Source organism: Diadema antillarum, unplaced genomic scaffold (genome assembly GCF_040938485.1).
Source record: "Diadema antillarum isolate AM-2024a unplaced genomic scaffold, OU_Dant_1.0 seq00000515_RagTag, whole genome shotgun sequence".
NCBI classification, from domain to species: Eukaryota; Metazoa; Echinodermata; class Echinoidea; order Diadematoida; family Diadematidae; genus Diadema; species Diadema antillarum.
Window position 1 is genome coordinate 94,662 of NW_027271469.1, and position 72,089 is coordinate 166,750.

Here is a 72,089-nt window from a genome sequence, read left to right on the forward strand (position 1 = left end):
AATTCCTAAGATATAAAAGGGGTCTATAAGACATATTTGATTACACCGTTCTACAAAAATATCTTTCAAAAGACTGCTTAAAGTAAAATTCTCAAACTCTCAAATCTCAAACATTAGAATAGTATAAGGGGAGATTTGCTCTTTCTAAAAATATGAAAAACTCAATATTGACTGGTTTGACCCATTTCACCTTCTTTTTTAAAGTCCTCGTGTAAAATAAGGGTTTATGACGTTTTGTTAGTTTTGAGATGCATGGTCATATCAAGATCAATGCAATGTATATATATATATATATATATATATATATATATATATATATTATGCTGTATTGATTTTCTAGGTTCCTGCAATATCATGGCACATGACCTTATACATATTCACAATATCAGTTAGACACTCTGCAATATAAACTTTACAAAGTAATTTTGTCTCTATGGCATTAACAGTGTGGTAAAAAAAAAATATATACGCGAAACAATGAATAATACAGAAGTTTCTATAGAGTTTAGTTTTGGAGCCCATATACTAATGCATATAACGAAAAAAAGAAGAAGAAGTGAAGAGTGACCTGCATAGAGAAATGGTAATAGAAAATGGGAGGAGGAAAGGACAGGTTTGACTGCTTTTATCAAACATTTGCTCGTTTGTTTTACAAACATTCATTACTATTCGGCAAAGCATGACATGTTTTCTCATTTCAGACGCAGATGGGTAGTTTTGTATGTCAAGTTATTGACGTTAATGTGGTTATGTACAATAGATTGACAGCGGCAATATTCACAAGAACGAAGATGTGACAAAAAAGAAACAACAAAAAGAATTGCAAAGTTGTTCCCCATCATGCATTGCTTGCCGCTTTTTAAGGTAGTGATTGGATGCCTCAGTTGTTGTTTTTTTTTGTCACCAGCTATTAGAGTTATCTTACTAATTCTACTCCCATTTGAAGGTACAACACGTGTTTTGTAATGGTAAAAATGCAATTGTTTTACATTATATCTACAGACATTGCACAACCCTGTCTGTGTGCTGTTCAAATTGGTCTTACCGAGTTCTTCCGTTCCCGAGGAATTACTCCAGACGCAATCGTGGGTCACAGCGTCGGTGAGGTGGCCGCAGCCCATGCCGCTGGCCACTTGACTCTTGAAGAAGCAGTCCGTCTTATCTACGCCAGAGGTTGTCAGCTGAAGAAAACGAGCGGAAAAGGGACCATGGTGGCCATCTTGCATGACGTTACTGAAATTGAAGAACGCCTAAAAAACAGTAGATGCGGAAATGAAATCGATGTAGCAGCGATTAACGGTCCGAGGCAGATAGTCTTGTCAGGAAACACAACGGCTCTTGATGGGTTTACGGAAGATCTTTGTGAAGAAGGAATACGGTGCATAAAGCTAAAAGTAAACAACGCATTTCACAGCTACCAGCAAGAAGAGATACACAAGCCTTTCCTAGCAAAAGTGAAGTATCTCAACTCCTCTTCGGGGAGGCATAATCTCATGAATGCACCGAATGTTCCCTTTTTGTCCACTGTCACAACCAAGTACTTGGATCAGAACGATGTCAGCAGTGGGTCATATTGGTGGAAAAATATCAGGTCACCTGTGAGATTTAAGGCTGCCATTGAGAAGCTTCTGCTTGATGGTTATAACTGCTTCCTAGAGATCGGCCCCCATCCAGTCTTATCTTCCTCCATTAAGGACACAGTCAGATCATCTGCCAGCAACAGTAACGTGGTAGTTTCGGGAACCCTACAAAGACCTGCCGATACCAACACACATGCGAATGATATGCTCAATCTTTTGCGTTCGATCTCGAGACTACATGTTGAAGGCTACCCGATTGAACACATTCATCTCTTTCAAGATCCGCCCTACGAGGTGGTATCACTTCCAACATATCCATGGCAGCATGTGTTGTGTTCAGGTATAACACAGAAAGCGGAGAAGACTTTTCTGTTTCCTGTTAAACATCACCCTCTGCTTGGAAAGCGTCTGCTTGTATCACACTTCAGCAATGAAACGTCCCCGAACGTCTGGCGTTCAAAGTATTCTCAAGAGTCACAGCCGTGGCTCCGTGATCACAAGCTCCAAGGAGCTGTCATTGTTCCAGCAGCAGCTTACGTAGAAACTATGCTGGCGGCCACTAAAGAGATCTATCCTGACATTGATCTAATCACATTTAAGCATGTGAAATTTGAGAAATTCATCTTCGCTCCAGACCAACAGCCAATAGAAATCAGTCTGGAAACGGGAATGAAAAAAGCATTCTTCACATTGCGAAGCTTCAATCATACTGCAAATGCGTGGAATTTGAACAGCTTGGCAGAAGTAGACCTTTCAAGTGGTGCCTGCAATTCCATCCAACCTTTGCAAGAAGTCTCTAAGTTTGTGCGGCTGTCACCTGACACCATCAAGAGAAAGTACCCTCACAAGGTTGATCACGCTGAATTCTACGACAAGCTCTGGGAACATGGTTTTCAGCTAGGCGAGGCTTTCAGAGGCATTGACAATATCTCCTTTAATCAAGACTACATGGAAGCTGTCGCCCACATTTCTGTGCCAAAAGCCATCTTGCTGGACTGTAAACACTTCAGTTTCCATCCTGCTCTCTTCGACTGCATCTTCCAAGCATTTGGAGGTTCTGAAATATTCCGCCAGAAAGAAAAGGCGCGGAGAGTCCATTTTCAGGTTCCGCATGGAGTAAAAAAGATGCATGTCATGGGCAGTGCTCCAACCAGAATGATAATGCACATCAGTATGTTTGATGTAGATGGCGTCATATACGGGGATGCTGTTTTAGCTGACGCAGCTACCAAGCAAGTGTTTACCCGTGTTCATAACATGTCGTTTGAAACGGTGAACAATGAGCAAGTGGAAAAGGTCCAGCTCTGGAGTAGGGAGTGGTTGCCAATTCTTGGTTCTTCCGCGGAGGAGAGTACCGAATCAACAACTCAACCTTCAGCAAAAGAAGCCAAGACTGGTGTCTCTGGGTCAGTTCTTATTGTGAAAGACACGTTAGATCTGCACTCCGAGCTAATCAAATGTTTGGGGGCTGATACGATAACAGTCTTTGATCCATGGAATTCAGATGACCTGGAGCGAGGTTTTGGAGATGTGTTGCAAACACTGGAAGAACTTAACCATGTTATCATACTTGCAGCTCTCGATGTCCAGCAGTATGACAACATCGATTTCATCGGGAAAGACCAATTCTCAGATGCACAACAAGTTTCAGCACTAGGACCTATTAGTCTATATCGTCTTATAGCATCACAATTTACGGGAAGAAAACCTCGATGTTGGATTGTCACCCGTGGTGCCAATTTCGTGATTGAGGGTGATCAAATTCAACCTCTGATGGCCCCTACTTCGTCTCTGGTCCTGACGATAATGCATGAAGATCCAGAATTCAACGTCATAACTGTAGATCTACCTTCTTCACAAGACTATACAGAAGCTGGTCTGTGGCTTTCTCAATTCATGAAAACACCGACATTTGCGGAAAACAATGTAGCATTACGACGAAAACAAGAGGATCATGATCACACCACCGGCACAGGGTTTGCATTCGACGTGTACGCACAACGAGTGGAAGTTAGGTCCATGTCTAGCTTCACATCTCCTGTAAAACCAAATAGATGCCGCATCAACTTGAACAAAACGATGAGTAAGAAGCGCTTGATTGTTGAACAAATAGAAGTACATCACGACGATGCGCATGACAGCGATATCCTTGTTAATGTCTTGGCATTTTGTGTCCAACAGCTTGAGCAGGATCCAATCAAATGCGGGTACCTATTCGCAGGAGAAACAACAAGAAGCAACGAAAGCAATGGATATGGACAAAGTCGAACCGTGATCGGATTTCGCACAGGGGAGTACCTGCCATTCACCATAAGTGCAAGAGCATCAGAAATGATTCCCGTACCTGCCAATATCACCCCTGTCAGAGCTGTCAACATTGTCAAGGAATACTTCGCTTGTTTTCTTGCTCTTCAAAATGCTCTGAAGTCGATAGCAAAGAGCACGGCTATTGTGTGCATTGGGTCTGAACATGATCATGTTGGCCTTGCGGCAATAAAAATGGCTCTAGAGAATGGGGCTAAGGTGTACGTATACTCAAGCTCGGATCGGGTAACTTCAGAACAGTCAAGGTTCCTGGCGGATGAAAATATCATGCAAGTGTCCGATGATAATCTTGATGTTCATATCAGTAGTCTGTCAGCTGACGTACTCGTACTCTCTGGTGAAAGTCCCGTGGATAGGAGAACCCTTACCACACTTGCAGTTAAGCTCCGTCGATTTGGAACGATTATTCAGATAGGGGAACATACTTCAAGCGTGGTAAAGACAACTCTCGTTCCTTCCAACTCTTATTTTGTTGTTTGTGACAATCACCTTGGGCAGCTGGATGGATTTGAGGATGCAATTTGTACTCTTCTCCGCCTGTTCGACACTCCGGAAAGCTGTAACCCACATATGCACTCGACATGCATGTCCTCTCCTATTTCCGCATTGTCTCAGGTGCCTGCTTCAATAGAGAATGTCACCGTCCATATGGACAAAAGCACGATTCCGGCTTCTCTAGAAATCGAATCCACCCCATTCACTGCCAATTCAGAAGCATCTTACCTCGTGACAGGTGCGTCAAAAGGATTTGGTCTCTCGATAGTTGAGTGGCTTGCTCGCTGCGGGGCGCGTCACATCTACGTTATGTCCCGTAATAATCCGCCTGAAGAAACGTGTAGACGATTCGAAGTACTTCGGGGCATTGGGGTCGAAATCACACACATGACAGTTGACATTGGCTCGCCTCATAACGTTGAAACGGCGCTACTAGCTATCAAAGATGACAGAGACCACCAACTCGAGGGAATCTTTCATTCAGCAACAGTATACAGAGACGCCTATCTGCATAATCTGACTAGGGAAACCTGGGATATTGTCATGATGTCCAAAGGGTATGGTGCGTTGCTCCTTCATCAGCTGACCACAAAGCTCAACTTTCCACTAAAGTACTTTGTAATGGTGTCTTCAGTGGCAGAGATGATCGGCAACAGAGGGCAAGGGAACTACAGTGCTGCTAACAGGTTTCTTTCGTCGCTCTGCACGATGAGACGAAACCTAGGGCTGCCCGCAACAGCACTGCTACCTGGTGTGATCGGTTCCGAGGGATTCGCAGCGAGGGAAGGTCTAATAGAGGAGTGGGAGAATTTGGGTCTTGCCAGTATATCCCCTTCAGAAATCTTCAACGTTTTGGAAGGCATCCTCTCCTCTGATCACACTGTCGTTGGAGTAGCAGGTTTCTTTGACAGGTTACAATATGCAAAAGCATTGCATGTATTGACCTCATGTCACTTTTCCGACCCCGGAGGTTCATTCTCCATCATGAAGTCAGTGTTACCACCTGAGGCGAACACTCAATACATGGAAAGTGACAGCCATAGGCAAATCAGGCAGAAAAATCCGGACGAATCCAAGTCCCTGATCATGACTTCTCTGGCTGCAAGTTTGTCCAATACGCTTGGTTACAGCGGGGAAATTTCTCCAGAAACGACACTCATGTCTCTCGGACTCGACTCTCACCTGTCTTCAGACTTGAGCAATTTCATCCATGACCAATTCGGCGTCACCCTGAGTGCAATAACGTTTCTGAATGAAACGCTGACTTTCAAACGTCTGGCAGCGATCATCTACGCACGCATCATGTCTGATGAGATGAGTGGGGAGGAAGATACAACAATTAGTCCGACTCGTGGTCCACGGGATGGTTTTTGGATTGATATAGATGAGAACTTGGATAAACCATCAGCACAACTGATATGCTTCCCCTCTGTTGGTGAAGGTCCGACTATGTTCTCCACATGGAGGTATCACCTAGCTGACCGAAACATCCAGATGATCACAGTTCAAATGCCTGGATGGGAACGTAGAGAACAAGAGAAGCCACTTCAGAATCTTGAAGAAATCGTCACGAAGCTTGCAGAAGAGATTTTGCCGACCCTCATTCGAGGTCGCTTTGTATTCTTTGGACATAGTATCGGTGGACTCATTGCTTTTGAAATGGCGCATTACCTCAGAGATAACTACAACCTCCCTCCCACCCACCTCTTCATCAGTTCGTGGTTCTCACCAACTCTGGAATATCCCCGTCCGGAGGATCTGAAGCAAAATGGTCACACCTATCGCAAGATGCAGCGCATCGTCAACAGCCATATGGATTCATCGAGACCTCAGGCGGCAAACGGCTCCAACTTCAAGTTCAGTTTCTTCGAGCCTTCCACACTGAGTAATGTTCGTCGGAGAAATGCACTTATTCCAAGCATTGAAGCTGCCATTCTCATGTGTAAGAAGTATCGCCATGTCCACAAGGATAAGCTCCATGGCAGCCTAACCGTGTTAGGAGGCAAGGATGATGACTTCATTCCCCCAAACCTCCTAGATGACTGGAAGAAGGAGATAATTCCAAGCGCACGATTCCAGAAGATCCTACTCCCTGGCAAGCACATGTACATTCGCTCTGCCTCAAAGTCAGTTCTGAAAGAGATTATGGTAGTCATGAAGAAGTCAGACAATGGATCTCAGAGCAGACAAAAGCGGCCTCTATCTCGCTTCTGGCAGAAGTAATTACACATATTCACAACAGATTTTCTGTCTTTCCATCGTATTTTTCTATGTCTTAATGTTTAGTTATTTTTCTAACGTGTTATACATAGTGCCTTACAACTTTAATTTCTCTATAGCTGTGTCTGTGGAAGCAAGCGTTTTTATCCATGTATCTGTGTAACGTTTTCATTGGACATTATCAATCTATTTCTAATATCACACTTCAGCAGCCAAAGATTCGTGAGTCCGTTTACATTTCTGCGGTGCCATGTGTCAGTTGTAATTACTTTACACGTTTCTCAGCTTTACCCCTATTCTTCTATGTTTTCTTGTCGGCTTACCTGTCATAACATCTCACAGTGTGCGAACCGTTCTTTGTAAGAGTGGTAAAGTGATTGTGTAAGTACACTTTCATGAAAGAAACTGATATTCTTTGTCCATATTATAAGATTTGTATTGACAGATTATTATATTTACATGTCATCCTATGTTTCTTATTTTTCTTTCATGGAACATGTGTACACATTTTCATAGTATGAGTTTCCTTTGAAACACATTCACAAAAGTTATGTGCTTGCTGGAGTATGTACTCCTCATATTTTTTTGTCAACTGAGGCAAGATTATCTTTGTACAAACCTGGCTTGATATCCGATATAACCTACTACACACTGACAGCGTAATTCATGTCAAATGACACAGAGCAGCCCCACACAGTAATAGTGAAATTGCGTCTGTATTTCACCGGAATATATAAATAAGTTTGGTTGAATGTGAACGTTTATCTCCGTCTAGGTTCACTTTATGTTAGAGATCTACTTCTGTATACGATGATATATATATATATATATATATATATATATATTTACTTCCATAATCATAGAGCAGGGGGAACACGTGGTATCAATGAGGAATGGCACAGATCATGTCCATGCCTGTTGTGGTCTAAACAAATGTATAACTTTACATGTGACATTAAGAAAAAGGACTACAATGTAAAATTCTTCATCAAGGATATAGACCCTGTTATTGGCTAAGGCTGAGTTGGTGATTGAATATATAGCCTTGCAGCAAAATGTTTTGATATGTATAGGTTCCTTGTATTAAGATATCATTTTATAAAGTAAAGATATATGGAAACACACCTATAGAAATGTAGGATTTTATTTTATAACGGGACGTCTAGATTCGATTGACAGGTCTTTGACGTCATGTTGTTTATGAAGAAATAAACTAATAAATTTACCTACCCTATGTGCAAAGATTTGTATTTTGACAAGATATGTTGGCAGCTTGTCATTGCCTTTTTTACAAGACAATGCGTATTGTAATGTGGCACTTCGAGCACTGTGAAATTGATGACATTGATTATCTTGATGATATTCGTCTGTATTATATTTTTCAAGAACATTTGTGAGATCTTTCCTCAATTTGTCAGTCAAGTTGATTATCATTGTACAGTTACAAAATACTCTGTTACAATTACAGTTACTTTCACTATTACACTTATTATTTACTATAGTATTTGTTACTTCGTCACGTTTCTTGATAAAGGAATGAATTATGGGTTCCTGTAAACTCTAGACCTCCGAAGTTCTTTTCGATTTCATTTTGCCACACTCAATTGAGTTATCATTCATGTAAAATGGAAAATATCGTGTTCTGTTACGTAATATTACGCGCGTCTAAATTTAAACGCGAGTTTGGCAGAAGACTGGTCATAATTATCTTGACGATTTTTTTCGCATGAATGCATTTATGCTTGTACGTGCTATTACTTTTCCATAATACACAGAATGATGCATACTTATAAGTTTGTAAGATAGTTTTGATTATTATACCAATACTTTATTTTTTTTTTCATCTTGCATTCTTTGGGTGCTGTGTGCCTTCATTGAATTAAGGTAAGCCATATACCGTATATATGTTTGTTTATAATATGTAAAAAAAAAACAACTGTTACTATTGAAAGCACAGAATAATCCGTTGTTGCTCTTGATATGATAAAGTACAGGGCTATGATGATATGCAATCAAGATTGCAACCCTATAGTGTAAAAGTGAAAGACTTAAATTTTGTATGTCATGTCGTCAGCCTCGTGCTGTTTTGTATATTTCTTTTCTCTCTCTCTTCAGAGATTTTACGTTAAGATTTGTCCTCAATATGTTATTCTCAATATGTTACTCTCAATCTGCTTGCTGTATAGTCACATGAGTGTCTTAATATTTGTATATGTTACAGGTGTGATTTGCAGTCAGATTATCGAAAGTGCATGTTTTCATGATGTGTATTTCCTGTACATTGTCAAAGTATATACCGGTACATGTATGATATCAGTGTTTTTGTTTTTGTTTTCTTTCACGCGTATAACAATTAATTTTAGCATTTGTCTTTTTTTTTCTTTTACATAAGAAATAGTTGTTTTTCCTGTTTATTCTCTGTTTTATATCTTGGGTAATCCCAGTAATGCATGACAATAATATGTCTTTGTTTGATGTAGAAATACTACTCATTGGAGTTGGAAGGCAAAGAAAAAAAAAACCCGGTAAATAAACAAACATGTCACTAATTACTCAGAGCTAAACTCAACTTGAATATCTTGAAAATTACATGGAAAAGGAGATGAGCTTTACCGTTGAGACTGTATATGAATTTGGAAGAATGCAACATATTCGTTAAACAACAGCTTGAGGAATGCTAACAGAGATATAAACACATCGTTGGTATTTGTGTTTAAGCTCATATTATAAGTATTACGTATGTCTTGTGTTGATGCTTTTGATGTGAATTTTATTTGTATTTATTGTTGCTTTCGTCAAAGAAGTGTCTTAATTATGCACATTATTCATTTGTAAAAAGGAATTTCAACACAAACGGGTCTTTCTGACAGGCTGAATATTTGAAACTTTGCAGTTTATGCTTTTGATGTGAATTTTAATCATATTTGTTGTTGGTTTCGTTGAAGGATGTCTCAATTATGCACACTATTCCTTTGTAAATTAATGAATTTCAATGTATAAGCTGGCCTTTCTATGAGACTGAATGTTTGAAACTTTGCAGTTTATATTGACAACACTACAATCCCATCTATCGTAATGTTGTGGTTTCTTCACAAGATGTTACCTGTATAACATTGGTTCGTTACGATTCATATTAAAGGTAGAAAAAACAATAACACATACACACAAACATTCTCAAGCGAAACTGCATTTGATTGTATACCAAATGCTTATGTGGATGCTTTTGATGTGAATTTTAATCATATCATTTATTGTTGGTTTCGTTGAAGGATGTCTCAATTATGCACATTATTCCTTTGTAAATTAATGCATTTCAATATATAAGCTGCCCTTTCTAAGACACTGAATATTTAAACTTTGCAGTTTATGTTGACAACAATACGATGCCATTTCTCGTAATGTTGTGGTTACTTCACATAATGCTATCTGTATAACATTGGTTCGTAACGATTCATACTCAAGGTACAAAAGAAAAATACACACAAACGTTCTCAAGCGAAACTGTATTGTAACATGATTGTATAACAGTGGTTATGTAAATGATTTTGATGTGAATTTTAATCATATTATTCATTGCTGGTTTTGTTGAAGGAGTGTCTTAATTATGCACATTATTCATTTGTATAAAAAAAAGAATTTCAGCATCAGCTGGCCTTTTTAAGAGACTGGATATTTGAAACTTTGTAGTTTAAGTTGAGAACACTATGATGCCATTTATCGAAATGTTGTGGTTACTTCACAAAATGCTACTTGTATAACATTGGTTCGTAACGATTCATACTCAAGGTACAGAAAAAACAAACAAACATACACACAAAAATTCTCAAGGGAAACTGTAAACTCCAAAATTGTGTTTAAGTACTGTGGCTTCATACTACGCATGAATACCAAATATCAAGTTAGCATTTCATCCCCGTGACGTCATTTATATTTAGGTCGGATATTCTTTCAATTTTGGATTTATGTATTGCATTATTTTATGTCACTTTCTGAGAATATATTCAAGCAGGGGAAAAAATCGTTCTCACACTATGTTTCATGTCTTTGGAATCAGCTCCCCCGCTGAAGTCCGAAACGCCACTTCCCGTCAAACGTTGTAAGAGCATACATATCTCACTTGGGCTAAAGTTTGGTAACTTTCGTATCGCTGTATAATGTGAGGGTATCATCCCATTTCAAATGATGTGAATTTGTATATTATTATCATCAAAGACTTATTTTGTACTTTTTGGTGTATTTGGTGTATAACGGGTTGTCCTTGATTAGTCACTTTGTGTATGTTGAATTTATAAAGGTTGTACTTTGTTATTCTGTTTGCAGAGCCCCAAGAATAGCAGTGTATAAACAACTGATTGGGCTACCATAATGGGTAAAGAATACTGAATAGATATTAAGTAGCGTGTTCATAGGCACAAAATCAATACTCATTATCACAAGTAATCATGTGTCTACACAATAATGTATCTCATATTTCAGAGAGTTTTAATCATGTTACGCACGTGTTAGTTTTTGTGCTGATGTTAGCATTGCTAATGCATTGCTCACTATACTCTTTACATCAAGTTATCTCTCATATTCATCTCTCAAGCTTTGGATTGAGGGTAGATTTCCCCCACAATGATAAGCAGCATAATAACTCACTAGGCATGCTGTTTTTATTTGCGTGTGTGTTCATTTCCTTCTTACTGATATTCCATTTTCTAATAAAGCTGATAAATGAATTCTAATGAAAGCATTTTTTGTGTCCCGTTAAAGGCGCTACCTTGTATTATTAGAAAACATTTTGCGGAACTGTTGATTCTTGTTCAGTTATGGTGTGTGTCTTAACAGAATATTATGTGGAATATCTGGGGATATGTAAATGGATGGATTATGTATAACTCTACGACTTCACTTATCAATGTACGACGCTCGCTCTGGAAATACATGTTTATAATAATAATATAGCTGTGGTTGCTTATACATTTTTGACATGCTGTGTATCTTATACATGGGTTAAATGGAATAAATGCGATTTATTGTGCACGATTAGCCTACTTTCTATGTTTCATTAGGTTGGTCTTTTCTATCATTGTTTTCCATGCGCAACTGTGTTATTGCTTTTAGATCTTTGCATGTGAATGATGCCGTATATATTATATACATTACAATTTCATATTTTCAGGGAACATCCGAAAAGCTGTATGTATCGGTGACCCAAGAGTTCGTCGTATCAGGAACTTGTTAAATCAGAGCACTTTATAAGGCCTGTTTTCATTGCAAAGACACACATGCACATACACTGCACATGATCAACGTTTACAGTGAATCACATTTCCCGGTCCCAGGGATACCGAGTTTCTGATCTGTGAACTAATCTGTCTTCTATTGATTGATTTTGTTGTGGTCGCCAATGTCGTTTATATTATTATTATTATTATTATTATTATCATTATTATTATTATTATTATCATTATTATTATTATTATCATTATTATCATCATCAGAATAAATACAATAATGATAATAATGATAATAATATAAACGACATCGGTGTATAATAAAGATGATAACAACAGTGATAATATTGATACTAATGATTACAATAATAATTATCATTATTATTAACATTATTATTATCATCATCATTATCACTAATATTAACAATATTATCATCATTATTACATGTATTGTTACCATTTTTATAATTATTGCTGTAATCATCATCATCTTACTTTGGTGTGACTGTCGTGTTAAACTTCTCTCTTCACAGTTTTCAGAGATCCAAGGTTTGCTATCCAGAGTGTGACGTCACCAATGCTACCAGAAATACTTTGACAAGATAAAAAGTTTGACGGACAGAAAACCAACAAGTCATCAAAGCAACCACATCTAAGACAAACACACACAATACACACTCACAACCACACAAAAACAAACATCTGCAGACAAAACTCTCACCATTTTCTCCTGCAATATTTCTTGTCCCCATTGACAGTGGCACCACAAGGTAAGCAAATACGACGCCAAATCGGCGACTCACATAGTTTATTGGGGGACAGTCTGTGAGTTTCTACTGAATCAATGAGTCAGCAAAGAGTTTTGGAAACGAATTAACGTAACTCAACGACGGGTAACAGTATATTTACTGCAATGACGGAAGTAATACACTGTATCTGACAGAGCAATATGTTTTTATTGCTTTCACTCTGGTCATTTATTTTGGTGTGCTTATGAGGGCGCCGTACTAAACACACAACCACAGAGATCAAGCCCTGCATGTAATAAGTTCCGTGTTTACGACACTACACGACATTCGTAACCAGACATGCCAGAAGTACATTTTCTATACATTGTATTTGTTTTGTTTGATGGAGATTACAAGTTTTGTGACACAAATCTCCAATGTTAAATATTAACATCTTTACACTCTCCCGTCCAGGAATTTTGTAAAACTTGGATAAAACACATCAAACTTGACTAGTTAAAAGGGATTCTCAGTTATGCTTGCCTATACTAGGCTTATAGCTGGTTTCGGAAGTTTATCACTAAACACCGATAGCCAAGTTAATCTAATAGATTAAATGTCATTCCTAATTTAAGGCATACTAGTAAACGTTAAATGTCCAGTTACCACTGGCATTGCGTATTCTTCCTACTTTCAAAATATACACCATTATCCCACACCAACAATACAAATTAATTACACTGTACATTTTACAAGTCAATCTTCAAACAACGCTGTGACACGTACATAACGATAATAATGGTCATAAAACAGATACATATATTTTGAATCTAGTCTGTAATTTGCTTATTTTATCTGCCTGTATGAAAAAAAGCAAAAACTGCATAAATTGTCAGAATATACACAAAAAGCTTAAAATAAGCTGGTCGAATACGGATTCGATACCATATGAAATCTGCCACGCAATATCTATAATTTACACGCACTGCAAGATTGATCAGTTCAACTTATGCTCGTCCATTCCAATGTGATGAGACAAGTTAGCACAAACTGAACTCGTTTCCTTTATTTGTTTTTTCTTCGAGATACCCTCTATCAAAATATGGAAATATAATCTTAGGATAACTGTCGTACTTGGATACAAGACGCTATAGGTTTTTCAACCTGTCGTAAGTCATAACAACTTATAATTGTCGAGTCATAACGATTTTATTTGATATCAGCCAGAAGCTTGAGTAGTTCTAATCGCAACATGTCTCTAAAGACAGAAGAAAACAAGTGTGCAAAATAGACGAAGTAAAACAGAGTGAAAACATAACAAAAATGAAAACAGAGAGCGCCACAGAAATAATTGTAAATCGAACTGACTTACGAAGGCACTATTGAACTTTACAAAAATAGTATTTTGATATTATACGTCATTTTTAAACGCTGCTGGCAATTATCAAAGCGACCTTTGATACTATATCTGGCTGTAACTGAGTGGCACGGCGGACGTGGGTACGTCGTGGGCGGCTAAACTGTCATGAACGTGCTTGCGAATGCAATCGATGAAGGTTGCTCCGAACGTAGAAGCCTACGATACTGTGTTTGTCTCGTAGCTATTGCAGTAAGGACAGCTCTACCGCAGAGACTGGTATTAACCTTTGTTGTTGAGGTCGACGTTCGTTTGTGGGATCTGGAACGGATACGTCCCAGGTGCATAGTTGCAGTACTCGCAGTAACCCGGTTGGCCTTGCTTGCCGGGCTCGCCGCGGTCACCCGTCGGGCCCGGCGGGCCGGCAAAGCCTGGTTGACCGATCTCGCCGCGTCGGCCGATTCCTGGTTTACCTGGTAAGCCTGTGGACAAAGCAAAGAAGGGGGAAAGACGTTATTAGTACAACATCGTATACGGTTTTGCCCCAGCGCGTGTGTCGGGCAGCTTATTTGTGGATAATGTGTGTACGACACTTTCATACCTGAAGGAGTTATGCATGTGCAATTCAAGCAATGGTTTACTAGTTGATGTGCCGACCTCAACGCATAATCGTCCCATTCATTAATGCTACGGTGTCATCAAATTGAGCGTTGCCTCCCAATGTAACCGCTGCAACTTTACCGAATTTCAGTTCTCTGAGCTTTGCACCGGTATCCATTCACACCTCGGTCCAAGGATATACTCACCAACAGACCATGCGGCATTTAAAATCAGGACTTCTTGTTTTTCATTCAGTCAAAGTCACATGCATTGATTATCAGTTTCGTGATTCCATATACAGCAATGGATCTTTCTGACCATTTCTGTCAATTCCCCCCCCCCCAAAAAAAAAAAAAAAATCAATTAGGAAAATTGTAAAACAAACTATCGAAACCTGATAAACTGAAACAAGATTGAAAATGATAGGATAAAGAAAGAAAGACCTTACTATTAGTAGAGAGAAAGATCTTGCTATTCCTATAAAGATAGATCTTTCTATTCCTAGAGAGACAGATCTTACTATTCCTAGAAAGAAAGATTGTATCATTCCTAGAAAGATAGACGACCAACAGTTTACACAGAGACGTAGACAAATTGAGAGTAGTTGGAGAGGGAGAAGTTGAGAGAGAGAGAGGGAGGGGATTGAAAGATTGATTTTGTAGAAGTAAAAAGTAGAAGGGAAAAAAATGCAGGGTACATCACTTACCCACTGGTCCCGGTGGGCCCATAGGCCCGGTGAATCCCGACCCCTTGTCTCCTTTGTCTCCCTTCTTTCCAGGTGGTCCTGACAAAGGAAAACAAAGGAAGATATATTAAAATCAAATTATTATGTAACATGATGCATAACTTATTACGTATTTCTGCAATTGCACAATCTAACTTTAACAGACCAAAGTTATACAATCGGAATGGCTGGGGTTTCATCAAAATTGGACCTAAGGTAAAACATATATTATATGACTTAAAAGTTGTACATATTTTTTTTTTTTTTTGATGAATAGTGGTATTACTGCACGGTGTTCGATTACTAAAAAAAGTTACAACTAGTGATTGATATTTCGTTATTAAATGGTAAATATAAAATTTCATGAAAGAGCGTTAAAAATGCATGCTCAATTTTCATGCCAAATATACACATTTAAGTTTCCTTTAATTTGCACATTGACAATCAAATATTCGAGCTGATCTTCCGTGAAAGGTCAAACAAGAATGATAACTATTGAGAGACAGGGAAAACTTCTTAGAGGGATGAATCGTCAAACTATAAGATTTGCAATCTTCACTGAAAGGACCTTTATGGAAAATCATACAAGAAGAAATAGGCTAACATTTCCACATATTAATAAACAGAGAAGTGAATAATGTACAGCCTTATGCTCCTGTAAAAGATAGAAGCCTCGCAGGAAACGGAAAAGGGTGAGGGGGAGATCAGAGTGGAGGAAACGCCAGGCAGTTACACTTCCATCGAAAGGCCTGGAAAGCAAGCAGATGACAGGTTCGATTCTCCTTGATGTGTGACATATATGTTCAAAATTGTGGATCACCGATTCCCGATCTTACAAATTTCATTTGTACAGAGGGCTGACAAATCCAAAGATAAAATCATACTTCATATCTTTGATTTCAAGTAAAACTTGTCTCCTAAAGCCTTACCTCTTATTCCCACTGGTCCACTACTTCCGATAGCCCCAGGACGTCCCATATTTCCTTGTACTCCTGTGAGTCCCCGGGGTCCCACGGGACCTACATGGCCCATGTTGCCGGGCGGGCCCGGGTCACCTTGGATGCTCTCGCCCGGTGGCCCTGGTAGGCCGCGGAAGCGCTCGGCAAATTCCTCAAGTTTGTCTTGGGGAAGATAGAAAACAACAACAAAATTAACCGAATTAAAAAAAAAAACCGAACAGACAAAACAATAAGTACACAAGAAGAGATGATTTCAAAATGCAGCTAAATGACGAAGACGACGACAAAGATAATGACGACGATGATGACAACCATCGTAATAGCAGTGACAGTGGTATTAATGATGAAAGAGAAATTATGCAGGAGGAGCAGGAGGAGAGTGATATCATGTAAATTTAAGTTTCACACACACACACACACACAAAAAAAAAAAAAACACATACACACACAAATGGAAACAATTTCTTATGGTTTCGGAAGAAGGGTTTGATGAATAAATTGAGACAAATTAACTTTGATTAACACACATTGGTCATTACAATTTTCAAAATCGGTTAATCAGTGTTCGGCCTCTTTACCAAGCTAACGCGGATACCATTTTTCTAACGAAAATCAGAACGACTTACTCTGAAAATATCTGTCAATGAGTCTCAAGATCTCGTCTTCTGTTGGGGTCAATCCCTGAAAACAAAACAGACAAAAAAATGACAGAGAGAGAGAGAGAGAGAGAATAGTCCACTTCAAAGCCACCTCAATAGGCCTATACAAAACATCGCTTCACGTTTATAATAAACGTTATTAAATGAGGAGTCCTAAGACACATCTCGAAGTAAAGTTTCTGGGACATAATGCTAATTGGCTGCAATATTGCACTCTACATCTGTGCTATGTAATAGCATTTGTATAATTGACATGATTTTTTTTTTTCTGTTATAGAGTTCGTTTAGTCTTTTATAACTACCTAGTACCGTTCCTTCCGTTTAGTATTTCTGCATGACCAATATTCCTGACAAATTTATACCTATATAATATAATATATATGTATGTGTATATATATATATATATATATTGCAATATAATTGGATGCTGGAGTTGTAGTAGTTACATGAAAATAGAGAAAAAAATAAATTACAAGGAAATCCCAGAGTGTTCAACATTCACTAATATGAGGAAAAGTTGTGAAGTGATTATATAACAACACTATGATACCAGTCTTTGACAATTCAAACTTTTCAAGTTCCCCGTTGTGAGTTTCAAATCTTTTGTGTGCAGGATGTTAAACACAATGCGTTTGTATATAGGATCGACTCTACAATTTCATATTTATCAGAAATGGAAATACCTGGAAAAATAGATCTTTCTCACACAATCACGTAGAACTTACCGGGATTCCGTTCGCACCATCAACACCCGCTATGCCCTTGTCTCCCTTGAGTCCCGAGGAACCCTTCAAACCGGGAAAACCCTGGATACCACGGGGACCGTTGGAACCCTGGGTGCCTTGATCTCCAGTTTCGCCCCTCTCTCCTTTCTAATAGGGAGGGGGAGGGGAGATGAAGACAAAGTTTTTTAAATGTCAAAACAAATAAAGAAAACTCACGAAGACACGATAATGGCAATATTAACCCCCCCCCCCCCAAAAAAAAAAAAAAATGCGGTTACGCAGTCATAATGATTATTATGTCCGCAAACGGATCCATGTCAAGAAAGATGTGTTTCAGTTTCTGCTTCTTTTTTTTTTCTTTTATTTCGCTTTGTTTTGTCATCATTTATGCGACGGTCACTGCACTTTGGCTACGACGCTTCTGCAGGGCGATTACTCCCTCGAGTATGGACATCACATGTAGGCCTACAGACAACGGCCATCAAGAAGCAAGTTATATTTAAGCCCGGCACGTCTTTAAAATCTCTGAAGTGGCGGCACTGCACAGCAGAGATATGATCCGGAGGTGTAGTACCGTGGTAGAAATTAGAGTAACCCTTTACTCACCGGTCCTCTGGTCCCTTGGGCACCTGGCTGGCCATCTTTTCCGTTCCTTCCCGGTGAACCCGTTTTGCCCACTGTGCCGGTTTCTCCCTTCTGTCCTCGTCTGCCTGGCAGTCCCTGGTAGTACAAAATCACACATTTTTGTATTGTCTCTCTCCCATTTCAGTTTCAATTTCCTACTTTTTCTTTCCAATTTTCAGTTCTCACTTCCATTGCCAACAACTGTATAATGTGTATATGACTTAGGACATTAAAGGACAAGTTCACCTTCATAGACATTTGGATTGAGTGAATGCAGCAATATTAATAGAACACATCAGTGTGAGTTTGACGAATATCGGACAATCCATTCAAAAGTTATGATTGCGAAGATACTTTAGAAATTCATAACTTTTGAATGGATTGTCGGATTTTCCTCAAACTTTCACTGATGTGTTCTACTTATATTGTTACATTCACTCAATCCACATGTATATAAAGATGGACTTGTCCTCTAATTTTGTTTGTAAAAATTGATTTTTCACAGAGAATCAATCTTACTGAAATTTCTATATTATTTTCTATTTCGTTTGTGCATTGCATTCTCGAAAAAATTAAGTTGCAGAAGCAAGTTAAAAATGGACATTGATATTGAAAATTCTTTTCCATGTCAATTCCATTTTCCATTTCAATTAAAACATTCCCTTTGGCCTGCAAACTAATTGCTGTATATCCCTTTGCCATTTGCTTGCTTTTCAAAGCACAGCAACGTTGATACACAATGGGGGCAGACATGGTATGAAACGTTACGTCTTTTCATAGTGTTATTTCAACACTTCAATTGCATGTGTAAGCATGCCTCAAATGCCATGGCTCATAGCGTTTTCCGCCAAAGAAAGTGTCCAACAGAAAATGCTGACATATATCAAATTCTTGAAAGTGTGATTGAAATTATAATACTGTAGCCAATGACACCAGGGTACCGGTATGATGGTATTTATTTGTTCTGATGGTTATGCTTTAGTATACATCTTTTATTGTCCGTACCACTGGTACCAACAGTTAAAATGAAATAAAAACTTTGAGCGTTTCATAAATAAATGCCATCGCTTACGACTTTATTTTTTTTTTTATTTTTCATATGATAAGTAATCCAAAAGATACTGCTCACAAAAGTAAACTGCAATGAAAACATCACTAACCATTATGGTGATATTTTGATTAATAACAAGTTATTGTCATTATACTCCCGATGATTACAACATCATTACTAAAATTCCAGTAAGCTTACTTACGATCGAACCGGTTGCACCCCGGTCACCGATTTCTCCTTTCTGTCCCTTAGGTCCCTCTCTCCCAGTTGGACCCTTTGATATCACAAGCGGGTGAAAAGGAAGACGAAGGAGGAAATAGGGAATGGTGAAGACATAACACAAATCTTCGCATTCATACACTTGTAGTTTCTCGTTGTCAAGCCTATGGGTGGAGTTGACTATAGTACTATTTGAGGCACCGAGGTTTGTAGCTTCTACCGGAATCACGAAATTAATCAGAATGTATTGAATTGTATTGAATCTGCTCTCAACTAAAAATCCATGCCTGACGGCACCTTGATAGTTAGTATTGTGATGCAGGGTAACATGATAGAGAAATCCCCAAAGCGATGACGATGCAATGACTCTCATAATGATGACAATGATGATGATACCAAGGCATTAGCGACAGCGCCCGTATTCAGAAGGGGCTATTTCAGTGTTATCTAGTGTTAGCCTTGATATCTGCTTTCGTAATGACCAGAATTGTACCGGTGCATCAAGGGTGACTCACCCTGCCACCCTTTTCTCCATCCTTGCCGGGGAGACCAGTGTAGCCAATACCACCAACGCTTCCCTTCTCCCCACGCAAGCCTGTCAGACCCATTCTTCCTGGCAGACCCTGGGAAAAAAAAAACACGAACAAAATATACATACATTATATCATACATATATCTTCCCTCATACATCGTGTACATGAATACATATCATAACAGGGAGTAAAAATGTGAACCGATGTACATGATTGTGATTACAAACATAAGAGCAATAAAGACGACGAATCTTCGTTTCTACTGTTTTTGTTTCCAGATAGTTTGTTTTATGGTCTGTACGTTGCCATCGAACCATTAAAAACCAAACTGTGAGGGGCACAGAATACAAAGAACGAACGATCTCTATAGATTATAATGCATCCCGTTGAATAAGTAGTTACAATTCGTTATTCCGAATGTTCGTTGGCACGCACTTTTTTTTTCTTTTTTCTGCATTTTTGAATTAAGGAACAATGGAATAACGAACCTTATTTTTCAATATTCGGATGAACTCACCTTTGGACTAACGAAAATCACCCGAATAAGAAGCGTGAATGTCTGTTTGTGTGTATGTTTCAGGTGTGAGTCATTCCGTTTGTCTGTTCAGTATCACAGTCGAGTCGAATCTTACCTCATCGCCTTTAGTGCCACGAGATCCTCTCTCCCCCCGCTCTCCTTTGTTACCCGGTTCTCCCTGTGGTCCTGTATCTCCAACAGGTCCTACGTTGCCCTACAAAAACAAACAAACAAACAAACAAACAAACAAACAACAAACAGTGAAATGATAAAGTAATGCAATCGATTCAACATACAAATCCGAAGCATTATTTTTCATCAGTACAGGTTCTTCACGCCATTTCAAATATTTGAAGGGTTTGTTTGCAAAAACCGATAAGTCCATATTTTAAGATTTTGAAGTACGATCTCTGTTATAAAGTACAAAATAATACCTTTTAAATGATATATTGGTCACTACATATAAAGGTATATTTTTGAAGTTATGGTCAAAAGAAGCAAAAAAATTCTTATTATTCTCTTTGTTTTTCTTGACCTTTAATAGCAAATATTTCCATTTGGCAAATATGGACTTATCGGTTTTTGCAAACAAACTCTTCATTTCTAGTGTTTGTGTCTACTCAATCGATTGTATGATTTTCTTCATGGAAATAATCATGTCGCCTACATAGTCAAAATTTGCAAACTATGTCATCATTATGTTAATTATGACTGAAGTTTGGCTTCATGTAAATACTTTCCCTTGATGAAAAAAAAAATACTTTGATAATAATACAGACACAACGAAATGACAGAAAAATCAACGAGATCCGAATGGAATTATTTCAAAATTAGTATCTGCACAGCTCATCTTAAAGGACAAGTTCACCTTCATGTACATGTAGATTGAGTGAATGTAACAATATTAGTAGAACACATCACTGAAAGTTTGAGGAAAATCTGACAATCCGTTCAAAAGTTATGAATTTTTAAAGTATCTTCGCAATTACTGCTGGATGAGAAGACTACTACAGTGTGTGACATCACAAGCTATAGTAGTCTTCTCATCCAGACATAACTGAGCAGAAACTTTAAAAATTCATAACTTTTGAACGGATTGTTGGATTTTCCTCAAACTTTCACTGATGTGTTCTACTAATATTGCTGCATTCAGTCAACCCAAATGTCTATGAAGGTGAACTTGTCCTTTAATGCTGATGCATCAAAAAGAAGACTTAACAATACTGTTAAGTCGTCAAAAGTAAGGAATACTGACAACAAAGTGGCATTAAACAGATTGGAAAATGGAAAACATTAAAACCAACAAAGGCAGTACAGATGCGAAGAGGAAACAAAGGAACAGTAGAAGAGCTTGAGAAACAAAGAAAGAAAGAACAGAACTGAACAAAGAAAGACATAAATAAAGGGAGAGAGAGAGAGCGAGAGATACACGAAGAGGTCGAGTGCAATAATGATCTATTTTTTTCTTTCTTACCGGTCTTCCATTAATCCCATTGGAGCCCGTGCGACCAATTGATCCTTTCGCTCCTTTTTCTCCCTTTAACCCAATTAGTCCGGGCAATCCCATGTCACCACGACCACCCTACGGACAAAAAACATATAAACTCTACATGTAGGCATCGAATGATTAGGAAAAAAACACCCCGTCATAATTTAAAGAAACATTCACACAAATCAAAACGAATAATTGTATAACAATAATAATCCATTCATATTATACAGATAAACAACACAAATAGATAATACTAATAACAATATTTATGAAAATAATGATAATAATAATGCTAATACTACTACTACTACTAATAATAATAATAATGATAACAATTATAATAATAATAATATGATATTTATAATGTGGCAAAGCTGAATAGCTTTACAACCAGCTGCCAATTTTGCATTGCAGAGATATCACATGTCAAGATGAAAATGCACTAGAACTTTAATCTCTCCTTGACTGTTATTTGAAATAGTCGACACAAGCTGAAAACTGACATGCTATTGACAAAATTAATGTCAACTGTAGTCATTCATGGTAGGGTCTTAGTGTTTGGTAGTCTTTAAAGAGACACCACGTGACAAGCGTGATGCCAAGAGATCTAAAGAAAAAAAAATAGAGGGGATCAGAAACAGTGATGTGTGTTACACATCACGATATTATGATCATACTTGGCTATCAATTGTTGTTAAGGTCTGTATGCAGTACTGACTAACCTTTCTGGGATGGAATGTACCAGGAATGAGGATTTAATTAGGATTCGAAATCGAATGTCCTACAAAATTAGTATTAGTGATAAAACATGGAAGTTAAAGACAATAATACCTTATCGCCCTTGGAGCCAGGAAATCCAACGCTTCCCGTCGAGCCTTTGAAACCCTGTTCACAAACAATTAAAAAACCCACACATAAAAAAAGCAATTTAAAGAAAAGTAAACTGAATTCTATCAGATTGATATGATCACCATGGAAAAGCTCTGAGATGGAATGGATTTAGAGACGAGATGGAAAGAAAAGAAGGGAGGAGAAGAATAATTTCTCTTTGGAGTTTCATTAAAACAGAGATAAGAAAACCAAATATGTGAATGTAATTATCAGACTTACCCGCAGCCCCTGATCTCCTTGTGGTCCTGCCACTCCCCGCGGACCCGGTAGGCCGGTGGGCCCTGGTTCACCCTGAGGTCCAAACGGTCCCTGTGGTCCTTGGCCGCCCTAAATCATAAGCAGCGCACCATTCCACGGTATTGTTTTATATGTATATTATGTATTTGTGCATCTTACCGTGCAGACATAGTCGTTTGACTGTATTCAATAATGTTTTAACTTTACTCCGCATCTGAAATTCCGTTTAAATCTTTGCGTGGCTATAAACTTTGTTCTCTTAAAATCAATCATGATATGATCGTATAATAGCTATGCCATAATACGCTGACTCTACGGTTTAGTGTGTTGCGTGCTTACTTGAAAAAATAAAGTAAAAAAAGTGAATTGTTAGCAACAATACTATTCTTATGCTAATTATGCATTGTACAAAACTGATTGATGTAAAAAAAAAAAAAAAGAAACTATATTTTCACTTTGATTGATTGAGAGACTCCTTCCCGGAATTATGAGTGATCCAATTCAAATTCAAATTCAAATTCAAACTTTATTTTTACCTTTTTTTTTTTTTAAACAGAATGTACAAGAAACAATATCATAAATCTGACATGCGAGTCGTTGAAAATATACATAACCAGACAGGATTAACAACATGTTCATGTCTACATGATCAGTACAAAAAAAAAAAAAAAAAGATACATACACTCTACATACACTCTGCGAAAAAAAAGGGGGGGGGGGGAGGTACCCACTCAAAAGACTATGCTTGTATCATGTGGATACCTCTGTGGGTAATGGGCTTCGAGTTACAAGCATAGAATAATTGAGAGAATTAAGAGCGAGAGTCTGCATGTATGATATGCACACAGTATTATATATTTTTCTTAGATTACCGTGCTGCCTTTGTCCCCTCTAGGTCCCGGAGGTCCCATTGGTCCAGGCTCGCCCTATTGGATAACAATTGCGTAACACCATTCAACTCTGGCAAAATCATATACGAGGAAAGAGACTCAGAGAAGAGTGTTTTTCATGGAATCAAACTACAGAAAAAAAAAAGAGAGAAAGATAAAACATAACATAGCCAACAACACAACCAATACCAAGAGAAAGCAAAAACAATAGATAGATCAGTGGGCCACCTCTATTAGATTATATAGATTATAATCACTGTCTTAAATTCCAGCAATCAAGAAAAAACGGAAAAAAAACTGAAATAAAGAAATGAGTGAATACATTGATAGAACAATACATACATATATGCTTACACACAAAAATACAAATAGGTCTACTGTCGTCGAATAAGTTAATATAGATACATAAATGAATGACTAATTTTGTCAATAAATTTTCGATAGGGATTATGATGATTAAGTTTTCATATCTTACCGGTAAACCAATATCGCCCCGTGGTCCTCTTAAGCCGTCTGCGCCCTTCTCTCCCTAAAATATTGAAATAAAATAACGGTAATAAGTACGAACAACGCGCTACAGAAACTAAATAATAAGCTCATAATATATAACTCTTTTCATACAAAACAAGGCGTTTAACTAGGTTAATCTTATTCGGATTTAAGTAAAATTATTACAATGGATAATAGTACATGAATGATAAGTACTTGTCATGGTATCATGACTCCCACAAAGAGAATGAAGAGAAGTACTACATGTATTGAAACACATCTTGCTATATATCATGACTACCGGAGTATATCTCAAACTACTTTCAAGGATTCGCAATTTGAATTTTCTTAATGTGATATATGCAATTTATATTAAGCCTTAAAAAGACATTTCTACAAGATCTCAAACTTTTACCACTGTTTGCAGTTTATGAGTGGTGGTAGGAATACAAAAACAAAACATGGTTATAATCGCGTCAAACGCAAACATTCCTAATACGTGACAGAAGTTGATGAAGTCATGACATCAGGTGACTGATAACTCAGGTTATTAAAAGTATAACAATCAATCTGCTTCTATATCACGCTATTTCTCCCTTAATACAAATCTTTTCAATAATATATATCCACCGTAAATACTGTAGTAACGCTGAAATATACGAAATGAAACATACGGTCTGTACGAATTGAAATATTTTGAAAAATTTCACACTACCTTATCACCAGGAAGGCCTTTTTGTCCCCTTTCTCCGGGGGCTCCGTTAAAGCCCTGAGAAACATAAATAGAGGAGGAATTTAGAGGAATATCACACGATAAAAGGATAGTGTTTGATTGAAGGAAATGAATCAAAGCAAATATTTGATACGAAAAATGCAATAAAGTGCATTCAACAACAAAAACAAAAACACGGGTTTATTTCGATTTCATGCGCATATCTATACTAATAACAATTCCAAGACACTACATTGTTGTGTTTTTCTATTCATAAGATCCTTATTTGAGTCTTTTTATCTTATTTTTTTCAAAGATCATCATTATTTTTCCTTTTCCTAATACATAATTTCGTTAATAGTAACCTAATAAATGTAGTGTATTTGTGTATGGTATAATTTCGTCGCGCATCCAATCAGGTTAGTGAGGAATTTCTGACTTTAGAGAAGAAGAAGAAGAAAAGAAAAGACGCACTGTTAAGTCTAGCGCTCTTACAGAAATTAAAATTCAACCCATTCCCTCAAAACTAAAATGAATTTACGTCTACTAGATACTTACGCGGGAAGAAAATTACTGTAAACACTATAACTAAAACAAATAAAAATGTCACTATTTCAAACGCTGGGCAAAATGTCATAAATATGATCGAAACCCTCCACTTTATGTCAGTAACGCTTTGAACATGTAAATAATTTTTAGTTTTATGTTAACGTGAATAAGATGATCGTTCGATAAAATGAAAACATAGCATTATATGTCATGGTACATATCTGTTATCGATTATACGGTATAATGCACACCTGCGGTCCCCTATCACCCGGTATACCAGGCACTCCCTGAGGTCCAACAGGCCCCTGCACGTGTGTAAGAAACATAAGAAAATGAGATCATTTTGTAAATAATCTATCCCAAATTAGGATGACAGAAATCACCCAGTAGGTGCAGCAAATAACTCATTATCATATTATTGACGGGAAAAAAAAAAGAATTACTCCAAAAATGACGAATAAGAATGACGCAAAAGAAAAAAAAATCATATAATCATGTCATGAAGAGTGGTCACAAAACGACCTAAACATCATTTTTTGAAACTTGGAAATAAGTCTATCATTAGATAGAGCAAAATAATACGTTTCCCATGACACCTTGCTTTTGATTTAACATGGAATGTTCTTGTACATCTTAGAGTAATGATAAAAGTATCCCGTTTTTATATTTTTCTTTTTTTCATTTTTAATCTCAAACATTACAATTTGCTAAAATTTGAGATAACTCGTTTTTGCAATCAACATCTTCAAATTTCTCTTTTACATACTATGTAAAAGAAAATTCAGAAGCATAGTTTCATATTGATAGAGAAAGAGAGAGAAGAATGATAAACAATCAGCAAATACCTTACCCATCCGTTTTTCTCTGTTTGTTTTTCACGGGATAAAGTGCCCTCGGTAAGGCTGTTTGTTTGTTTGTTTGTTTTTTCAGAGAGGCCGTGAATAAATTGTTACAACAACAAAAACAACACAACAGTTAACAAATAAATCAAAGCAAATTAACAATAAAAACAAGCATAACATGATGAAATATATTACCATTTAGCAGAACCTAGATATACCAAAAAAAGAAGAAAAAGAAACAGATATGAGAGACATAACCACTGAATACAAACGTTACAAAAGAGGGTGACGAAAACAGGTTCACGTAAATGCAGGCAAAATTAGCTCAAACATATGAAATCCATACTTTTGGCGTGCTTTTTGTTTTTGTTTTGCTCTGTTCTTCGAGCCAATATCTTCGATTTCTAACTAGTGACGTAACGGAGCTTTATCTGCATTCGTGATTCCCCGTTATGAGGACACATGAGCAACTGGACGAGAAAACACATAACATCCACAAATATATCGCTATACATGATACGTGTAAAAAGTATTGAAGAGAAACCCTTACTGGTATCAACTGGCTCTCGCCCCCTGTAATCTCCAAGATGTTGATGTCACCCTGAGACATGAAAATGATAGAGTTGATGGAAGGTACAACGTGATTTTTTTTTTTCATTTTCGCTACGAAAGGCGATGACGTGTAATCAGTTTTTTTTTTTTTTTTTTTTTTAATGCTGTATCCTTATGCATCATGTCATTTTTTTCATCGATATAAGGCTTAACGGGGCACCATGTATTCTGGGTAGGCCCTTTTCAGGGCCAAACACACACCCTAGAAAGAATACGTGGTGCACCGTTAAGCCTTCTACCACCCAACGTTCTACCGCCACGGAAGCCTTCAAAGATTTCTTCATCGATAGACATATTGATTAAAAGAGTACTTGATTATAAGGTACCATGTCAACATGATCTGGGAGCTATCACAATCAAAGTATACTCAGTTCTCAAACTTTGACACGAGAAATCTGAAATCCAGTGACACACTTGTTAACTAACCTTTTTTTTTTTTTGTTCTGTGTGTGCAGATTTGATCAGAAAACCTCAAAGTGGGGTACACACTGTCCAACGCTAACATGGCTAAAAGGATTTAAAAAATACCTAATCATACTTGCATCATAACTTCCACAATGCCATTAATTACTAAGCACGGTAAAGATGATATAAAAACAAAACTGATGACAATAACAATAACGGAAAAAAAATTGGACAATTGAAGTAATGGACTTATATGTTGATCCGTAAAAAGATAATAACACTGAAAATGAAACGACCTAACATTAAAGTATTGCATTATCCATGTGCTTTGCTGAAAACGCAGTGACGAGAACTTGACGATGAATGAATGGAGGGGAAACCCTTAAAGGGATGGTACAGTATTGGTGGAGATGAGAATTGGGCTTTTAACTTTTTGCGAGATACCAAGAAAACACTTTTGGAATTGGGTTTGGAATGACTGAAACATCCAAAAACAAAGTAAAACAAAGTGATCGTAACAAAGTGTGGGTCCCACACTTTATCAGAATCACTCTTTTTTGGATATCTCAGCCATTTCAAAACCGATTTTCATCAAATAAACGTTGAATTCCTCATAGAATTACGTGCTCTTTCATATTTTATGAGAGGTTTCTTCTTATTTCACCCCAAAATGTTAGAAACCTGAAAATAGGTCTCACCCAAAACTGTACGATCCCTTGTGTGGGGACAGGGTAAAAATCTGATAATCTTACCAAGTTGCCAGGCGGTCCAGGGGGTCCTGGCTCCCCATTCACACCCTTTAAGCCTCTTTCACCTGAGGGTCCCTTCATGGCAGGTAAAATGAGTAAAATGGAAACTGAAAAGTTCATTCCAAACTATTGTACTGGTAAACGTTTAAATAGAACAGTAAGAATTAAAAAAAATATATATATATATATCATTTGCTATTCTTTTAAATATATTATATTCATATATTATATTTTAGATATGACTGTTTATGATATGTGTGGAATAGATGTCACATTGACTGTACCAAAAAAAAAAAAAAAAAAACGAAAATGGGCCAAAATGTATAATTGAGCTTTTCTAAATTTCATGACAAACTAAATCGTATTCAATTTTGAATTTCTCCTAAAAGCCATTATACTCTGAGGGTTAGACACACATCATTGTACCAAGAAAACATATTTCTTTATTCTATATCTTATCTGAAGGATATCAAACAATCAAACAAACGAATAACGGACGGAGACTGTTTAACTAGCCAGAAACCTGACATCAAAGAATGTTAATTACTATTCATAAAGTCGTGATAATAAATATAAATCAAACTGCCGATATATTCTTGTTTTTTTGACATCACAATAATTTTACACAGTTTACATTCTATCTATAAACCATATGCATGTTAGGGGTACATACCTCATGACAGGTATTACTAATTAACAATTTCCCCTCCCTCAAGTTCTTTCTTTTTACATTCTCGAGTATCATGATTGGATTTTATTTTTCTAATTTGCCAATTAATGCTTACCCTAGGTCCCTCCGATCCTTTGAATCCGTATTCACCACGTGCTCCTTTCTCTCCCTGAAATTATCACAAGAAAAAAAAATAAAGGAAAAGGCAAGTCGATATGCATTAGTGTACATTGTGGCAGATTCTGAAGAATCCTCGTTTCTATTGTCGAAGACATGGAGCAACATTTCACAAAATTAAGTCATAATGTGCTTGATCCAGGTAAAAGAATATGGAGGTTATACAATGACACTTTGTTCTTTGGTAAATCAGTTATGCTATCGACTTAAAGCTTTGGTTCTTTTATTCTTAAATACTGACGGAATGAACCCTCGAGATATGTATCATTGCATTATGTTTTCCTATAAATATGCTTAAGATTGTACTTCCATTTTAAGACGTGTTCATGCAGTATACATCTTCTTTTTCGTCGTGAAATAATAGAAATGAATTCAAATAAGCTCAATAGGAATCAAATTGGGTACATTGACAATCGTTTAACTGTGAAATACTTATGTGATGGAAACTGTTACTGTGAAATAAATCAGAACCATTTTAAGAGTAACTTCGATTTAAACCTGTACAAAAGTGTCTTCCGCCCACTCACCTTTGGACCATCGAGTCCCGGTAATCCACGCGGCCCGGGAAGCCCCCGTAGGCCAGGGATACTCACTACGATATCGATTAGTTGCTGAAGGAAATAAATGATATGAATGTTAAAGGTCCTGTGTACCATTGGGAGCAGTGATTTAAAAATGTTCAAGATATCACTTTTGATGCAAATGTGTAGGTCAGTTGTGTCACAAAACATCCTACCATTTATTATGAAATGTCTCCAATAAAGCCTAGAATATAAGGAGATATCACTATTTTTCTCATTAAGCCATAACTGTAGACGGTTTATCCTGGAAACACTTTTATTATATCATTGTTCACATTGTGTATGTTTAACAATACTTAACATTGATTATACAGGCTCAAATTTTCACAATGGTTGTTTTTATTCCTAACTCACATTTAAGAACTAGTTTGAAGCACTAATGCTGGATCTGTTGTTTTATCTGCAAATGGTAAATTATGCCTTTAACATACAGTGAGCGAATATGGAACTTAGATTTCAGAAAACTGCCAGCATGCTATCTTGTAATTATTGTATCGTTTCTTTATTCTAAATTTACAAGTCCAACGCAATGTATTCTGCCCATTAACGACCCAGTTATTATTTTCATGAAAGGTTCGTTACAGTATACTGATGGGCTGAAATTGTATGCCTGTTCAATGGTTTTATAACATATTGATAAACGTATGTGGGTAGAGATGCGTAGATGAGCGAAGAATTCATATTAAGGTCATTAATACGTAGGCTCTACATAATGGTCCACTATAGAAGCGTAAGATATTTGATGAATCAGCCTTACCAGTCTAACATAATCTGTTAGAATTTAAGGCCATCTCCTTTCTGCGGCTATGGCGAAAAACGCACTTGAGGTAATTGTACTCTTTGTTGTTGTTGTTGTTGTTGTTGCTGTTGATATTATTATAATTTATTATCATTATTATCATTATCATTATATTTATAATCATCAGCATTACTATTATTATTGTTTTTGCTTTTAGTTGCTATTAATGAGATTGTTGTTTTAAATCTATATGACATTTTAAGGAACCAATCGTTACAATTAAATTTTGATTGAATAAAGTGCACCCACAGCAAAAACAAACTTGAGTATCAAGCGAGGGAAAGCTCCATTAAAAGATTGAATGACGCGAGAGAGATTCTTACCTCTCTGGACGGAGTGTCGCCCGGACGACCATCTGGTCCCTGCTGTCCCGGCGGCCCGGCAGGACCCTGTGGAAATAACGCAAAAATACGATGAGTACAGGGATAGGAAGGCGATCAAACAGTGCACACACTCTGATGCAGAAGTAATAGTTATCAATTTCAATTTCAATTTATTTTCATATTTCTCGATGAAAAAATACATCAAATATAACAAAATTAAATGAAATACATGATATCCAGCTAGGAGACGTATATGGAATATTGCAAATATATAAAACATATAAGGGTCGATCTATGAAAGTTGGAATCTAAGAATGAATGCTAAAGAAATATGAAGGAACTTGCTTATTTGCTTTTTTTTCTAAATTTCAATTCAATTTCAATTTCAATTTATGTTCATATTTCTCGATGAAAAAAACACATCAAATATAACAAAATGAAATGAAATACATGGCAGCGACACCTCACTCGGGAAGCGACACCTCACTCAGGATAGTTTACAGCCATAATCATTATTAACTCTATTTGTCATAACGAACATCATTAAGTCGATAAGCACAGAAGAGCAAAAACTTAGCGATCTAGCGGACACTTACCGGATCTCCCTGCACACCAGGTAGTCCTGGCAACCCGTCGCTTCCCTGTAATAAAGAAAAAAATCAATTTAGATAACCTTCGTAATTTATAAAACAGGTATGCATATATCTATATATCTATATCTATATATATATATATATATATATATATATATATATATACTTTTCTAAAACAACTAGTGGGACTACACACAGTGAAGAGATGGAATGTTCATAAATCAAAGACACGGTGACATAATCAAGACAATAGGAACAAACTGTTGAGGGGAAAGGGTGTAATAATTAGTTACAAATTGTTCAGTAGAACTCTTTTACAAAAACTGCAGGCGTCCAACGTCCCTAGCAACAAAGTGATCACGGACTGAATTTGAAGGTAGTGTCACCTGTCCAAAACTACATATTAATGGACATCTTCGCAGAACTTGTATTTTATAAACTATTTCTCTGAGATGAAAACCAAATAGAGAGAAAGAAAGAGAGGATTAACGGTGAAAATGAAATAAAATTGAGCATGTATTTCATGATTGAATTTGAAAATCAATATCAACTTAAGGTTCTGAACATTCTACTGGGTAAAGTTGATGTGCATGATACATAAATTAGTAAAAGAAATGTTATTACATCTTATATAAGTATGTATATACATATACAAAGAGCATAAATGCAAAAACATTTATATCTACTTATATCAATTCAAAATATATGTGATAATCTTCATGTTATCTTCAAGTGCAGTGTCATTGTAAGACCCTTTTTTTCTTTACTTCGTTTCAACAATTACAAAAAAAAAAGGATAAATATTTCGTTTATCTCTTTTTGCATTAAAACTCTCCATATATCTTGGATGGCATCAGATTATTGACTATCTGGTCTTCATACCATCTCGCCCTTTGAACCAGCAGTGCCTGGATCTCCGTCCAAACCACCTGGGCCAGGAGGACCCTGAAAAAGAGAAAAGTTTTGAAAGTATATCTCTCTGTTATGTTAACCCGTTCCATACGGGAACCTGGTGGCCTGTGTATTAAGTCTACGGGGAATCCAGAATTCAGTATGGAACGGGTTAATAATATCAATTGATTTCCCTTTTAGCTTTATCTCTATCATCATCTCCATCGACGTGATCGAGCACAAAAACATTAAAGGTCAAAAAGGAAAACAGATAACAAAACTTTACAAGTAAATTTGTTTTTTTATACAATACAAATGGGTAACATTATGAAAAAGTCACATTTACACGAAGGTGTTTAACTGTTTTACCGGGGACCGAGCTACCGTGGTCATAATCATTACCATGGTAAAACCAGGTACTTCTTTACACCCAAGTTAAGGGGGACAAAGTGTCTAATCAACACCTTATCCCAGTGTATTGGCGCTGGACCATTATGTATTCGAACTCACAGCTTTTTTTATTATTAGTAGTAGTATCCAGGGTCTCGTCCTCAGCACCATCTTGACATACGGTGTGATGTAGCAGATGCACGCTAAGGATTTTATTTCGGTAAGCACGAGGAAAGTTGTTTACTGAATCGACCTCCATTTGTTGCCTACCGGGGTATATTCGAAAACTGCAAATAGCGTCAGTCAGACAATATGTTCAGGGTACACACATCGGTAAGGGTCGATTCCAGTCGTGTAATTACATTATTTTATATTATAGAGATTCGTGATGAAGATGAACACACTCAGTAACTGGAATTCTCGAATATCCGATCCGGTCCAGCCTCTCCCCACTCCATGGTATCTCAACGTTGCCTATCTACAACATCTTTTCCAAGACGGTGTCAACGCACTGGGCAGACTTCGAACCCACATTCATAATTATCCTCCTAGGACGAGCGCAGGGCCTGGTCCAGAACACCATGGTGACCCTTTATACTGCAGGTGGAGTGGATGTACGCTAAGTTATGAATTGGGGGGGGGGGGGGAGGGTCAAAATATTGATAAAGTTTCTTACCCTCGGCCCCGGTGCTCCTGGTGGTCCCATTGGACCTGGTTCCCCCTGAGAGAGAGAGAAAAAAAAAAATCGGGAATGAGAGTTGACTTAAGCAATCAAAAACACATTAACTTTTTTTTTTAAATCTTTCTCCTCTTTTTTTCCCGGAGTGGTTCGCTAATGCACACAGGTACTGCTGTTGGAGATCCACCAAAAGCACAGATTGAACAATCAGGACAATAATGCTCAAGGGATGGTACAGTATTGGTGGATATGAGAATTGGGCTTTTAACTTGTTGCAAGATACCAAGAAACCACTTATGAAATAGTACAGATGATACCATGCTAAGAGGAATTCGATCGCTTTTTTTATATCTCAGCCACTTCAAAACCAATTTTCATCAAAGAAACGCTGAATTCTTCAAAAAATTACATCCTCTTTCATATTTCATAAGAGGTTTCTCACTATCTCACTATAATGTTAGAAACCTGAAGTTAAGTCTCAACCGAAACTGTACGATCCCTTTAATGTATCATAATAGAATACTGTATTCATTATATCAACACTGTATTAATGCTTCCTGATTGTTTAGTGGCTAATGCACACATGCACACATTCACACACACAGCTGCAGGACTCACCCTAAATCCGTCGCTACCCTTTTCTCCCTTCGAGCCAATCGACCCCACCCGACCAGGAATTCCAGGCCGACCGATCTGGCCAGTCTGTCCGCGAGTACCCTGTGAAAGAAAAGAAAGAAAGAAAAAAGAAAAAGTAAAACCGTTGTTCGATGAAAGCACAAAGATGTCCTTTTAATTTGATTTATACCATCTTCAAAATAAAGCTTGCCACTGACTGGACAAAGCCCTATGGGCAAAAATTCGTGAAAACAACGTCTTTCACGGAATTTTCTTAATTACTACTACTTTAATCTACAGTTTAGAAAGAAGACAAAAAACACTGTTAATTGTTACCAAGCACTTGCATTTTGACGTCATTTCTGACAAAGCGCATGATGATAACAATAAAGAAAAAAAAATATAGGTCTTACCAAGAATAAATCATGTGATTTAGACATAATTAACTAGTCATTAACTTCAGCAATTAACGCGTTACATACATAAACTTGGTTGGTCTTTGAAGTTTAGTATCCAAATGCCATTTTAGAATCTGAAAAGAAAGAGTTTGATTAGATGCATTTAAGTTAACTTACCTGGTCTCCTTTGTCACCCTTCGGTCCTTCAGGGCAGCTTATTGGACAGGTTTGAGGCTGGGGAAAAAATGATAGATATAGACATTGATCAGAGAAAGAACGTCAAAAGAGTGGCTGATTAACCATGGCATGAACATTCACTGCCTATGTCAGTATCTGTCATGGTGCTATACATTGCATTACGCTTTAATGACGTTGAATTGTATTACGCTAGTCAGAAAGCACATGGTTACTTGTGGTCCCTGGGCCTTGTTTCATAGAGCTGTTCGCAAAGTTACGAACAACTTACGAGCGACTGGTGATCAGTTCTGATGTGCTATACTTAACAAAATTTCCATAATTCAGCTCAAGAACCGATCACCAGTCGCTCGCAAGTCGTTCTTAACTTTACGAACAGCTTTATGAAACACCCCCCTGGCCTGAATATCAGCTGAATGTAGGAAGTCTTTGGGAGGGCGCCGTCGCACAAGTCTTGCTGTGCCACAATTGCCAGAAGAAGAATTATTACTGGTGTCATGATACCTGAATTGTTCCCTATTCTCTATCTAATACTTATGATTTCGAATCTTCGAGTGTCCCTTCAGCATTTAATTTACTGGGCTTAGCACAATATGAATGGCAATTATGATGATGATGATGATGATTATGATGATTCTCATAATAGTATAGTTGTTTTTATATGACTTGTTATTGTTGCAGCCTGCAAGAAAATTATTCCTAAAGGTACATTCTTTTGACAATGTGCACCACACTGCGTCTTTATTGACGGATTTTTGAATAATGTGCCAAAAACCTGCATGGAATTTACGTAATGAAAAAGTAATACCTCAGTTAAAACAAATACTTTAATTGGAAAGTGAAAAGAAAAGGACGAACAAATACAAACTTACTTCTTCCGTTGGGTCGATAAGCTGACGAAGGAATGAAGAAAAAAAAGAGTCACGATAAAACGCAATAATTTTATATCAATTAAACGTTGATAAATATTGACTTTGGAATAACGTTACCGCAATTAATCCATCAAAACAATTTGAAGGAGTCGTGACCTGAAATAACTCGCCACTGTTTTGTTTTTGTTTTTGTTTGTTTGGTTTTTTTTTGCATGGGACTATGACATTGAATATATTGCAAAACTATTTGCAAGTATTTTCTCATACCTGCAACGGGAAAGAGAAAATGTTAACCGCCTATGACACATTGTGTTTTCTACGAGAGATAGTCATGACTTCCTGGACAAAACCACTATGAATCTACTCGGACTTCAAATTCATCATAACAAACAATAAAAAAAAAACAGACAAATTATCAAACAAACTAAACAAAACACCAACAATCATACATACACACACACACACACACACACACACACACGCACACACGCACACATACATTACACTGATACATTAACAAGACAGGTTCACAAAACTTTCCTTCGGGACGCAAGTTTTACATTTCCGGTAATTGTTTGGTGGAAATAATGAATCACGGGGATTATGATATGCATTGCACATTTGAAAAAAAAAAGACTTATAAGATGGGATTTCCTGTAACTCACGGGGATTTCCGAGCACTGATCTCGGGTAGGAAAGCTCCGGTCACAGTGGATGATCATCCATTGTAAGATAAACTACCAGGATGTGAAAAATACAAAACAAAGCAAAGCAAAAAAACGTGTGTAAAATAACGCTGTAATCAATATTGTTCTGCACGCAGATCATATAGAAGGACAATTTTCATCCACTGTTTTAGAAACAAGTAAATAACAGAAAAAAATTGCAACACACATCACGAAGCTGTGCACAACCTCTGTATGTGAGATAGAAGAATGACACCATTGTCATCCGCGTGACTGAACAGTAACTTGAGCATACTATTCCGAAGACTTTTCTTTTTTTAGTATCTTTAACCTAGTCTCTAATGATCACACAGCTTCTGAAATGTTCGTCACATAATATTTTCGTTAGTGCGCTCTCTTCTGATATGTTCGTTTGAACAAAAGGAACAGTGGTCATTTATTAATATTTCACTTTATATGGTATGGGCCATGTCAACGACATCGATGACATATCTGTTATAATATGTCATGTACCTGACTATCTCTCTTCCTTTTTGTTTGACCGTTCATCTATTCACACTTCTGCAGTTATCTATCTATCCATCCATCCATCTACATATCTATCTATCCATCTATCTATCAACCAACTATCTATTTGTGTACCTATCTGTCAACCTATCAATGTGTCTATGCTAATCCCTTACTCCAGTTTTCTTTCATACCTGCACTGGACCTCCGCCTGAACCAACCCGCCTCCCGATGGTCGTTTCGCCATTGATGTCGACGACGCCCCTGTTCGACAGCGGGGCCGACCCGATACGCTGGCAGTCGATGAACACGTCCAGGGTGTTCTCGCCCACGGCTACGTGAAGTTTATGCCAGTTCTTGTCGAAAAGCTGCATTGCATTCCTGTGATTGATCAGACAGGAGTTATCAAAGCAGGAGCACGATGATTAAGTTTATCTGATATCGAATTTTAGGTATCCGTTAGTGTATTTAACAAAAACATACAAGAAGAAAAGGAATGAAGGGTAAAACAGCACATCGTAATATAATGGCCAAAAGTTGCCTGTCATATAATTATCTACAAATCTAGCATCGTTAGAGTTTATTTGTGAGGGTATCAAAGCGTATGAACGCTTTGCTTGATTACGGGCAAAGCCATGATTGCATGGAAGATTTAAGATGGTTTGTACAAAAAAAAATGTATAAATGGGCTTTAAGAATGTAACCTTATGCTCATCAGATAAACTCACTGGAATCGCACATTCTCCAGCTGACCCAGCTCATTTACGTAGATGAACTGCAGAGTCTTCTCCGAGCCGATGAGGCGGATTCCAACCTGGGGCGAGCCGGCCCGGTCCCGGATGAGCCACAGGAACCAATCCTCGTCCATGCCCGTACGATCCGTTAGCTTGAACGTGGAGACGAAGGAGAAGACCTCTGGGAGACCCTGTGGGAACTGCTGCCTATAGAGGGCGTAGGATTAACAAGCAGACGATCAGAAACTGGTTTGATGGATGCATATAATTAAAAACAACAACATAAAACCGCAACAACAACGACGATGATAATGCGCAATCAGAAAATCAAGGTAATGTTTTCTTCTGTCAGTTATGATGAAAATGATAGTGATAATAAGGTCTTCTTTGTCATGGGTAGCTCTTCAGTGTTGCCATGACTGTATGCTCTATCATGAGGGCCCTGCCATTATTATTACCCTTGCCGCGTTGCCGGGTACCCATTTATACACCTGGGTCGAGAGGGAAATGATGGAGAAAAACGTCTTGTCCAAGGACGTAAGCACTCTGCGGGAATCGATCTTGGGTCCTCCAATTGGGAGTCCAGAGTTTTATCCACTATGCCACCCCTACAGTGCCCCCCCCCCAGTTTAAAACAATTACGATAATTAGCACTATTGGCAAAATCTATCAATTTTGCAAAACACACAAACTCACACACATATTATAATATACACACACTAAAAGAGGAAATCACATCAACAAAATAAAAAAAATACCTTGGTAGATTCGTTTCATTCATGTTTTTCTCTACTCGTCATTCATGTATTTATTTCTTATAATTGAACCACAAAAATTATCAAAGTTGCCCTTTAAAAAAAAAATTGCTAAGAAAATAAATTATTATGATAAGTAAGTGCTGTCGAATTGCTTTTATTGCAATGAGTGACAATATTGCCTCACATTAACATTACGTTGTTGTAGAGCAAGTTTTTGCCAGACAGTTGCAACAATTTAAGAACAATTTTGAAGGTTCGTTAGTACACACCTACACTCTATTCGGATTAACAAACCTTTCGAATAATCAACCTTATTTCATTTTCTCATCAACGAACCCTTGGAATAATGAACCTTACTTCACTTTCGCTAAAAAGGAATCTTCGAAATAACAAAGTTTATTTCAATTTCGGAATCACGAACCTTCGGAATGAGGTAAAAAATGTTAAGATTTAGGAACCCCTTTCCATTTTCTTTTTTAACAAACAAATGTGTAGTGGGAATTTGTCTGTTTCGGAATAGCGAACCTTCAAAATAAAGAGCAACACCCACTAATTTATCCCACTTTACCTCGTTGGCTGTGTGATGTCATGGTTCTTGAGGAGCCTGTATGCAGTTTGAACTCTGTCTGACCCCGACACAACTCTCACCCCGTCAAAGGAGGCTGCGTCCAGCTGGAACATGCGGATGATGTCCCAGCCTCGGATGAGAATCATTTGAGAAGAAAGCAAAAACTCGTAATAAAAGTTATTCAAATATTACAGGATATTCGCTTTGTATTTTATTGTTTGTTTGTTTCCATTATTTGGGGGGGGGGGGGGAGTTGAAAGTGTACAACAATGACATGTCAGATCGTAACGTACAATGTAGTACGCACAGACAATGCTCATTAGTAGGGGGTTCAAACATGTTTACGAGTACGTTTTATCTGTAGCTTGTTTTCTTCTTTCTCACATGTTAGACGTGTGTTAGAGCTCTACTCAAAAATATCCTGGTGGACTTTTGGAGAGGTTTTGTTTTTTTATAAGTATTTCTGCTTCTACGCATTGTTGGAATGATGTTACGATAAGGATTCGCTTTTGCAGCAGTATAATTACAAACAATAAACTGCGATCAATGAACACAATTCAGTTAGAACTTAAAAGCCGAATGATGATAATAATGCTTTCAAATGTATTTTCGTATATTTTGTATTATTTGGGCTCTTTTTGTAATTTATGTGACGTTGGAAATAAAATTTGAATTATATTGCAGACATGGAATCTCAATGATTACAATCATATTGGTGTTAACAATTATATTGATAATGAAAACAAAAACATTAACTGTACCAATAACGAATTGAAAAGAAAAAAACAACGGACAGAACAGGGAATTCTACCTACCTGGTAAATCGTTTTCTTCTACCACTAAATCTCCTGGACATTCTACTGTGCTGGTAATTTCTGGAAAAAAAAAGAATGGCGATGAAAACAGAGGAGAAAAAGCAAACATTGGTGATAAGAATGAGGCCAGGACCGGATTCCCCACTTGTTACGTCCGATGTGACGGTATAGACAATTCGATATGATTTATACCTTGCTTCACGGATGTACACACACAGACACAGACACACATACACACACACACATACACACACACACAGACACACACGCGCACAAATGCACGCATAACTGGGACATTTGCATGTGTAAAACTTCGACTCCAGAAAAGGTCACCGGTTCGAATCCCTCCTCGTGCATTCCTTTCGGGGCAGGATGTATTCTTACCCTCTAATTTTCATGTCCCTCAGTCTTGCCCCCCCCCCCCCCATTATTGATTTATGTATATAATGATAGTTTTGGTAATTACAGTAATAATGATGATGATGATAATATCACTATTATACTAATGATATTTATTTCTATCATTGTCATTAGCGTCTATTTATTTATTATTATCAATATCATTATCATCATTACTGTCATTGCCAGCTACCCATTGATACACCTGATCATACCTGTCGTATGGAGCATTCTGGGCAAAATATCTTGTGTAAGCTTTTATATTATGAACGCATCAATCAGAATTCGAACCCCGAATCTGTTGACAATGAAAGCGCTCTATCCACTGCACCACGGCAAAGATACATTATGTAAATGACTTTGTTTTGTTATATCTCTGTTTCGATGTAAGTATTTGATTTGACGTTTGCAACTCTTCAGAACCAATTAGAATGTGCTTATCAAGGAAATCTGAAACATAGGCAGAATAAGGAACTAACGAGAAAAGGATAATGCCACAAACGTATACTTACGTGCTTTACTTTGGTCTATCCTTAAAACTGTGAATAATGATAAAATGACGATCCAGCGCCTTAGACAGCACCTATGTGAGAAAACAAAAGAAACCAGGGGGTAATTTTTTAGGTAGCAAGATTTTAAGTTTCAAGTTTGGACTAACAGATAATTTATTTTTTTTTTAGATTTTTTTTTTTAAACCCTAAATGGATTCAAACACGATATTAAACTCGAGACACTGAACGGAGAGGGATTTTTTTTCTTTTTGTCTTCTCTCTTCTTTGCTTTCTAAGATGTGATAAATAACATACATAAACATGGAGATGTATCCATAATTATTGGCACATCTTCCAAAACACCTTAACCAGCATAAAACACGCCTCCAAGAATCACACATTTTGTTCATGAAATATGTCCCTCTTTTCAGACATGACAGACACTAACATATGAAAACATCCAATAAATTTTTGATACGTTCGTAATTAATTTCTCAATGCAATCTATTTTTTTTTCATGCCACAGTAACACAGTAACATACTCTATATTATGCATGCGTATACCGTCTTCGGCCATCTTCTTTCGTCTCATGAATAGAATATGAAATAAATATAGAAAGATATATAGGTAGATCGATAGATAGATAGATAGATAGATAGATAGATAGATAGATAGATAGATAGATAGATAGACAGATAGATAGACACAGAGTGTGAGGAATAGAGTAGAAGCAAACACATAGACTTCCCTCCCTGTGAGAGGAAGCACTAACAGGTGATGATAATTGTTGCTCTTCTAGATATGCTGGTTTGTCTCAGTGCTTAGAAACTCTATGTAACATTCCACTATAGTTATAGAATTAAAAAAAATCGATTCATATCAACTTTACGATTGCCCATAATTTAAGTGGCCAGGCCTAGGAAGCAAGACCTGACCACGAGCAAAATGAGAAGAGAAAGTAGAGAGAGAACACACTGGTGAATTACCTACTCATCAAACGACAGTCAATGACGTTAAGCACACCAGTCAAAGAGATAGTATAATGGTGGAAATGGGGATTTAGGTTTCATCCCTTTTTGAGGTAATTAGAAGTAATTTACCGGTATATGAAATATCAAAGAGTATCCATTCTAAGAGAAATCAAATATTATAATATCGGTTTTGAAATGGCTGAGATATCAAAAAGCAAAGTAAAACAAAATGTTCCTAATCAAAGGTGGGTCGTAAGGACCTTTTAAAATCTGAATCCCCGTCTTCACCAAACCTATTCAATGCCTTTAAGTAATTGATCATAACAACTCTCATGCATACATAAAGAATGAAAAAAGAATCCCTCTCCCTCGCCCTTTTGTGTTCATTTTCTTTTTTTTAATATGCTTTGGTACTGCGTTAGAATGTTCCGTTGTTCCGGTATTCCCATCATACAACACATCGTTCTATTTTACTCGTTTGTCTCCGGACGCAACGTGAAACTATGCCACCAATGTGCGTTTGCAGGTGGTTCATAGCCGCTGCCCAAATCGATCGTGATAGATTCCTTCACTTTCCTCGAGACTACAGGTCGCTTTCGTCAATTTCCTACCAGACCACATTCTCCCTACTGGTCATATGATTCTAACTTTCGCCAAAGCGTGGTAATGGGACAGAGTGGTTAGTGTGATGACGGGGAGACTTCAACAGTAATAATATTTTGCTACGACGACATCTATTCAAGGTAGAACATTAACATTTTTTTTTCACATTAACTCTTCATATTTACAACTTCTGTCCTTTGTTTTGTATGTTTTTTTGTCAGGAGTATAGTGTACTTCACACCCTGCTTATTGTCTACGGCGTTATCCATGAAATATGAGCTAACTTACATTCACCGTATATGGCAGGCCAGAGACCACAACTCCTGCTGATCGAATCCTGCCAGTGACTTGTAAAATTGCTTGCTTTTGCATTTTTTTTTTTCATCTATTGAACGCCAGGTGAGCACCGGCATGAAAAGCCCATGATTCTCAAACGCCTTTCGTTTATGGAGAAGACTTTTACACTATTCACCGGTTCGAGCGTATTTTCATGTTGTGCAGATTAGTAGCAATACTAGCTGATTAGTTTGAATTCATCAATGCATTTCTTCTTGAAACTAATATGCATGTAGAAAACTCTAAGGCAAGGCAATTGTCATTCAAAATTATTTTCTCTCTTCTCCACAAAGCCTGTGGATTATTCATCTCCTATTTTCTTATTTTCTTCAAGTTCAAGTTTGACGGAACCGCAGGTGAAGTTTAGAGTATTATCCTATATTGTCTAGAGATGGCGGTGAATATATTCCATCTGGTTTGGATTTTTTTTCAAGACCAGAACTCAGAGCTTGGTTTTGGCCTTGAGAAAGTTGGAAGGTGGACATCAGCTTTCCTGTGACGATTCCATTAAAGTCGTGGTGATACCGCGACTATCTCCAGACCTTAAGCATGCAGAGAGGGGAAAGCTCCCCGGTAATTCCTGCGTTGAGAGTGTGGTTACCTTTTCCGGCGAAAAACCTGCGTGAATCTAATGAAGAGGAGACATTCGCCACATCAGCTGACTTTATAGGTGATCCTGTCTTAGCCTCCATCACCCTGGCTGGTCTGTAGCATTAGGTTGTATTCTATAGCTGCTTCATACAGAATCAACTTTAATACAAGCCCAAAGGAGTGTAAGTAGTAATCGAAATGTAAGTACATTGTACAGCTTTTAATTTCCCGCAGAGTTGCATCATTACACGAAAACATTAAACAGAAACACAGATGGTCTCAATTCAATTCATTGAAATGTGATAAGATATTATTCATTATTTTTTTGTGCACATAAAAAAAAAATGTTCGCAGCAGGTAAAAAAAAAAAAAAATGCACCAAGCCACCTCTACAGTCAAGGATTGATGATGATGGCGATAAATAAACAATGGTGATAATGTCATTTAATGATGATGAGAATGATAACGATACTGATAATGATAACGATAACGATAACGATAATGATATTGATAATGATAATGATAATGATAATGATAATGATAATGATAATGATAATGATAATGACAGTAATGGTGATAATTGCATCACAGTTGTGATGAAATCATAACATTGTTTGCCCAGGAACTCCCTTTAGCTTCAGCAGTATAACCCACAGAGAACATCGCCAATATGCTTATTTCCCAGCATATCCTGCCAAGCATTGACACTTATGGGATGAGGAGGACAGGAACATCTTGTCTATGTACACGGATAGGCAGGATTCAAACTCTCGGTCACTTCGGTAAAGACTCAGGGCCATATTCACTATACACCACAATGCTTCCATACCAAAGACAAGAAAATCGCAATCATTTAGTTCAGTAGGTCACCAATATTATCCGCATGCAGTGAATCATGAGGTATTGATTGGACCGCACAGTTAATGTCAAGATAGAAATGACCATTGACCCTATCTCCTTGACTTCCACTTACAGGAGATAGATAGTGTATAACCTAATCAAGCCCCGTCTGGTTCTCGTTGGGTATGGATAAGTAGGCGATCTTCCCGCTAAGCGGAACAGGTAGCTCGAGTTATAGATCACTTGGCACACCGCGGTCGTTAATATTAGACCACAGTGTCCTGAGGGTCTTCCCTTGGAAAGTTCTTTTTATCCCTCTGTCTCTCACACTTTGTAAGTCCATATTATAGGGAAAAATGCACACTATTAGTTTCCCGTTATAAATGGGTTTGTGGGTTGATGAGTAATTGGCAGTTTGTAGTGGTCAGAATTTTGTTCAATGTCTGTGTATACAGTGATTTAATATTAGTAATATCCGTCAACCTCAATGTTGCCGTTGGCACATGAATTCTGGTATGATAATACTGTTTATATACACACGCACTTTCAAACGTGGCAGATAGTGATTGCGAAATAGTCACAGGTGCAAGGTAGGTTATAAGGATTGTGTTAGAATAATAGCAAGGTTATAGTATAATGGTTAAATTTGATTTATTATTTGGACATGCAATGTGTCTACTATTTACAAATATAAAAACAATTCAGAACGAGCAAAAGTATCGTTTATCCTTTTTTCGTATCAATGGTTTAAGTGGTTAATTTTTCACCATGTAGGTACTTTCGGATATAGACAATAATGATTTAATTGCTATATTACTATACTGATATAGCAAATGGATAAAGGGAAGAAGCTGTATTAGCACGTGGGGATTTCAAAATTGTGTTTCTTTAATCATTTTACAAAATACCAGGTACACATTTACACAAACACTAGGTGTTACAAAAAAGAAAAAGAAAAAACATTTTCCACTTTTGATCCGAGAAATATCAGATAACACTGCCATGGATATGAGTGATAGCTAAATACTGTACAATTAAGTTGGAGGTGATTTGAAAATGAAAGGATGCATTAGTTTCATTAAATCTATGATTAATTGTAAAGTTAGGTTCCAGACTTTGGTCAAATTTTAACCTCTGTACACAACCAGAACTTTACACTGGAACCAATGATGTGTTATGTGAGCGTGCGCTTACAATGACAAAACAATGGACATGAGAATCACCTTTTCAGAGCTCTGCTGACCAGGCATCTGGTCTCTTACTGCAAGGCAAATAAATGCTTTATTAGTAATTCATGATGGAATGCCCTCAGCTGGGCACTGCTAGTCAGAATTCATGGTAAACGGTAAAATACATTGACATATAAAAGGAAAGCACACGATTCCATGTGCTTGCATACACTACATTTCATGATGAATAAAGACTAGCTGTGGTATAATGGTATCATTGTTTTTATTACATCCATCAATTAAAAGTTATAATGCAGGAAGATTATATATGACATGTATAAAGTAGTGTATATTCATACATTATGACTATTGTCCTGTGTGCGTGTGTGCGCGTAGCATACTGGCTGTCGCCGAGCAAGGTGCTAATGTTGAAGCAAATGTTTGTTGATAAATGACAGAGTAATAGTGTGAGATGTAAGAAGATTTAATCAGCTAACGAATCCGTTGCTTATCTTGTGTCACATTGAAAACATTTCTTTCCATAGTATGCCTTTGTCTTAGGCTACGATTTCAACGTTGTTGAGGACACGCATATTATCCATTTTTATATATAAGATAGAAGTCTTAGATATGTTATCTGAAAAGAAAACAATGATTTAAGGCCATTTGAAACTCTAAAACATAAAAGGCACGGAATGGATATTGTCTTTCCACCAATACAGAACATTTCCTGGAATTCCTGCTTTGGGGTCTCATATTAAAAGTTCGCAGATAATGGCTTCGATTACACAGAACGACACATCTTTTTTTGCTCAAGCTCTCTCCTCTCTCTTCTATCTCAAACAGATAAACATGAAGTTGATAGCCATTAACTACCACTAGCAAGTTTACGCTCATAATCAACCTACACCTTGTCTATAGGAGTCAACTAGAGATAGTAATTTACCTGAGCAGAATTTCATAAAACTTCATGTCAGTCGCTGACAACTGTTTTAAGCTATTGAAGGTCTTGCTTCTGATTGGCTGAGAGCAAATCATGTTAGTTAAAAATCACTGCCAAACACTTGATAAAATGCCCCCAAGAGGTTACACAAGCACCGAATACCCATAGGCAGGATGCTTATGAATGTTTGTTTCGAAATGAAAGAGTGACAAGAAAACATAATTGTAACAGGCCTACAATCAGCCTTGCTTGTAAAAATCGACCTAGCACAAATCGAACATTGGCTGATTCGAAGAAAAAATAACGTACCCGGATGCAGGGAGATGTGACTATAGACGTGGATAATGTATTTCATGTGTAACGTCGAACTTCACCATTTCGTCTGAATTCGACTTAGGCAAGCTGACTGCATATTATGATGATAATCTATACCAAACAAATATCACATGGGGTACTCAACAACAGCCAACGCCCCCTTTCACATCTAAGTGTTTCATACACAACACTCTCCCACATTGCATTCTGTCACCACTATCGACAACAATGTGGTGTCTAATTTCGCTGGATCGTCGTACGTGTTTGCCCTTTTGCCTCCCCATTCTCATCCCTGCTACACTTTTATTCATGAGTACTGAAGATTATGTTGGCACCTGAGTTTCTGAAACTTTTCTTTAGGTCGAAGCAACACCTCGCAGGAACCTGGTGGTTCGCTGATGCTGTAGATAATTATGGACCCCGCCTAGAAACCAGCAAGGGGCCGCGCAGGTGCACACCTCTGCTAAATGCAATAATCCAAATCGCGCCATGAAGCGCGCGAGCAAAAAGAACGAGCACTAACTGTTCAACGGTGTGGTCTTAAGCCTGACCTGCGCACGGAGCACGCACGGAGTTGGGTGTGTTGGGATGTGCTAAATTGTGTGATCGAGATTTCATGCACACACCCATATCTTATCGAAACACATAACTTATTCAATACATTGATTTTCCCCTAATACCTACATGCCTGAATTGGGCGGAAAATGAGTTGGGATTATTGACGGATGATGTCCTTATTAAGTGAAGCAAAAAGATGAGAAGACTGGAAACCAAACAAAAATGATAATTATTATTATGCTTGACATGCAGGAAAAGGGAATGTAAAGCCTAGTTATTATGGGGACAACATAGTCAGAATCGTATTCCCTGAGATCTGACTGCAACTGTAACTTTTCACTGCACCATCGTCGGATTTGGCTTTTTATACCTTACTATCTCGTATTATCTAGATCAATAACAAATTAGTAGTTTCAAAATGATGCCCTTGAAACAATCGCCGATATTGATGATTTCTTGATTATGATAATTTCCGAAGTTCTGATTCTTTTTTTAATCAAATAATTGTAATCAGCATAAAACCTCCTTCCTCTTTAAACATGAATGAAGTCCTGTGATAAAAGTCACTGTGACGAGGTAGCACAGTGCGGAGAATATGGAACGCGCTTAGATAACATTGGGATACACAAATTTTGATAGCGTTTTGCTTGTTAAGAGCAGGAATCGGAAAAGGAGGGAGAGAGAGAGAAAAAAAAGCCCCAGACAAACAGTTATTCCATTCACTCTTCTCGAGTGTTCAACTGATACGTGTGGGAACGTGCTAAAATTTGACGCACGGAGTCAGTGCAAATTGGTGAATATATAACATTACAGACGACGAGTATGATAACGTGTCAAGAGTTCATTCAGTGTTGTCTCATTCGAGAGACGTGCGGTTTTTACTGGAATGAGATTCTCAGTAAAGTATACATTTTGGATATGGATTTGGCTTATTTGTGTGCATGATTTTCAGTCGTCTTGTATTCTTGTCCCTGTGTATTGCGTAGCAGTGGCGGATCCAAGGAGGACCACACCGGGCGCCCCCCCCCCCATTTCCTTTTCTTGTAAAAACAAAACAAATGAGAAGGAAAACATCGGGGAGGGGTGCTTGCGCCCCCTTTCATTTTGTTACGGTGCCCCCTCTTTACAGAATTCCTGGATTCGCCCCTGCATAGTATATTTATGTTTGGCAGACAGTTTCGACTTGTCTTGGGCATACGACTGTTGCATGGATTATTCAGTAACAGGCAGCTGCCACGTCCAGTTCTATCCAAACATTGTCGTTATTACGCTATTGCGCATGATATTCATAAAAAAACTGGCATGGGTCAATATATTATCATATTTGTTGGATGGAATTACATGTGTGTAGTGAGAATATAATCGTGATATGTAGCTTTTTTACAGAGGTGCAACAATCTATAATTATTATTGTTAAGAAGAGATGTGCCAATATAGACGTGCAATGCCAGGTAAATTGACTAGTTATAGAGGGTGTGGGAGCAAATAAAAAAACAAACAAAACAAAAACAAAACAAAACAAAACAAAACCGGCAACCGAATGCGAACAAAGCAAACCCATGGACTAATTGAACAGATGACATAATGTGAATTAGCAAAGAGAAATTAAAGAGAAAGAAGGTAAATGAAAGTAAATTATCACTTAAGCAAGGGGTGAAGATGTGCTATAAACGTTTTTGAAATATAGATCAGCAGTTGTGATCGTATGATTTCATTATACAGGGTGAGACAAGAGATACAAATCTGTCATTCCACAATGCCACCCCTCTGCTTTAATAATCTATGGCCTTCATTCAGTTAGTCTTGTCTGCCTTGGACTATACTTAACATAACATTTTTTCGAAATTTCAGAGCCTGGGTATTTGTTCTAAGTTCATCGTGTTACTGCCTGCAACCAGGGATAGCCTGGTGGTAGTGTCACTACCCGGAAAGCAGTAGATGATAGGGAAAGAAGATGTTGCGCTATACAACGCAATGTCAAAGATAAACAATAATTGATTTCATTTGTATGTTCATGCGTATATTTTTATAATCATTATAGGAATACTCGTACAGCTCTTGAGGGGTAGCGAAGAAATAAAATACCGCATCTCAACTAACCGTACCGTAATTTGTACAATTGTGGAAAACACCGCAAGAAAAGACCAAAAAGAAATAAGTCTTGTATACATATAGCGATGGAGACACCATTGGCGCATTGGCGTAATTTACATCATTCTATATCCTATATCGACGTAAGACGTTACATTCTTATATATCATGTCACACTTCTTATTTTATTCCAGTGCTGTGGAAACCTTCTATCATTGTGTCCGTCTAACTTTTTTTTTTGAAAGTCAACTTGACTGTGTTGTGGATTTGCATTTCCAATACACTGGGACTCAAGCACACGACCATGCTATACTCGTCAGAATGACAACCTGATTGGTATTGAGTCAAGTCCATCTGACAAACTCTCTTTGACCCTCGGTGAACACACCAGTCGTCACGGGCGGACGCCCCGTCGCGTCCTTCTGAAACGAGACTCGCACTCTACAAGCTGGAGATTATTTCAGCCAAGGCACCGTCTATTATCTCCGTAGGGTCAGGATAGCGTACATCCTATACCTCGAATGAACAGTGCGTACCTTTAGAAGATCATCCACCTCTGACACAAGCATGGAGGGCAATGTGTGTGTGTGTGTGTGTAGGAGGGGGGGGGGGGCAGCCATTGAGATCAATGGCATTGTAATGACCCTTAATGGTAACGAAAAATAAAAATACAAAATAAATAGTAGTAATAATTGCATTCATGAAAATGAAGGTAGTGATTATGATAGGCTTGGTAATGATAATAATACAACACGATCACCGTCATAATGAAAATTGTTTTTACTTCTAGTTTATCACACTGCTAACATCATTTCAGTTACTGACATTATCACCGCTATAAGTATACTGTCATTATTTTTCATTGTCTTCGCTATCACTGTTGCTGTCCTTGTTTTTATACTCATTATTACCATTAGCTTTAACTACCGTCATCTTCATAATATCAGGCTCGATTTCATGAAATTTTGAGCCAGGACATTTCTCACGGTTACTTGCATCATTGTGATGCAAATCGTAAAGTCATGAGAGAGAGAGAAACAAAAAAACAACAACAACAACAACAACAGCAACAATCTAATCGAGGCTCTCTTCCTCCTTTCACTTGATATAGCATTTCAAAGATATTGCTGTTTTTAGGTAACACAAGTGTTCCTTATTGTTACACTTCGTTATTCCGGAGATTCGTTTATCCGAAAACGAAACAAGGTTCGTAATTCCGAAAGTTTGAGTACTTAGCACCTTCATGTCATTTTCAGGTTAACTAACCTTAATTAATTTCAAGGAACCTTAGGAAACTAAGGAACCTTCGGAACAACGAACTGTATTATCATTTTCGGATTAAAAACATACGGAATAACGAATCTTCGGATTAACGCCAGAAAACACTAATATTCGGATTAACGAACATCTTTGTAAATTGTGTATTTCGGAATCACGAACATCACCATCTTTATTACACTATGGGATAAACTTTGCGACACAGATAGTCAGTACATGGAACCTTGAGCAATATGGTGGAACCTTGAGCAATATGGTGGAACCTTGAGCAATATGGTGGACTCTTGTTGCGTCTGAACTGTTATGGAAATCCATAATCTTCTGAATGCCTTATTCTCTCCTTAAAACATAGTTAGAAATTGCCAATTTTTGAGTACATTTGTATTGCTTTACTTCATTTGTATCCTTTTTTGTTCTTTCTTATTTCACTTGTTTCTGTTTCTACCTCCCTATCTTTATCACCCTCGTTTTTTAATGCATCAATGTCCGCTTTTTACCGTTTTATTTGTTGCTTTTGTCCCTTAAAGAATCAAAACTATGTAAAGCTAAGTGGGCTGTTTTACATATACTTTGTATTGTGCGTGACAGTATGCACGCACGCGAGCGCTGAACGTCTGCCCATTAATGAATGCAATGTGTGCGCTCGTCGCGTATACGTGCCAATTCTGACAAAACCTTTACGCGCCGTCGAACGAGCCGGATCTCTGCACACGAGGAGGCACTGGTGTGGTGACGAGAGTGATTTAGTTATTGTACTAAAAACTGCAGAGACAAAGCCAACTGCCGATGGAAAGGGGCTTTATTTTAATTCACTCGGTGGCAGACAAACATGAGGTATTCATTTGTCTGTTGTCACAAAACATTTCAGATTTTCGAGATGTTTGAGCAGCAATCTACATCATACGCGTTTTCGCTTAATGATGTTTTATTTAGTCGGTCATGTTCTAAGCTTTGTTGCCATATTACCTCTAGCATCTGTCCGCACAAACGCAAGGTTATTAGCGCTAATCTTAGCAGTGGGATCCGAAGAAATGTTGTTAATGATGAAACCTGGATGTGCCTGTGAGTAATATTATACACTTAAAAGGGAATTCCAGTAGAGTCGAAAATTATTATGAAAAAGAAGAACTAAAATTGTCTTAGCACAACAATGAAAATTAGATCAAAATCGAACGAAAAGAAAGGAAGTTATGAAATTTTGAAATTCGCTTATCCCCCCCCCCCGAAAAAAAAGATTATGAACTTTCGATATAAAACTATAGTATGTTATGCAAATAGTGAAGTAATGATTTCGTTCCCTAAAAGCTTTCCTTACAGTTTGTTTATAAATTTTGAAATTTCCAGTTATCATTCATTCATTTTTTTTTTTTTTTGCGAGAAATCAAGAAGCCACTTGTGAAATAGTACAAAGCTAACCATTCTAAAAGGAATTCAAAGTTTATTTCATGAAAATCGGATTCTGGAATGGCTGAGACATAAGAAACAACAAACAAACAAACAGACAAAGTAAAACAAAGCCATCGTAATAAAATATGGGTACCAACATTTATTATAATTGCTCTGTTTTGGATATCTGAGCCATTTCAAATCTAATTTTCATCAAATAAATGCTGAAATCCTCTTGGAATTAGATGCGTTTTCCTATTTCATAAGACATTTCTCATTATCTCACCCAACAGTATCAAAAACCAAATCTATACAATCCCTTTAAAGCACAGTCTTATGAACAAACCAATGACGTGACAAAGGGCCCGACCCTTGGGTACCCTGGTGGTTTATAGTGACCTCTGCGATTTTGCGTCGAAGGGTCATCATCACCCCCTGCGATGTGGACAGGAATTTTCTTCTCGCGCGCGTCGCATAATGCAGTGTACTCACGCTAGACCCCGTGGCGCGCACATCGTAGCTGTAGTGCGTCGAGGGTCTTGTATGGAATGCCCAATGTCGACAAATTGGTGATCGTCCCTGTGTGTTTTTCGTCAACACGACGCAGGGTCATGTTCAAGGAATTTCGTTTGGTAAACTGATCAGCGTGTCGTAAATAAATCGCCTCGGGGAACACTCCCGTATTGTTCGAATTTAAACAGTGGTATCATATAACATGTGCCTTTACCAATTCCATGAGAATCAGGCTTGTCTAACGGGTTACACTAACTGATATCTCAGTAAGATTGTCAGCTGGTTAAACTAGGAATAAACAGCGCCCAGTTTGTTTTCAGTGTAATGATAAGTTACATTTAGCCGCACGCGCAAAGTGATGCCTATATTCAATCAATACTCTCACAAGTCTTTCGATAAAGAAATTATTTCGTTTCAACAAATCGATTAAGAATTACTGGTTGCCTACTTTGAGACATTCACTTGGAGCTGCGTATGTATTGTAGGAATATCTTTTCAGGCTCTTGGAATTGTAACAAAGAAAAAAAGAGGCAAATTGTAACTTTTTGAAATCATAAAGCTCCTTCTGTCAATTTCACCAAAACTTTATTTACATGATATTTTATCATCTCGAGGACGTGATATGAAACTATGATAAGTGAAAACATAATTATGCAAACGGAAAACAAGTTGAAATTCCCGCTGTTATCCTTGGGAAACTGAAACTGTGGAATGTCGTGTCGTCAATGGCTCGATTTGGAAGTGAAAGGGCGCTTCTCTACCGAGAAAACAGCCACAACTGTCGCCATGCTTCATTCTATTTCGGGTAGTATGTCACAACTCAAACACAGACGGAACACCAGGGGGCGTGGATTCTGTGACGTCATGACATATTTGCCAGGACTGGAATAGATGGAGCCATGTCCACAAGCCTGCAGGTTGTCTTCGTGCACGCAACAAAACTCCTTAATTTTGTTTATTGTTCATCATATATTATGTGTACGAGCGTGCGGGAATGAGTAAGGGTTGTACGTATATGGTTTCATTTGTTTCGCTTGAATTTGGCAATTCACCCAACGTGTCATTTGTTGAGAGTTTTCTGTTCTTTCGCGCTTCGTACGTAACACCTTCGTGCTTTTTTTTTATGAGTCTGCGTCTAAGAAGTAGAAGAAGCAAACACAGTAAAACAAGAAAGAAAAATCACAACAGCAAAAAAAGCTGAATGGAATTATTTGATATCTATCCTACAGGGATCACCATCAGATGGTTACACATCAGTGCCACACATCACACATCGCACATAGGTGTCGCACACCGTTTTCTGGAATGCGACGTGTTCAAGCAACGGCTTACAGTGGCAGTCCTTATGCATAATTTCTTATCTAGTTATTTCAAATTTGGTAATACGATATATATATATCTTTTTTAATTCATGAAATTTTTCCGTCGAGATGTTTCCGTTGCAACTGATTGACAAATTGCCCTACATCGACGTAAATAAGCTCTGAATTGATCAGTGTTTTAGTAGTAGCCATGATAAAAAATCATGGGCGTACATACTCGAGCAGGATTCGAACCTACGACCTACTGATCACCGGACAGGCGTCATCTCCATCGAGTATGTACGCCCATGATTTTTTATCATGGCTACTACTAAAACACTGATCAATTCAGTGCTTATTTACGTCGATGTAGGGCAATTTGTCAATCAGTTGCAATGGAAACATCTCGACGGAAGAATTTCATGAATTTAAATAACAAAGCAGTACCCGCTGCATGCTATAAGGATTAGAACCAACACGTGCTGTCGGGCGAAAGCTCGGTGGTCTAGTGGAGATGACGCCTGTCCGGTGATCAGGAGGTCGTAGGTTCGAATCCTGCTCGAGTATGTACGCCCATGATTTTTTATCATGGCTACTACTAAAACACTGATCAATTCAGTGCTTATTTACGTCGATATAAATTTTGTTCATGAAATTAATGTACACATCTATTTTCTTTCTTGTAGCCCTACATTGTAGTCCGTATATCGATATTTTCTGTGATATTACTGAAAAAAATGATTTAAGTATGAAATAGTCTTGAAGAAACTGAAATCAAACTTGCAAAACAATCAAACAAATGCTATTCCTACACACTGTGATGAAGTTGAAGAAGTTAAGTGAGGAGTTGAATAGACCAAGCTAAGACGTTGCGAGAAAATATGATTCACTTATTTTGTGTGTGCGTGTGTGTGTGTGTGTGTGTGTGTGTGTGTGTGTGATACAGTGGCTACTTATGACATTAAAATATGAGGCATGCCGCTAAAATCTGATCACAACTGAACTTTTTGGATAACGATCAGTAACTAGTTCAAATAGAATACTATACAAGTTACGCGTTGTCTTGTTCGTATTCTAATGTATAAGAGTGCTTGGACATGAGAAACATTTCATTTTATTTAAGAATTTCACCGTGCTGTTATCATAAGCAGTGTATTACCATGTTAAAGTACTTATTCCCCTGCAGACCTCATAGCTGGAAAAGGCAAAAGATAAAGTGAACGAACAAACAAACGAAACAAAGCAATAAAAACAAATCAAAAACACTGCAATACGCTGTGCGTCGTCGGGAGAATTGCCTCTCGGGGGCAATTTACCACCCGCCTAAGTGCAAACACAAAATGGCTTAATTTATTCGCGGCATAGACTTTCTTCATCTCCATCCTTCTCTCCTTCTCTCTCCCTCTCTTTCCTTCGTTCTCCCCCCCCCCCCCCCTTTCCCAATCCTTCTGACATGAACATTATGGTACTGCGACGTAAGGTACGTGTGCGTAACTATATATATATATATATATATATATATATATATATATATATATATATATATTATATATATGTTTGTTTTTTTTCTGCTAAGAGTGTTTGCTTAAAATGAATTTGAGTAATTGCTACTGTATTGGAATCGACGTGGCGTTCAATAACTATGCATTTCAGCTTACTGAATTCATAGACACTTCAATGACAGTCTCTTCCGATGTTGCTGTAATACAAGCCGAGGAAATATAGCAGCCACGGACGGTTCTGCCAGCTTTACATTATATCGAGAATTACGGTGTGAAGTACAAAGTATTAAAAGCGAAATCTAGTCCAAATATAAGTTAGTCTGATAAAAAAAAAGTAAGACATCGCGAGTTCAACGGTAAAAATCTGATCGAAATCGGGTGAAAAACAAGGAGGTTAAGATGTTTGAAGTTTAGCTAATTGTTCAGGAAACAGTTCTTGAACGGTAAATATGAATATGTAAATAACAAAGTGAGCATGTCATTCCCTCACAACTTGTCATACAAGTGACCCTGCACCACAAAACAAACAAAAAGTCGCCAGACATGAATTTTTAGTTAAGACCATATCCTGAAAAAGCAGACTTTAAGCTTAATGGTGTATAACTCAAATCAAATGGACTCTCCTAACCTATCTAAATATTGGAAAGAAACACAAACTCAGGAAACTCAGTGTGAACTGAGAAAAGAGGCTCTGAAGTACAGTGTCTATTCAAGCGCTTAATCTTTACCAAACCGTGCTGGCTGTGCGAGTAACAACAATGAAGGGATTATTAGATTTAATTGAAATTACACATGCCTCATTAACAAATTTTGTCCATGATTACTGACAACTTTCAAAGCAGTAGCACCATCCTTTCAAAAGTTATTAGAGTTGAAAGTGAAGAGTGTATACAAGGTTTTTCAGAAATGAAAAAGGGACTCTAAAGACACACCTAATCACAATATTCTACCAAAAATGTTCAAGATAAACTGCTAAAAAACACACTTTCCTGCCCGTTTTATGATACCAAATTTTAGCATAAAGTAACAGAAGACTTGCCATTTCAGAAAATATGAAAAAGTCAAGACCGGCTAGGTCGACCCATTTCACCTATTATACTTTCATTCCTCACGCAAAATCAGTGTGTGCGACTTTTTGTTCGTTTTGTGATGCACGGTCACATATAATTTGTGCATAAAATGTTGAAATGTCCATTTTTTCATTCGAACACAGTTATGCCCTTGGCTCAAATCCTGGTATATCTAACAGATCTGAAGTTATTCAACCAGGAATAACATGTTTCAGACTACAATGACAAAAACATTGAAATTTCGTTGTTTTTTGGTACATGATCAATGGAAAATTGTGAGGTTATGACATGGTTAGCTCACTCATTTGCATATTCATATCCACTGTACAAGAACTGTTTTGCAGAAATTAGCAAAACTTCAAAATGTCATAACTTCTTCATTTGTCATCCCATTTCAGTCTTTTTTTTTCAATTGAACTCATAAGATTTACTCTTTTTTATCAGACTAACATTCGTTTGGACTGAATTTCCCCTCTAAAGCCAAGATGGTGTCGGTAGCTACCATGATAATGGTAACGGCAGTGACAATGACATTCAAAATCAATCTTCACATAGGTCATCATAATGTGATGATGATAAAATCCAATATCAATAAGTATGAGGGATTGTATCTTGTTACTTCATGCGGTTTCAAACCTGTATATAAAAACAGTATTGGATAAATCCATCTACATATTATAGATGTATAATAAAGATTTGAGAAAAATGCATTACATTCCTGCGTTCATTTGTCATTAGTGTCAAGAAATCAAGCTATCACTGTCATAATTATCATGTCTTCTACTCGTATCCCTTTCCTCATTACCACTTTTACCCCAGGGCTTATACCTTTCCAATGATTTTGAACAAGAAAAGAAAAACAAATCAGCGATAAAAAAGCTGAAGTAAAGTTTGTTATTTTTAATCAAATATCATCAACCTGTCGAGGTCAGGTAAAATTTTCCCTATATTGTCTCGCAATAGATACCACTGGATATATACCTAAATCTTTCAAAATGTCAGAAATGGGAAAAGAAAACGTACATACTCCAAGTTTGACCACAATTAAACGTGGGTGTGGCAAATCTGCCCTGGGATGTGCGCTATAACAATCACCGTGATAAACAAGCATATTATCACAGAAAACTGACACCTTGGAGTTTTAAAGCTCACGTGAAGATGTCCCGTCTAATATAAATAAGGTATATTTAGTTTTTGATATTTGATATTTCCTCAGAAGGGAAAAAAAATCATCAGAAAATCACTAAAGGAAAAAAATCCTCAGTTTCCAGGCTTGTGAGTAGGTGCATGTTCAACTGTTAAAGGTTCCTCGCTTAACAAGATGATGATAAACAGTCGCATGGAAACTGTTGCTTATAGGTGTAAACAATAAAGCAGTTTCAATAAAGTTCTACGAGTAATATATCATATATTTGTGTGTGTGTGTGGGGGGGGGGGGGATGTACACAAGCGGCATTATGTGCAAGTGTATACACACATTATTGTATGTACAGTGTGTGCACATAATATCATATCACTTTAGTCCTTTAAAATGCACACAATTTGTGTGTATTTACTGTAATTAGGTACCAGGTCTTGTTAAAAAGCAGATTTCAATGCTGCGATTACATCATTGTGACCATGTGGACGGTTTAAAAGGACCGATATTTTAATTGTGTCAGCCTCATTCCTTCATCACTGTTCATCTCTTCATTCCATCTCCTCGCTACCTATTACATAATCGGATACCTACATGTAGGTCTACATGTAGGCCTACATGTAGAAGACGCGGACACAGGAGAAAGATTTACACATTTACGTCGGGAGTATTTGCAGGAAAGATTGCACTGCAAGATTTATAGACAGTCAGTAATATATCGAGTTTTACACCTTTCTCGAATGTTTTACGTAGATTTCCTGTGCGGGCCTCATGACATAGCGAGTTGACTCGATACAGCAGGTTCAAGGATTCCCCACAAGGGGGTTCAACCTTCCCTATTCAGACTGTTGCTGGAAGCTGGGAAGACCCCCTATGACCACGCCCACGCCGCCTCCGCGCGTACCTGTCGGCAGGTGAGCGGAATCGTTCCAACAACGAAGATCTGTCTTCTACCAGCGGTATTAAAGTAGTGCCCCTTTCAATAGTGAAATGAGTTTATCTATCAGGGGTCGCGGAACGGGAGGGATGGAGGCTTTGACAATAATTTGACAATAACTTATGTATCATAACAACTTACAACTTCTCAATACCACGTGGGCCAAAATTCATTAAACAATATCTCAGGTGGAGTTTCTTTCATCTTAGCTTGTATCCAAAAAAAGAACGTGATGCGTCCACTCCCTGTTATCCGGCGACATACATGTCAAAATATAAATAGCTGCGTTTATGTGTACGTAAGTGTTTGAACATATACAATATGCTATGTAGAATAATTTATAGATCATAACTTACAACTTCTCAATACCAAGTGGGCCAAAATTCATTAAACAATATCTCAGGTAGAGTTTCTTTCATCTTAGCTTATATATAAAAAAAATGCGTTCTTGGAAATAAAATCTCATTTGAATCGAATTGAATTGAATTGAATTAAAAAAAAAAAAAATAAAAAATCCGAGCAGAAAAAGGAAAACCGAGACCTTTAAACGTCGAGCCTACAAAAGTTAGCTGTGTTTCTCTACATGGTGCATTTCTTTTTACTTTCTTATTCTTTCCCTCTTTCTTTTTTAGCTTCCTCGTAACTTATCTTTTCGTATCGCTGTGGGTCAAGGTCATTTGGTTATGTTTTGCTTTATGTTTCGCTTGAGCCCACACGCAAGGATTTAAAATAGTTGTAAAGATGACAAACACGATTTCCTATCTAACAGATGTTGATGTTCAATTTAAGACGTCAACCTTTGGCTGTCTTCATTAGAAAGAAAAGAATCAAGTCGTCACAGCCTCACAGGTGTATTCGATTGAACTTGAATTCGCAAGGATGTATCCATAACCAGGTGATAAAGATATTACACTGGGAGACTTACCATGATTTTCTTAGTTCCATCTCCCTCTCTCCTTCTTTCGCCGCTGAAGTATCCGCTATCCCAACCCGGAAGGAATATTTCCGGTGACTTCCTGTCCCTGCTTACGGAGCGACCCTCACCTCAGGAACATGGAGAGTGCTCGGAACCGTCGTGACGTGACGCTTGCCTTGTCCTTGCTGCAAACAGCAAAAAGCTCCGGAAGCAAAATCCTGCCTCAGCTTTGACTCTGCTTCGATGCTTTCCTAACAAAGTTGGGCTCGGATTCACTCCTCCGACGCAGCTATTTCACGACGGCCGAGCCTTTCCTTCGAGGTAATAAAATAGGCTGAGTATACGCCTAGAGCGACGATGCACTTGCTTGTACAGTGGCGATGTGCTTTTCCTAGCTTGGAGCTATACCTCGCCCGTGGCACGTCATTGGATGCATGGATACTCCAGGTTAAGATGCAATCTACGCCTGTGGCGTTTGCATTGGCAAGCACAGCAGATTTCAGGAGGAGTGATGGTGAGGGCAGAAGTGATCTGGAAGTATAGGAGGGGAATGCTGGAAGCAATCTTGAGGAGGCACAAACTTTGTGAGCACGGCTTGGGAGGCTTGACATTGGAAACCAGCTGGGGAGGATACGCGACGCGCCCTTTTTATTCGTCCGCCTCACTCGGCGGGGACTGATATCTCAAACCGCCTCCCAGCCCAGCGGGTGGCGGTCACGGCTTTTTTTTATTGTATTATCCCTTAACTCAAAGCGAAGACAGAGAAAGAGAGAGGGGAGGGGCACTAAGGCGAATAAATTCGACTGATTATATACATACCCCATCCCCTCTTTTTTTTGTGAAACATTATTTGACTTTTGAAAAAAAAAAAAACTGAGAGGGAACGGACATAACTGTAACTTCAGACACTAAACAACGCTGGCACGCAACACTTGAGATGAGACAATTTCAGTGATGCAGACATCTCCTGAGAATGACCCATTTTCATCCAGAAAATCGGGGAGGGGTAACTCGACTAGAACATAGACGAGGACAAAACGACTGACGTAAACATCACATACATTAAACAAGATAGATAGATGGATGGATAAATAGTTAGATAGATAGGCGATAGGGAAGAAAAGAAAGTTCAGAGGATGATGGGGATCTTAGAGAGCTAAATGTGAACATAATTTAGAAATGAATGAAAATAAGAAACAATTCAAAATAGAAGGGATAAGAAAGCGGGTTACTTTTACTCATGGCTGATTGTACGGAAAAGGGCGTCATGTATATGAAATTTGAACAGGAAGAATATTTCTGTAACATGAAACGTGTCGACAATAACGTACCATCCATACGTACCGTATTTCTTAAAAAAAGAAATGGAAAAATAGACATGAAGAAAGAAAGAAAGAAAGAAGGAAGGAAATGAAGAACACAAAAAAGAACTATTTTCAAGCAAAGGGCGAAACATAATCAGGAAGTGTATGATGACACAAGTTTTTACCTGGATGAGGATAGACAGTCAGGGTAACTTGCTGATATGCATGTCTCACAATCACCAAACACATAATCAGCCGCCCAAAAGGGGGATTTTGATTGGACTTTCGGGTGAAAGGAGCCCTGGGCCCTGTTTCATAAAACTGTTCCTAAAGTTACGAACAACTTACGAGCGACTGGTGATCAGTTCTGATGTGCTATACTTATCAGAATTTCCATAATTCAGCACAAGAACTGATCACCAGTCGCTCGTAAGTCGTTCGTTACTTTACGAACAGCTTAATGAAACACCCCCTGAACATGTAAATATTATTTTTTCTACTCTACACTCTACGAAAGATAGGTTAAACTTTGCACCTTTACCCGTGCAACTGTGTAGCCATCCTGACCAGCTCCACTTTGCACCTTTCTGGTGTAAAAGGTGCAAAGTTGCTCCCCCAAAGGTGTTCAAAGCGTAACACTGGTAAAGGAGCAAAGCTGAATCTCTTTTTTTTTTTTTCTCAGAGTGTATGAGATTATCTCTGTCTCATGATCTTAATGTATATGCGCTGTATGTACCGCATGTTAACGTTCATGCATAAGGGAATTTTTCTGCTTGCATTATAATATCATGCATTGTGTTACAAAAAAACAGCAGTTCTCAAAGTGATATTTTGTATTGTTTTCTCCCCATTTGTATATGACTATAATGTGACCGTGCATTACAAAAAAAAAAACAAAAGTCGCACCCCTTGATTTTACGTGAAGACTCAAAAAAGGTTAAATGGGTCAACCAAGTCAATCTTGAATTTTTCATATTTTTCTGAAAAAGCTATCCTTCTTCTTCATTATTCTTTAGATTGGGATTATGATATGAATGGGAAAGTGTGTTTTCACCAATTTTTCTACAGCCCATTTTTTTTTTTTTTTTTTGGGGGGGGGGGAGAGTAGAATGATCAGGTATATCTTAAAGGCCCTTTTCATTTCTTGAAATCCTTTGCACACTCTTCACTTTCAAGTCTAATAACTTTTGAAAGGATAAGGCTCCTGCTTTGAAAATTTTCTTTAATCATGGACATAATGTGTTAATAGAACATACTCAATTTCAGCTTAATTTGAGAATGCCTTCATTGTTGTGGCTCCGGTGGTTTACATCCTGTGTTTTGTCCGTTTCATCGCACAGCTAGCACTGCTTGGTAAAGATTAAGCTCTTGAATAGACGCTGTACTTCAGAGCCACTTTTCTCAATTTACACTTTTCCAGAGTGTGTGCTTTCTTTCTAGTATTTAGATAGGTTAGGGGAGTGCATTTGAATTTAGTTATACATCATTTTAAAGCTCAGAATCTGCTCTTTTAGAATCTTCCCTTAACAAAAAATCCGTAAATGGCGACTTTTTGTTGGTTTTTGTGATGCAGGGTCACACACACACACACACACACACACACACACACATATATATATATATATATATATATATATATATATAGATGAAGACTTTGTTCGCAAAAACCGATAAGTCCATATTTGCCAAATGGAAATATTTGCGATTAAAGGTCAAGAAAAATAAAGAGAATAATAAGAAAATGTTTGCTTCTTTTAACCATAACTTCAAAAATGTACCTTTGTATAGTGACCAATATATCATTTAAAAGGTATTATTTTTTTCCTTTATGACAGAGACGGTACTTTAAAATCTTAAAAATGGACTTGTAGGTTTTTGCGAACAAACTCTTCATATATAATATACATATATATGTATATATATTGCGTATATTCTGGTATCATAGCTATTAATCTACTAGAGAAAAAAACGCCGAAATAAAACGAAATCTCATCAAACTGAAATTCTCTTGTTTATTTCATTTATGCACATTATTCTTTGTATCCCTGCTGTTTCCTTTTTATTCCATGTCAGCGAGGAAATGTGTCGGGAGTGTGGATGAAATTTGATCGGTATATCATTGAGTCTATTAAAGTGAGAATGTATAATCATTGTTTCAGGGGTAAAGTGTGAGCCTGTATAGCTTTGACAGTGTAAGGCGGTCATGATAGTTAATACGGGTAAAAGTAACGCACATCCCCACAGTCAGTAAAATGTTTTTTTTTTACACCAATAACTTACTGCAAACATCTGCGCACACTATTTATACATTGAGGTATATAATTGTGCAGAAAAATGCTTTTTAGCAGTTCCCTCCATTTCCGACGTCCTTTCCTTGTTACGATTCAATTACAGTTTGCCCATGCATTTCTTTAACTAAAAGTATGTTTTGTTTTATTGTAAAAAAAATGATCTGCATTAATCTCACTTTAACATGCAAAAGTCACATGGTACTCTAGTTTGTTTGCATGCAAATGTCATATTGTATGTATACTTTTGTTGGAAATGAAATGAAATGAAATGAAAATGAAATGAAAGGTGCATATGGCGGGTGAGAAAATGAATTAATTAATACTGAATTAGGTGGTCATGATGACACATTAATACACAATATGAAAATATATAGAAACACGTGCATTGTGGGCATTGATGCAAGATTATACACATCACAGGTAACATCATTGTGCAGTGAAGTAAAGTTGCAGGAAACAGCAAACAACATCAAACATGATAATACCCCATATCAGACCGGCGTTAAAAAGAAACTCACCAAAAGTAAGTCAGATTTTGATTCTAGGGCATATAAATACAGAAATTAATATTCTCACAGCGACAGAGCTGTCGGACTCAATAACGTTTCACCGTAATATTCCTTTCCTGCTGACCACAACTTTTTTGCTTTGACGTCATTTCCAGTTGAAATAGTGCTCCACTAGCGGGTAAAAGTCGAGAATGAAATTAGAATAGTCAGACGATATTACACCACATAGAACCTCCATTACGAGACGCCTTGACGATGTTGTCTATAAATATCTATTAAAGAGGTACTCCACAAATTTATTCTAATTGGGGGGTTGAAATGAAATTAAGCCCCAAAAATTCGGTGAAAATTGGACACAAGTATGCCAGATGCCTTATGCTACTGTATCTTCTTATGTTCTGTTGTTTTGTCCTTTTGTCTTGCTTTATTTTATTAACACATGGTGCAGTTCGCAGTCGCACATGCAAATTGAACGAGGAACTACAGTGCCATGTCTCTGGAATCACCATAATTTTAGGTCTTGGAGACAAAACCGTTCAAACTTATCCCTTTTTTTATCGGTGAGACAGGAAAACTTCGCGTTCTCCATATGAAATCATTACTGTGAACCAGCGGCAAAGCAGTGATATGTTATTTTTTCCCCTACAGGGGATAGAGTTGCTAACATTATGATAGGGCGTAAGAACATATGTCTGTATGTCTGTAACAATTAACCATTTGCAAGAGTTCGCTAGTGACGTCGGCTCATCTTATCTGAATATTTCATGGGCTTCATTGTAATGATGTATTTATTGAAAATGTGAATTTCAAGAAAAAAAATGACTTTGATACTAGCATTTGGCTTGATTTCACTATAATATTTCACCTGTTCATGTGTATGACGTTTATACTGCAAAGGTACAATTAGATCGTAGAATGGAATGTTTCTTTGAAACAATGCCAGCACGCGTGGGATGTATAGCAGACTACATGACAAAGATACTCAGCGTGAGACACACGAAGAAATGTGTCACGGACTGGGTAGGGATGCATGTTTATCACTGACTGAAGACATATTTTGATCGAAACGACGAATAAGTGACGGCATATTTCTGCAGCATGGTGTCTGTCAAGTTCCAGACAAACAGCGGTCATCATGTCTCGCGTCGAAAACAAAAACAAAAAAGATGAGAAGATGAAAATGATTTCTCCTCCACAGGTAGAAACTGTGGTAAAGAAAAAAGACATTTGGATTATGAAGAGAGAAATTGAAAGAGATGGACAGAGAGACGATCGAGAGGTGGGAGTCCTTAGTACATGCACCATTGCGGCAAGAAGAAACTAAAGAAATAATTACATGGGTTTTACATAAATATCTACAAAGTTGGGCTAGACAATTTAATATTATAATTATATTGTCTTCATGGCCGTTTGTTTTGGGAGTACTGTTCCAAGCATTGTGGTTACTTCCAGACGTTATTCGTCATTTTCGATGTCATATTTATCTCAGAATTTGGACGTCAAAAGTGGAAGAATCTCCTTTGAGTTTTGGAACAGAAAAAAAACAACAACAAAAGTCGTTGAAGGTAACACGAATATAAAAATGATGGGGGTCTGACGTCAGGTTTTTTTTTTTCCCGTTCAGAATTTGGACAAGAAAAGTTTGATCTCCACTCAACAAGTTTTTAATAACAATACAGTTTACTTATAAATGCGTCAATTCCATATAAGTGTGCTCAAGGCGCATTAGGAAAAGTGAATAATGAAATACAACCCACCCACCCCCTCCCCCCCCCAAAAAAAAAAAAAAAAAAAATAATGAATTCCATACACATGTACATGAAAATGAATGAAGCAATAATGATGAAAACTAAAAATTACATTTTGTACAATTCTACCGGAAAGCGGTTGCGAACAAAACGAGTCTTGAGGGAAACTTTAAAGGTCGAGTCAACATTCGAAATGTAAGTTTTGATGCATTATAATGCCCTCTCTCTCCCCGTTGAAAGCATAGTAACACAATGACTCACATCAACTTCACCCCGTGCATGCACACACACACACACACACACACACACGCACACACCCGCACATACATAAACATAAGTACGCAATAATTATGCAACAACAAGGAAATGCGTTAACAAAGGTCACAATTGAATAGGGACAGTTAGAACTTATGAACCAGTGCGACATCCGACTGTCTGAGGTTCTAGCCCTCAACAGAGTAGAGTTCTTTGACAGAATACGTGATGCGAGGCAGGCTCATCTTGCGTATAAAAGGTCTTCGCCGTTGAATTTGGTACCTTAATGGGATAGACAACTTTTGACGGGACATGCACTTTAATACGGCAGACAACTACGAAATGCGGTCTTTTCATCGTTGGCGGTCTCAGTGATTAGAGTGGGACTACACAATAGCATGTAATGCTCACAATACACAAACGCCGCGTGAAAACTGAGCACAAGTATTCATACCTCCAGTCCTGGAATGTACATTATTACTTTGGTGAAAACTAAATAAATACATGAATTCAACAAACAGTCAAAGTAAAGGTAATTCCTATCTTATAGAAGAAACTAAAGTGAACTTTTAGGGATGACATTGTCCGAATGACAGCAGTAGGATAATGCCATGTTCCCGTTAAACATCATAATTTAAACCAATATACATTTATACATATAGGTGATTTTTGATCCGTCAACACATTAAGTCTGGTCACTCACCAAGACTGTTAAAAAATATCATTTGTGTCAAACCCTACATAAGAAGTAATGAGGAAAACGAATAACAAGGTGAACACATTTATGAGAAAACCGTCTGTCGCTTTTATGAGTCTAAGAGATCAAAAAATATCAAATTTCCGATTAGTATCAATCACCAAACTTCTTAGTCTCTAGTGTTTTCCAACTCTAGTCACTGCGATTTTGTCAGGGTAAGCTGGACTACGAGGCACATTATTCACGTTATTTGCTGTTGCATAGATCTTCAGTTAAAGCCTATTGATAGGCTGCTTCTATCCAAATGCGTAACTTATGGATGATTGTGTATAGACTGAGCATAGCATGTACCAATGTAATATTATATAAATGATGCACAGGATAGAGTGCGTTAGTGGAGGCGTATAGTGCAATCGAGGGTATTTACAGTTGTGAAACATGCACGAGGCGAAGCCGAGTGCATGTTGCACTACATTGTAAATACCCGAGAGTGAGCTACGCCTCCACTAACGCCACGAAATAATCCTGTGCATCATTTGTTTTATAAAATGGGTCGAAAATTCGAAAACTAACAGCATTTTTCAGCGTTTTTCACTTACCTTTGTAGGTCAAGACGTCCGAAGATGTTCGTCCCAAACATTTACGCACGTCGCACTCGGAAATCCCGCACATATAAGTATGATGGGGGGTTGGGTTTCCGGACACTTAACCATATAAAGCCCAAGCTATTTTGACCCCTTCCAGGCCCAAGGGTGGGGGGGGGGGGCACATTGTGCCCCCTATATAACTTCTTTATTATATGATGTATGACCGTCATATTTGGCACATGGGTAGAACAACTCATACTCTACAAGACCCAACATTTGAAATTTCCCAAGGTCATCCACTGAGGGCGCTATTAACAAAAATATAAAGAAATACATAGGAATACGCTAAAATCATGTTTTTTCTTTTTATTTCTTTATCCCAAGTATATATGTTTTCATTGCATATCAATCATTTTCATATTTACCACAAAGGAAGAGCAAGTCAACCTTCACTATTTGTTGCTGTTGAAATTTCTCAAGGTCAACATGTGAGGGCGCTATTCAATATAATATAAAAAAAATATGAAACCTATGATGTATTGATTGGAATGGGTACATATATTGGTACAATATTTCATGTTTCCAAAATATTGAAATTTTGAGTTTGCAGATTGATAATATGATGAAGAAATGATATTACAGACAAAGCTTGTGTGAAGATAACACAAAATAAAAGGGTATTCTTTGGAAAATGCTGTATTTTCGATTATTTCTGTTATATCTATTGTTTGATGCCTATGTCATATAAAAAATAAAGGAAATAATAAGAAGACCATTTCAGAGTAATTCACAACCATAATTACTTCACATTTTGGTCCTTCAGCAAATTACAGCCAGGAAAACCCCCATTTCATCCATTATTATATTGTTAACTGAAATTTGAACAGAAAATCATGCAAAATCTGACGAACATGGTTGTCAGTTTACGGTTGCCATGGCAACCAGCAATATCGGACATAGCTAAATTATATATCAAAATGTTTGCAATAAGATTTGAGGAAAACTCACCAAATTTGGTTGAAATCCAGTAAAGGGTGTAGGAGTGGCAAACGAAAATATGGTAGGGGGGGGGGCACAATGTGCCCCCCCTTGGGCTTTATAGGGTTAAGTTCCCGCATGAAAACTTACTTATTTTACATAGAATATAATAATAACAATAATAATGATAGTGGCTACTTGTATATGCACGCTTTACCTTAAAGACTTGATATAGACTCCTTATAGGCCTACTAGACAATATACTCTGAAAACGGCGTGAGAATTAACCTGTTAAATCGTTGGATTTGCCCTTCAAAGTGACTCCATGTACGCGTCCGGTCCCACAACGCTGGGTCTACTGTACTGTACGTATGATACGTACGCCACACATGCTATGCACAAGGGAAGAAAGGCCGGCCGGCCGGCAATCTGAACTAGAAGTTGTTTACAGGATTGACAGCGCGTATGCATGCAATTCAAAGGAGCCGCCGCGTGCACAGACGATGGGCAATAGGATTTAACACGCAGTGCAATGGGACTGAGTAACCAAAGCACACGTGACTCATTTCAGCGCTTCCTATTGGCTACATTCTTGAACCCATTTTATAATACTTGTTAATCATGATAATTTCATGGAAACATGCAAGTTAAACTCATTCTCGGGTAGGATCATTCCAGTGTTCTTTTCAAATCTGCACCTAATAATATTAGCAGTGATTGGCAGATGATGTCATCGACAGACTCTTCATGTGGAATGTATTTATTTATTTATCTATTTTGGTGAACGTATCTACTTAATCCATCGTACCAAAATATCATTATCAAATTTATATATGACAAGATTTAGTAGTCATTTGACCACAGACGTGTAGGTCAACGCAAGGTAACAGGTTATTTTAAAAGAGCTGAGAAAACAAGCAGTACACCGGTTGGGGGGGGGGGGGGGGTTGCAAATATGGTTAACAAACGCATATGAAAGGACGAAAACGAGCTTCTAATACTGTCATATTTTGGCATAGAACCTACAAGTAAACAAATCCTTAAGCCAATACATATTTCTAGTACAAAACCAATGCAAAGTACAGTATTTCACTAGACGGAAGTTGCCAAGTAATTCACGGACTGAAAGACACGTCCGCCGGAAGTTGTTGAAAAGGAGTTCAATGTTGATGAGATTCAATGAACACAGCTCCAGGCATAATCGACAAGCTGTAAACATAGATATTAAAGGATCAACATTATGATGATAAATTGGATCAAGTCAATGTGTCATGTTAATATCACTCTAGTCTGACATGGTTACGTCCTAGTTGATTGAATAAAGAAAAAAGCGTAAAAAAAAATATACAGTGGATATGTACAGTTTGTTTAATTTCTTTCTCTCCTACCTTAATTGGCATATTGATGTGCAAACATTTTACATGTATCACACAGCACGCAATTTCTACGTTTAAAGAGAAAAGTCCGATAAAGTTTGACATGGCGGGAATTTTGGTCCTAAACATTTTGAACGTGGTTTCTTTTGCAACATTTACAGCACGTCTTTTAAATATTTTCTTTTTCATCTTTTCTTAAACGTTAGACTGGAACAAGATTCAAATCCATATTTGCTCAATAAAATTACGTTTTGCCAATAGTTCATGAGACACATTATTCTACAGGGGGAAAAGAGAAAACCTTAAATTCTCTTTATGTCCTATCTTTTTCTAGATCATCAATGTATGATACACAACATCGTATTTTGTTCATTGTATTATTAATTTTCCCCTTAATTAGATGAATGATTCAGTCCTGAGCAAAAAAGAGCACACCCTCTGGAGTCCACTTTGTGATAGTCTCAAAGCTGAGTGTTACATAAACAGTTTGGTATGATTGTGAAGATCCTCGTGCCCAAAGAGACAAGATTTTTAAGGCATTTTGACGCAGGAAACGTCTCATGTTTGGTTTTGTTTCTTTTTATTAAGTGATGTATTTTGAGGTTGTCCCACTGCGTTAACACAAATTAATAGGAACTTCTTTCACCGTACGTTTGAGAACATCAATACTCTCTTACCGATTTTTTTCGATGTGTGGGTAAAATAGCTGTTTTCATGTCAACGGTTCCTCCAGTTGTCTGGGAATAGAGTGCAGAATTTTATAACGCAAGTATGAGATATCATTGAGAAGCTGGGAGACAAAGTAATTTTACAATATCATATCTAGCAATCCTTGTCTGACAACTATATAGAGCGGCTATGTGTGCGTGTGTGTGTGTGTGTGTGTGTGTGTGGAGGGGTTGGGTCAACGTTTCATATAAAAAAAATGACATCACTGCTCTTTTGATCCTTCCTTTTTTTTGTCTTTTTGTGTAATAATCGCGCGTGCGAATGATGGAAGAGTGAGTAGGTCCATGGACCCTACGATGTGCGTCTGTGGTCAAGAGATCTTATATGGAAAACAATCTTTCTCAGCGGATCCCTTGATGTAATGATCATCTTGTTCTGCTCTTGGACAACTAAGCCAGAAAGGTAATTGTAGGTGTTTCTTTCATGTTCTTTGAAAAGCGTCCTGGTGTGTCAGGGAGCGTCAGCACAAGGAAGTCAATATCATCCGGCGGGGTCCACCACCGTACCCCCTTTTCAGTGAAAGGCGGAACGTGATTTAAGCCGAGAACAAAACTTGGCCGATCCGAAGTATTTTACGAACAATGGCAAGTCGCCTCATCCCTGTAATTGCGGTGTACCAGGGCATATCAAGCTATGTTGAGCGAGGAGAGTCTGGGTGTTGTTGTAGCATTTTTTTATCTCCGGAAAGATTCAGTAAACTGCGTGGAGACGAATAATTTCTATTGGGGTGGATATCGCTTCAGGTGAACGGGCTACCGAAACCTCGTTGCACGCCACGTACAGGAAATGATGACTGTCCACGCTCCCTCTTCCACCAGCAACGAAAATCTTTGCCGAGAAGATAACACCAGACCTTTGGGATCATTTCGATGTTTGGGCTCTTCCGAATGAGTACATTCTGTACTTTGTCTGAATCATCAGGAGGTCCCGTGTTTCATATATTAGGGTAGCTCGTTCCGTTTTTGTTCCTTCGGCCAGTAAAATTGTATGTGCCTCCAATATCGTGTCATAATATGACCAAACGTCAAAGAGCTTGACTATCGACGTCCAGTTACAACGCTGTTTTCGTTCATGTTAGAATTAATTGAGTGGGCTTCCCTCTGCCCGTATGGACACCTGTTGGCGTGCTATTCTGCATTTAGTGACAATTATTGTCTTTGTAACGGAAACGGTGGCCTGTGGTGACCCTATTGTGATTTATTGTGCTTCCGCAGCACTCTGGACCCACTATAACGCAACACATAAAATGAGATAGAGAACGCTTTCGTTTTTCCCTCAAAACATCAACTCCGTTGTTGTGGTTTTTATTATACAACATGTAAACTGCATTTCGAAGACGCACATAGAGTCAATGTCAAGCATTCATCGAGGAGTACCTACGCCAAGTGACTGTGAAATGTGATGAAAACGAGGATTTCTTACCGCTTTTAAAGAGTTTGATTTCATGATAAACTTCTCCCGTACGTGCTTGAATCAGCAACCGCCCTATCTTGCGTGCACCGTGGAATTCCTGAACGTACAGCCGTGTGAGGTAAAATGATAGGGAATCACTGCTATGCGATTGAATGAACTAGGTGTTGTTTTGCGTTTGGTAAGTACCTTTTCTACTTTTTTTTAAACGTTAATATGTAAGTTTGTGTGTTTATTTTGCTGTGCTATAATTATGGATGTTTTTGAGCGTAAAAATTAATATTCACAGCCACAAATTGCAGTCTTCCTTAGATTGAGTACATTATGCCTTTAAACTACAGGGAACAAGTTGCTGCAAACCAAATAATTTTTGGATCCTATTTCGTACTAAATTCGAAATGATAGCTATTGTTATCTAATTTATGATCGCTATACAAGTTAAGGAAGCAATAAAAAAAAAGAAAAGGCTCGATTTCGATGAACATTTAACTTTTCCTCAAGTTGCAGCTGATCAGGTAGAAGGGCGACTTCCATTTTGTATACATGTACGTATGCCGTGAAACAGAAGAGATATTAATACATTCACACACGTACGGATATACACTCGACAACTTAAGTCGTTGGCATTTTAATGAACGTCGAAAAATGTAACCAACAGTTGAGAGCTAGTCTTCTTCTTCTTCCTTCTCCTGTCTTCTTGCAAATGTGACCCCAACATTTTGACAATCAAGAGGTCTTGTGTGCTACTATGTTTAGGATTTATGTGCGACGTATAATGTAATAACTGCGAAAACTTGACTTAGGGGTACACCAGGGTCCCATTTCATAAAACTTTTTATCAGTGACAACTGCCACATTTCTATGATAAATTTGCTCTTAGCAAATCAGATGCAAGGATTTCAGTTGCTTATAACAACTATGACAACTTCTCACTAATGATAAGTTTTATGCAATGGGGTCCAGGTCACTGATCATGTTTCGGGCCGATCTTTATGTTATTGTGGATATGTACTTTTTTTCTTCTAAATGACAGTTTTTTTTTTAAATTGTTTTTTTTTTTCTCGTGCGCTTAACCTGATTACTAGATAAAGGCAAGTCTTCCTTTTCTACCCCCTAGATTCAGCCCCCTCCCCTTCTAAAAGAAATAATAAAGCGCCTTGAGCATTTAATTAAAGTGGAGAATGGCGCTATAGAAATTGTAT

General features: G+C 37.6%; 2 protein-coding genes across 2 annotated transcripts in view; one reads left to right on the plus strand and one right to left on the minus strand.

Annotated features, from left to right (window-relative positions):
• The window catches only part of LOC139734241 (phenolphthiocerol/phthiocerol polyketide synthase subunit C-like), a 13,910-nt gene extending 7,287 nt beyond the window's left edge, over positions 1-6,623 (plus strand). The window contains exon 4 of the mRNA XM_071645038.1: positions 1,003-6,623. Coding sequence (XP_071501139.1) covers positions 1,003-6,623 — 5,621 coding nt within the window. The remainder of the gene's footprint in view (positions 1-1,002) is intronic.
• A 7,583-nt stretch (positions 6,624-14,206) lies between these two features.
• On the minus strand, positions 14,207-45,136 carry LOC139734242 (uncharacterized). The gene is made up of 34 exons (XM_071645039.1): positions 45,081-45,136; positions 40,566-40,636; positions 39,655-39,714; positions 38,840-38,969; positions 37,508-37,720; positions 36,974-37,160; positions 36,252-36,323; positions 35,587-35,607; positions 34,697-34,753; positions 34,125-34,223; positions 33,504-33,548; positions 32,429-32,491; positions 31,550-31,594; positions 30,954-31,019; positions 29,778-29,861; positions 29,189-29,242; positions 28,407-28,478; positions 27,188-27,238; positions 26,047-26,100; positions 25,250-25,303; positions 24,521-24,574; positions 24,028-24,081; positions 23,138-23,245; positions 22,859-22,912; positions 22,010-22,117; positions 20,651-20,749; positions 20,001-20,108; positions 19,469-19,540; positions 18,198-18,311; positions 17,592-17,738; positions 16,834-16,888; positions 16,178-16,369; positions 15,231-15,308; positions 14,207-14,406 (listed from the first exon to the last, which is right to left on the minus strand). The coding sequence occupies exons 1-34, from the start codon at positions 45,134-45,136 to the stop codon at positions 14,207-14,209; spliced, it is 2,997 nt and encodes a 998-aa protein (XP_071501140.1).
• Between the last annotated feature and the right edge of the window lie 26,953 nt (positions 45,137-72,089).

What these genes read in the sequence shown, in the direction of transcription:
- LOC139734242 (XM_071645039.1), bottom strand. Translation starts at nt 45,136, where the DNA reads ATGCCTGGTCAGCAGAGCTCTGAAAAGGTGATTCTCATGTCCATTGTT. An exon ending in GAGGGGACAAAGGCAGCACG is followed by an intron (nt 23,246 to 24,027) that starts GTAATCTAAGAA and finishes CTTATGATTTAG; the next exon opens with GGCGGCCAAGGACCACAGGG. An exon ending in CATTGACAGATATTTTCAGA is followed by an intron (nt 16,370 to 16,833) that starts GTAAGTCGTTCT and finishes ATCTTCCCCAAG; the next exon opens with ACAAACTTGAGGAATTTGCC.